The sequence below is a fragment of the Tamandua tetradactyla genome, chromosome 12 (genome assembly GCF_023851605.1).
Source record: "Tamandua tetradactyla isolate mTamTet1 chromosome 12, mTamTet1.pri, whole genome shotgun sequence".
In the NCBI taxonomy this organism is placed as follows: domain Eukaryota; kingdom Metazoa; phylum Chordata; class Mammalia; order Pilosa; family Myrmecophagidae; genus Tamandua; species Tamandua tetradactyla.
Genome location: NC_135338.1, coordinates 77,361,160 through 77,433,248, shown reverse-complemented (window position 1 = coordinate 77,433,248; position 72,089 = coordinate 77,361,160). Strand labels below are relative to the sequence as shown.

At 37.3% G+C, this 72,089-nt stretch overlaps 1 long non-coding RNA gene, 1 other non-coding gene and 1 pseudogene across 3 annotated transcripts; 1 reads left to right on the top strand and 2 right to left on the bottom strand.

The window, feature by feature from the left end:
- The first annotated feature begins 5,440 nt into the window (after positions 1-5,440).
- On the top strand, positions 5,441-6,285 carry LOC143651610 (14-3-3 protein zeta/delta pseudogene; annotated as a pseudogene).
- An 18,495-nt stretch (positions 6,286-24,780) lies between these two features.
- TRNAE-UUC (transfer RNA glutamic acid (anticodon UUC)) lies at positions 24,781-24,852 on the bottom strand. The gene has a single exon. It is a non-coding gene; the product is annotated as a tRNA-Glu (tRNA).
- Positions 24,853-27,459: 2,607 nt separating this feature from the next.
- LOC143652390 (uncharacterized) lies at positions 27,460-60,712 on the bottom strand. Of its 2 annotated transcripts, none has more exons than XR_013160605.1 (5): positions 60,657-60,712; positions 55,066-55,297; positions 31,954-32,032; positions 30,250-30,314; positions 27,460-27,758 (listed from the first exon to the last, which is right to left on the bottom strand). It is a non-coding gene; the product is annotated as an uncharacterized LOC143652390 (long non-coding RNA). The 2 variants fall into 2 exon arrangements; XR_013160604.1 differs by lacking the exon at positions 60,657-60,712 and adding an exon at positions 55,557-55,793.
- Between the last annotated feature and the right edge of the window lie 11,377 nt (positions 60,713-72,089).

Genomic DNA, 72,089 nt, shown 5'->3' with positions numbered 1-72,089 from the left:
GAGAGGCTGTTTTATATATATATTTAGAGATAGGAACAAAGCCAATCAGATTGGGGTTAAAATAATTCAGAACACAGGGGCAAGGAAGACATTGTTTATATTTTAGAACCACACATACTGTTTGAGACCAAAAGAAGAAATGTTTATTTGGGCTGGAGCTTAAATTTTCTGTAGCACATAATCGAACTCAACCTATCTGTATAGTTCATTTGAACAACTGAAACAGGGAGCATAGAATAAGAAAAAGGTCCTTTAATTCTGTATAGCTTAATGTTGTGCCTGGATACATCTTAGACAATATTAAACAGATAATCAAAAAGTATTGGCAAAATCCCTTAAGGGATGGGAGAAAAAAATATAGAACTGTTAAACTTTGCCATCAGGGAATCCCCTGATAATGTGTCAAACTTTAGGGACAACCAAATCAACAGGTCAAACCCTTGATCTTGAGGCTTAGTTTTGTGAAGCTTATGCAGGTAGTGGAGAAGCTTAGCCTAGCTAAGCTTGTGATTTCTAGATGACGTCTTTTGTTGCTCAGATGTGGCTTCACTCTCTCTCTCTCTCTCTAAGCCCAACTGTGCAAATGAAGTCATTGCCCTGCCTCCTACGTGGTACATGATATCCAGGGGTGAAAGTCTCCCTGTCAGTGTGGGAGATGCCTCCCAGGGATGAGTCTGGCCCTGACACGTGGGATCAACAATTCCATCCTGACCAAAAGGGGGGAAAAGTGTGATTAATAAAGTATCAGTGGCTGAAAGAGTTCAAATAGAGTTGAGAGGCTATTCTGGAGGTTGCTCTTATGCAAACTTCATGCAGACATTGCTATCTATCATAACTTGCCAAACCCTGACCAGGGTCATTCCAGCCAATCCTAAAGAACACCTAGGGCAATATATAAGATTCCACAAGGGTTTAATGCACTAGAGTAACTTTCCAGGAACCTATAATTTCCAGATGTGTCCTTGGACCATATAAATCCGGAAACCTAGCGGGCTCAGCCTCTCCAGAACATCAGATAGTTCCATCTCCCTACCCCATATTATTGACAGACACTTCCAATGTGAACAATTTAGAATGGCCACAGCCCAAACACCCCTAAAGAGAGGGATAGAAAGATTAAAGGTGATGGTGGAGTTATACATAGAAGATAGGATTTAACAAATGAATATGATTGTGGAATCATTAAATTGGTATCCCTTTTAGACTTCAGTATTGTAGAGCAGCTAGAGGTAAAACCCTAATATTGTGAAATTGTAACCCAGTCCAACTCTGAAATATGTTCTACAAGAATTGTGGTGTTGTGCTTTGAAATACATTGCTTTTTTGTATATATGTTATTTTTCACAGAAAAGAAAAAAAGTTAATTGTGATCATAAAAAGTATTTATTCCTTCTACCCTCCTATATTCTGGAGCAGCTATAATGAAAAATCTGAGAGGATGGTATGGTAGCCCATGACAAACGCTGGGATCTGTCCTGTAACTACTTGTTGAAGAATGTTTTGAAAACTATTGCTTTTTTTCTTTCTTGCTTTGTATATATGTTACATCATATAATAAAAAAGTAAAAAAAATACATATAAAGAATGTGGACTATCAAAAAAAAATTAGACATAAACAGAAAAAAACATTGGAAGGTATTTAACCCAAATAATAACCCGGGTTCTCCGGGAGGTAAAATCAAGTGATTTCCATTTTCTTCATCTACTTACTGATCTACATTTTCAAATTGCCTATAGGTTTGTGTATTACTTTGTTTTCCTCTAATTTTATCATTTTATTATGAAAACAATAAAAAGTTTGAAAAATAAAAAAAAAAGAATGCAATAAGATAGGATGATAGACTTGAGTTTGCTAAGCTAAGGATTGACTTTACATATTTCATAGCAGATTATTGAATTCTTAAAATAAATTTTAAGAATTTATTTACTCTAGTGACCAATTCAATCAACACAATTGGAGAATACCCACTAGGTGAAAGTGACATGTTAATTATGATAGGGAATATAAAATTGGATCCTTTCTCTTTCAGGAAACAATGTTTTCAGTCTCGTACCCTAAAGAGTGCTGAATATATCTGTAAGATAAGATTGCATGATCACAGATGTGCGCATTTACAAGGAAATTTGTCCATGGCTATGACTTTACTTTGTGTTTCTTGAACTCTGGATACATCACTAAAAAGAGCACATGGCTGGAGGATAATAAGTCTTTCTACACTGGGCACTTTGAACAGTTATCATTATATTTCTAGTACTTTAAGGAAAACTCCTTCAGTTTTTCTGTTCAATCTCTTACAAATCTGTGATCTTTTTAGAGCTGTGATCTTTCTGTTCACCTACAATTTTTCCATTCACACCTCCTTACAAGCGCACACATACATACACTGAAATAAGTTACTTGACTTTCTCTCTCCTCCTATGTTACTTCTGCCACTATTTTCCTCATTAAAAGCTGACAAATGGTCATGAGAAAACCTAGACTGCCATTTCAGATTTTAGTGTGTTGTTTTAGCAAGTAAAGTCAGGGAGGGTACAATTATCAGTTTTAAATATGTACCTTTATCTCAATGAATATTTAAACATATACACAGTAGAATCATCTCCATAGCTAAGAATCATCCTCTAAACAAATTTTGCTTCAGCTGTATCTTATTCCACCTAATTCTCAATGATAAAATGGACTTAGGTGCAAATAATATCTGGCGCCTGTTAATTTGATCATTCTTTCATTTATTCAATGTCTGGTTTAGACTTTGGTGTTTTCTTTCCTTGCTATGGTATCAGTCAGTTGACAGATATAATATAAACTACTGTCTTTCATCTCCTATACCTTAAGGAATAGAACTGAAGATTTTGAATCTATAATTTACAACTAAGTCCTGTATCAAAATGGCTTTCCTTCTACTTTAAAAATTTCCCCCAGCTTTGAAAGATGAAATGGCTGAAGCAGACTTCCCTGTTATATAGAAGGACCCATACTCCAAAAACCAATTTTGTTCTGGAAAATTTTTTGTGGATAAATCAAATGCCACATATTATTGTGGAATACGTAATGTTTTAGTTCTACATAACTGCACTTTTGGCATTTGCAAATGAATATGGGAAAGGAAAAAATATGAAAATTATTTTAACAGTATTAAATTAAAAATTCAGTGAATGTTTGTATATTTATAAAGCATTAAATGTATGTTTAAAAAGCTGTGTAAATTAAAAGTCAGATTTTATGACCTGAAGTTTTCTTTACATAGTTCTTTTTTAAGGAGAAATTATTCTTCATTTATTTAAGAAATTATTCTCCACTTCACCATGAGCTGTCTTATGGCCATATTCTGCTTTCTACCTTATTATTTGGACCTTGTGTACAAGGACAAATAATTGTTGCTGTGGTTACTATAAGTCCACTGCGTTTTTTTGGTGATAGCAATCAATAAAAAATAATAGTATTAACATAGTCATTTCTCGGTATCAATCTTCGTGATCGGATCTCTTAGAATGAATACTTTTCATGAGTGCATAGAAAATATCTATTAAATATGTTTTCATAGTTAAATCATACATGATTTATGATTTCTTGTCTGCAAAAGTGGAATGTATAGGTTGAAATCCACAAATTACTTCTGTGAAAAAAGAAACAAAACTAGAATTACTGAGTTATAGGGTCTCTTATTGAATCCAACTTCTGATGATAACTCAAGGAATCATCTGTAGACAGGAATTTCTTGGTTTCATTCCTCTCTGCCCATCTTTATTTATCTGTCTTTTTTTCTTTTGTCTTGTAGACAGGCTCTCTATTCTCTAGACTCCATGATAAAACACAGCCAACTGCACACTGGTGCATGGCCACCTGTAGCAGCTAGGACAACATTTCTTCCATTAAAAAGCCAGCCAGGCTGAGATTCAAATCTGCTAATCATTATTCTGCTTTCTGTCTCTATGAATTTGTTTATTATAAATGTCTAATATAAGAAAATACATAAAATATTTGTTCTTTTGTGTCTGGCTTGTTTCACACATCATATCTCCTATTGGTATGTGTCCTTTCTTCTGCTAATTCTGCACTGTTTTAATTACAGTAGTTTTGTGGCACATTCCATTTTTGTTTTTTGTATGGTAGGGACTGGTAATTGAACCCAGGTCTCTGGCATGGCAGGTGAGAACTCTGCCAGCTGAGCCACCATGGCCCACCCAGCACATTTCTTTTTAATGTGTCTCCCTGCAAATATGTATATCTATACTTATACATGCACACACACAAAGGCAGTTATCTGATATGTATGTCATAGGGAATTTTGTTTGCAACATTTTTTTTGGGGGGGGGGGCATGCATAGGCCAGATGTCCTGCATAGCAGGTGAAGATTCTACCACTGAACTACCCGTTCACCCACAGCCCTTTCTACAGTTAAATAATTGTCCATTATAGCATGTGTATCAGTTTGTTTATCCATTTATCCACTGATAGAAAGTTGGCCTGTTCCCATCTTTTGGTTATTGTAAATACTGTTACTATGAACATGTGTATACAATTATTTATTTGAGTACCTGGTTTCAATTCTTTAGAGGTATATACCCAGGAATGGAATTGCTGGGTCATATGGTAACTCTATATTTAACTTCTCAAGTTACTGCCAAATTTCTTCCTACAGTGGCTAAAGTATTTGACATTCCCTCTATCAACATAAGAAAGTTCCAATTTCTCTACATTTTCTAACCCTTGCTATTTTTCATTTTTCTCCATACCACACCATTCTATTGGGTGTAAAGAGGTACCTCATTGTGGTTTGATTTGCATTTCCTTAATGACCAATGATGTTGAGCATATTTTCATGTACTTATTGGCCATCAGAATATATCTCTTTTGGATTAATGTCTATTCAAGTCCTTTATCCATTTTTATATTGGGTTGTTTTTTATTGAGTGGTAAAAATTCCTTGTATATTTTTGGATAGTAAATCCTTATAGATATATGATTTGCAAATATTTTCTCTCATTCTGTAGGCTGTCTCTTCACTTCTTTGATAATATTCTTTGATGCACAGAAGTTTTTAATTTTTATTAAGTCTAAGTGATATATTTTGTCTTTTGGTACACATGCTTTTGGTGTCATATCTATGAATCCATTGCCAAACCTAAGGTCATGATTATTTCTTCTGAGAGTTTGAGTTTTAGACCTTACATTTAGGTCATTAGTTCATTTAGAGTTGATTTTTATATGGTGTAAAGTATGATACAATTATATTATTTTGCATGTGGATATTGACTTTTCCAAGTACCATTAGTTGAAGAGATTATTCCTTCACCATTGAACGGTCTTGGTATCCTTGTGAAAAATCAATTGGCAGGACTTTCAGGAAGATGGAGGAATAAGAGAGGCTGAGTTCATCCTACCTGGCTCCAGGCAACAATGAGAGACTATACATAAAAAAACAAGTGGGGAGCCTGTGAGCAGCAAGATCCAGGGACAGAGTCTCAGCCTCATCGCTGCCGCCGCCCAGAGACTGCTGAGCCCTGTTTGTCCGCTGCCACCTACTCCGGACACAGAACATCCAGTCATGGATAAAAATGAGCTGGTGCAGAAGGCCAAACTGGCAGAGCAGGCTGAGCGATATGATGACACGGCAGCCTGCATGAAGTCTGTAACTGAGCAAGGAGCTGAATTATCCAATGAGGAGAGGAATCTTCTCTCTGTTGCTTATAAAAATGTTGTAGAAGCTCGTAGGTCATCTGGGAGGGTCGTCTCAAGTATTGAGCAAACGACGGAAGGTACTGAGAAAAAACAGCAGATGGCTCGTGAATACAGAGAGAAAATTGAGACCGAGTTGAGAGATATCTGCAATGATGTACTGTCTCTTTTGGAAAAATTTTTGATCCCTAATGCCTCACAAGCGGAGAGCAAAGTCTTCTATTTGAAAACGAAAGGTGACTACTATCGTTACTTGGCTGAAGTTGCTGCTGGTGATGACAAGAAAGGGATTGTGGATCAGTCACAACAAGCTTATCAAGAGGCATTTGAAATCAGCAAAAAGGAAATGCAACCGACGCATCCTATCAGATTGGGTCTAGCCCTTAACTTTTCTGTGTTCTATTATGAGATTCTGAACTCTCCGGAGAAAGCCTGCTCTCTTGCAAAGACAGCTTTTGATGAAGCCATTGCTGAACTTGATACATTAAGTGAAGAGTCATACAAAGACAGCACGCTAATAATGCAGTTACTGAGAGATAACCTGACATTGTGGACATCGGATACCCAGGGAGAAGCTGAAGCAGGAGAAGGAGGGGAAAACTAACCGGCCTTCCAACTTTTGTCTGCCTCATCTAAAATTGTCATCCATGCTGTCCCACAAATAGTTTTTTGTTTACGATTTATGACAGGTTTATGTTACTTCTATTTGAATTTCTGTATTTCCCATGTGGTTTTTATGTTTAATATTAGGGGAGTAGAGCCAGTTAACATTTAGAGAGTTATCTGTTTTCATCTTGAGGTGGCCAATATGGGGATGTGGAATTTTTATACAAGTTATAAATGTTTAGCATAGTACGTTTGGTACATTGTGGCTTCACAAGGGCCAGTGTTAAAACTGCTTCCATGTCTAAGCAAACAAAACTGCCTACTACATATTGGTTTGTCCTGGTGGGGGATAAAAGGGATAATTGGTTCCAGTCACAAGTGTAGTTATTGTGGGTACTTTAAGGTTGGAGCACTTTCAGGGCTGTAGTAGAAATAGATAACCCATGGATGATACGTGTTTAACCATGTGTATCTGTGGAATACACAATCTCAATGTGCACACCTTTGACTACAGCTGCAGAAGTGTTCCTTTAGACAAAGTCGTGACCCAATTTACTCTGGAGAAGGGCAGAAACGGTTCACATTCCATTGTTTGTAAAGTTACCTGCTGTTTGCTTTCATTATTTTTGCTACACTCATTTTATTTGTATTTAAATGTTTTAGGCAACCTAAGAACAAATGTGCAAGTAACTACGCAGTAAAAATGAGTTGCTTGATATTCATTACTTCATGTTTATCAAGCACAGCAGTAAAACAAAAAACCCATGTATTTAACTTTTTTAGGTTTTTTGCTTTTGTGATTTTTTTTTTGATACTTGCCTAACATGCATGTGTTGTAAAAATAGTTAACAGGGAAATAACTTGATGATGGCTAGCTTTGTTTAATGTCTTATGAAATTTTCATGAACAATCCAAGCATAATTGTTAAGAACATGTGTATTAAGTTTATGTAAGTGGAATAAAAGTTTTATGAATGGAAAAACAAAAAAAAAACAAGTGGGACAGTGGTTCCAGGGAATGAGTGATCAGAGAGAATCTTCTACCCTGTAAAGGGAGGTCTTGAATGAAAATGGAGAAATTGGAACAAAGAAAATGGGATGAGAGTACTCAGTTATAATACCAGCTTACCACCAAAGCTTGAAAGATTTTTCCCTCACAGCTCCATAGCCAGGAGCTCCTGTGGGGAACTTGGAAGCCAGCAGACTTGCTCTCCCTATGCACACAGACCTTTTGGTTAGGGCATAAACCTGCTCCCTTATCCTCAGACGGGCTGCTGTGGGTGCTTGGTCTTTTTTGGTGGAAACTGGGTGGTCCAACTCTGGGGAGGAGGGGGAGATACTCAGTAGTTCAGGTCCAACAGCTGGTCAGTGAGAAACATGTTTGGGTCTTGACATTGCTCCCCTTCCCCCACAGAGGCCCAGAGACCTCAGGCATGTGCAGACAGCAAGGTAAGGCCAAGGAAGCCAGCTAAACTGAGTGTTATAATCAGCTGCCAGGTATTTCTGGATAGGCTGTGGTCAGGGGAACTGAAATACCCAGTCTCAGAGCCCAAAATCATCCCAAGTGAGAATCTGGGGGTCACTAGATCTATTGGACACACAAGCAGTGTCTATGCATAGGGGTACGCTGCCCATCCTCAGCCCCAGAATTGGTGGCTTTCAACCAACAATTAAAACAGCAGCACTGGCCAGAATTACGTCAATTCTCCATTCAGCTCAGCTGATACATACAGTGAGGGTGAAATGGGCCTAAGGAGAAGAGGTGGCTCAAGAACACCATCTGTCAGGAAGAAGTGGAGAGTGCAGTCTGGCAAATTGTCTACCTGCCTAGCTTTCAATAGAACCTCAAGTAGAATTGCAATGCCCCCATGAGCTCTGTGACTTAATTTGGGGGGGAAGGACCCACAAATCTCAAATGGTGATTTTCAACGGAAGTAGATACAAAAACTTAGACAAAGAAGTAAATCAAGTTACAAAAAATCTTATTAAGATAATCAAATGCCTTGTGTGGATCAGAAGGTCACAAAACACATGAAGAGTCAGGCAGATACAACCCAACCAAATGGCCAAAATTAAATCACCAGAGAGGACATAGAATTTGGAAAAAATAATCAAGGAGTTAGTGAAATAAAAGGATATTAAGAAGATTCTGGAAGAGCACAAAAAATAATTTAAGGAATAGATAAAAAAATAGTAACATCTTACAGAGATGAAAGATACTACAGAGGAAATTAAAGGTGTACCTTTAGAGATACACATCAGCAGATTTGAAGAGGCAGAAGAAAGAATAAGCAAATTAGAAGATAGGAAATTTTGTGCACTCAAATGCACAAAAGGACAAATGGCAGGATAGATGGAAGAAAATGAAACTAAATCTCAGGGAAATAATAGAGAACACAAGGCACACAAATTAATAATTATTAATATTCCAGAAGGAGAATGGATAGGAAGACTAGTTGAAGAGATTATGGGAGAAAACCTCCCAACGTTTACAAATAGAATAAATTAAAATAGGCTTACTCCAAGAAACATACTAATCAGAATGTCAAATGTTGAAGAGAAGAAAAAAGTCATGAAAGCAACAAGAGAAAATAAATTCACTACATATAAGAGAAACCACATAAGACTGACCTCAGGCTACTCAACAGGCACATGGAGGTGAAAAGGCAGTGGCATGATATATTTAAGATTCTGAACAAGAATGACTTCAACTAATGATTCTTTTTCCTGTGAAGTTGTCTTGAAAAATTGAGGGAGAGAATGAAATCTTTATAGATAAACAAAGGCTGAGAGAATTTGCTGACAAGAGAGACTTGCCCTACAAGAGATCCTAAAGGGAATTCTTCTTGTTCAAAAAAAAAAGACAGGAAAGGGAGGTCTGAATAGGGTACAGAATTGAAGAGTATTAGTAAGGGTAACTTAAGGATAAAAAAGAGAGAGAGAGAGGGAAGAGAAAATATAGATCTGAAAAACAAAATCTAAAGCATAATATGGGAGATTCAAAAACTGTCCTTATAGTAATAACTTTGAACATTAATCAACTAAACTCACTAGATAGAGAATGGTGGAATGGATTTAAAAATATGATCCATTTTATGCTGTTTACAAGAGACTCATCTTAGACTCAAGAATATAAATAGATTGAAAGTGAAAAGATGGTCTATGCAAGTTGTACAGAAGAAAGCAGGAGTAGCCATAGAAATATCAGATAAAATAGACCTCAAATGTAAAGATGTCATAAGCGACAAGGAATTATAAAATTTTATTATTAATAAAAGGGACAATTCACCAAGAAGAATTAACAATCATAAATGTGTATGCTCTGAATCAATGAGTTCTAAGCCACATGAGGCAAACACTGGCAAAACTAAAGGGAGCAATATATGTTTCAATACTAGTAGTGGGAGACTTCAATACACCACTTTCCTCTTTGAATAGAACAACCAGGCAGAGGATCAATAAGGATATAGAGAATTTAGGTAATATGATAGAACAGAAGTAACAAATATATAGATCATTACATCCCATGATGTCAAGATATGTATTTTTCTCTAGTGTTCATGGAACATTCTCTAGGACAGATAATATGCTGGGACACAAATCAGGTTTTTATAATTTTTACATGATTGAAACTATTCAAAGCACTTTATCTAATCATGATGGAATCAAGCCAGAAATTAATAATCACCAAAGAACCAGAATTTTCACAAACATATGGAAATTAAGCAACACATTCTTAAATAATCAGTGGGTCAAAGAAAAAAAGGTTAGAGAAATTGTTAAATACATGGAGGTGAAAGAAAACAAAAATACAATATATCAGAAAATATGGGATGTGGCAAAGACAGTACAAGAGGGAAATTTATCGCCCTAAATGACTATATTAAAAAATAAGAATGAGCAAAAATTGAAGACCTAACTGTTCCCCTGGGGGAACTAGAGAATGTACAGCAGACTAACTCCAAAACAAACAGAAGATAAATAACTAAGATTAAAGCAGAAATAAATGAACTGGAGAACAAAAAAACATTACAAAGTATCATCAAAACTAAAAGTTGGTTCTATGAGAAAATCAATAAATTGATGGCTCCCTAGCTAAACTGACAAAGAAGAAAAAAGAGAGGGTGCAAATAAACAAAATGAGAAATAAGAGGGGGTAGTTAAAATGGATCATGAAGAAATTTTAAAAATCATAAGAGGATATTATGAAAAGCTATATACTAACAAATTAGACATCTTAGATAAAATGGACAAATTTCTCAAAATATATGAACTACTGACACTGACTCAAGAAGAAATAGAAGATCTTAGCAAACCAATTTACAGGTAAAGAGTTTCAATCAGTTAACAAAAATCTTCTTACAAAGAAAAACCCAGAGACAGATAGTTTCATAGGGGAATTTTGTCAAACATTTCAAGAGAACTGACACCAATTTTGCTCAAATTCTTCCAAAGCATTTGAGGAAATAAGAACACTACCTAACTCATTTTATGAAGCTAGCATCACTCTAATACCATAACTGCATACAGATGCTACAAGAAATGAAAATTACAGACCAATCTCCCTAATGAATACAGATGCAAAAATTCTCAAGAAAAATTTTAGCAGGTTGAATCTAATGATATATTCAAACAATTAAACATCACAACCAAGTGGACTTCATGCCAAGAATGCAAAGGTGGCTCAGCATAAGAAAGTCTATCAATATAATATTGCACATTAACAAATTGCAAGGTTAAAAATCACTTGATAATTTTGATTGATGCTTAAAAAACACCAACAAAATTCAATATGCAATTCATGGTTTTAATCACATTTGCACTGTTGTGCTACCACCACCACCACCCATTACCAAAATTATTCCATCAACCCAATCAGTAACTCTACAAAATGAGCATCAACTTCCAATTTCCTAACCTCATCCCTGTACTGATAACCAGCATTCTAGTTTCTGAATATGGATTTGTGTATTCTAATCATATCATTTGAGTGAGCACATACAGTATTTATCAATTTATGTATGGCTTTTTTCACAAAAGTGGATATCCGAAACGTTCATACACTTTAAAGCACATATAAGAACTATATTACTTTTTCAGCTGAATACTATTCTATTTTATACAGAAGTAATATTTGGCTTATCCATTCATCACTTGATAGATACTTGAGTGCCTTCCACCATTTGGCAGTTGAGAATAATGCTACTATGAATATTTTCATTTGTCCCTGAAATTATTGATTTCGCTAGCAATTTCTTCTTTGACCCACTGGTTGTTTAAGAGTGCATTAATTAATCTCCATATATTTATGAAATTTATGGTTCTTTGGTTATTATTGATTTCCAGCTTCATTCCATTGTGATCAGAGAAAATGCTTCGATTTATTTCAATCTTTTTAAATTTATAAGACCTCACTTGTGCCCCAGCATATGATCTATTTTGAAGAACATTCCATGAGCATTAGGGAAGAATGGATATTCTGATGTTTTGGGGTGTAACAATCTATACATGACTTTTAGGTCTAATTCATTTGTCAAATTGTTTTAACTTCTCTATTTCCTTGTTCTTCTATCTGGTTGTTCTGTCTATAGAGGAGAGTGGTGTATTGAAGTCTTCCACTGTTACTGTTGAAATGTCTATTGCTACCTTCAATTTTGCCAGGGTGTGCCTCATGTAGTTTGAAACTCCTTGATTGGGAGCATTAACATTTATGATTGTTATTATGATACTAGTATAGCTAGTATATATGCTTTCTTTTGGTTACATCTTGCAGAGAATATCCTTTTCCAATCTTTCCATTCAGTCAGTTTGTATGTACTTGTAAGTAGCATATAGATGGATCATATTTCTTAATCCATTCTACCAATCTGTATCTTTCAACTGTTGAGATTAGTCTGTTAATATTTAAACTATGACTGTAAAAGCATTTCTTGAATCTACCATTTCATCCATTTGTTTTCATTTGTCAGGCTTATATATTCTTTTTTCTCTTTCTCTTTTTATCCTTCAAGTCACCTTTACTGGTACTCTTCAATTCTGTGCCCACCTCCAGACCTCCCGCTCTTGTCTTTTTTCTCAGCCAACAGAATTCCATTTAGTATTTCTTGTAGGGCTGGTATCTTCTTGAAAAATTCTCTCAGCCTTTCTTTCTCTGTGAAAATTTTCATCTCTCCTTCAGTTTTGAAGAATTCTTGGCTGGAATCTTTCTCTCTCAGGATCTCAAATATATCAGACCACTGTTTTCTCACCTTCATGATGCCTGCTGAGTAGTCCAAACTAAGGCTTATGTGGCTTCCTTTGCATATGGTGAGTATTTTTCTCTTGCAGCTTTCAGGATTTTCTGCTTCCCTTCAACATTTAACATTTAACAGACTGATTAGTGTCTTGGTATAGGCCTATTTGGATTTATTCTATTTGTGGTTATTTGGGATTCTTTGATTTGCATATTTATGGATTTTATAAGAGTTGGGAATTTCCCCCCATTATCTCCTTAACTGTTCTTCTTAGTTCTTTTCTCTTCTCCTTCTGGGACAGCAATGATTCTTGTATTTGCATACTCTATGTTGTCCATAATTTCTCTGAGAAATTTTTCCATTTTTTTGGAATTTTTTCTTTTGTGCATTTGAATTCAGTTGTTCTGCCCTCTAGTTCACTTACTCTTTCTTCTGCTTCCTCAAATTTGCTATTTTTTGTCTCTACTATATTTTTTATTTGATCTATAGTATCTTTCATCTCTGTGATATCTGCTATTATTCTACTTATTCTTTCAAATTCTTCTTTATGCTCTTCTAGTATCTTCTTGCTATCCTTTATGTCATTAGCCAACCCACTGAATTTATTTGGTAGATTTGTATAAACATCTTTGATTACATTTTCCAAAGACTGTATATTCTCCAGTGTTTTAATTTGGTCATTAAGCTGAGCTATATCTGTCTGAATCTTCATATGCTTTGTGAGTTTCTGTTGACTTCATGGCACTTAATTATCTTGACAGTGTTACTTTGGAAGTTGATTTCCCTCAGTTGTCTAAGGTTTTGTATTTTCAGGAAGGGCATGGGGGAGGGCATGTGGCACGGTGCAGGGCACAGTGGTGCAGTGGTGGGACACAGCACTGGACTACATGCAGGGTGCAGCACTACGCTAGTGCCCAGGGGCATGAGGTACAGGGTGCATGGTCATTGGGGGCAGCGTGAGGGTTGCTGGGGCTGGGTGTGACACAGGGTACATGAGTCAGGGTGTGGCATGAGATGGGTCTTGGGGCTTGTGCAGGTGCACAGGGTACAGGGTTGCAGGGAGTGGGGGCAAGGATGTGCAGAGCACAGGAGGGTATGGCACAGATGTGTGGTGCAGGTGCGTGAAGGGATGGGGTGCGAGTACAACACATGCATAGGGTGCAAGAGTCGGGGCTGGCTGGGAATGGAGAGTGGGCAGACAAGGTGCTCATATGTGCATGTGTGGTGGGGGGTGGGGTATGGGGGTCGGAGGGTGTGGCACAGGTGTTTGGAGCATGAGAAATGGGGCACAGATGCACACATACATGGGGCACAGGGGCGGGCAGAATGCTTGGGTAGGGAACAGGGTTCAGGTGCATAGGGTACAGGGGGATATGTAACTTGGGGCATGGGGCATAGAAGGGGTGGTGTGCATGTTCACATAGGCATGGGGCAGTTAAGGGGTGCAGCTAGCTTGCTTACTTATCCTATTTCCCTGTCCATGCACTCCTGAGGCTTCTGGGTCTCTGTATGGAAAGGGCAGCAGCATGCTCAGTGACCTATGCTGATGGTGTCTATGAGCTGGGAAAACTCATTCACTGGTTTCGGTATTCTCCGAGTGAGCTGTGGGCTGAAGAGCTGGAGGGGCTGATATCCCAAGCTAACTGCGATGGCAGGCACTTTCCTGGATACTGCCTCTTGTCCCCAGTGGAGTCCCGATGGAGCCCACTCACCCAGTTCTCTAAGTGTCAGTTCCATCGCTTTATCATCCAGGACCTTCCTATGTAGTGTAGAAGACCCTCTCAGGCTATTTGTACCCTGAAACTCCTGTCTCAGTTGTATTTCTATCATTTCTCTGGCTGTTCCTTGGAGCAGGGGCGAACTGAGCCTATCCTATTCTGCCATCTTCCTGGGAGCCTACATTGTGATTTATATAAGAGAAGTTGAAATTATGACGTCTGCTTTTAAATACCACCCAATTACAGAAACAAGCTTAATCTACCAGGAAACATTCATAGACCCAAGCATATAAAGCATTCTAATATAAAAACAAATCCAAACACATCTTTCCCCAGCCTGAAAGCCTTCAATGGCTCATCATTGTTTTCCAAATAATGATACAGCTTCTTTGTAAAATAAGCAAGAATATTCAGACACAATTCCTATTCACCTCTCTACGTCCCTGCACTGTTTTATTTTTCTGACCAGCCTCTGACATTCCACAGCTGGACCTTCATCCAAGCTGTTTCCTTGACCTGGAATGCCTTTGTCCACCATTTTTCTTTGATTAGTTAAACATTTCTTACCTTTAAAGATTCATAGCAGACATCGTTATATTCTGGAAACCCCACATATTCTTAAGTAGTTTGTTCTCCTGCCTGGGCCATGCAAACCTCATTGTTACTGAATTATACTAATAGTATTTGTTTTTGTATTGCTCCCCCACCCTTCAAGACTGAAAGCTTTTCAGACAGGAACCTAGATTTGTTCATCATTTTCTCTACAGTGCCTCATAAATGGTTTGGCATTTAGTAAATGTCAAATAAGTATATGTTGAACTGAATGAAAGGAGGGCATATTTTTAATTCATGTGTGGTATGCCCATAAGAATAATGGAGATTAGAAAATAAGTTGAAAGGCCACCAAGAGCTAAGTGTTAGAAGTGTCTAGTCCCAAGGAAACAGGACTTGGACTTATTTTCAGTGAGTACAATTGGTTGGGAGAAAGAAGAAAAGATCAATTTTGTCTAGAGGCTTACAATTACAAGTAGAAGAGAAGAAACTATTTGGCTTATCATGAGAAAAAAAAAAATGTTGCCGGCTGTACTGGAAGGTAAAGGGATTTGGGAAAGAATTGTGAACTGCCGATGGGTATAGGGTGGCCAGTTATGGAGATTATTTGGCTAGGCATTGACTTTGCTTCCTGTGTTTGTTCATGGTACTTCCAACTCTGTCTGTTTGTTAGGTAGTTTGGAATCTTCTAAAATGGTTTTTGTACTCTGCAGAAGCTTACTTATTCCAAATTGCTAGTCCCAAGAAGGTTTTGTCCTTACTGCATGGGACTGGTATCAGGGTAATGGATGGGATGTGTTGGGGAGCCTGGAAGGGATAGAGACTGAGGTAGCTCCACAATCCCTGAATGACACAGGGGCCAACTTAAAGCTGAATATTGCTTATTATGCATACCTGCATTTTCCTGTTACCTGCAGCTGTTTTGTTTGCTGTTTTATAGGATACTAATTACATTCTAGGCCTACAGACTTCTAATGAGCTGTTACCTGGGAGACTGAGCCTGGACCCCACTTCTTCTTGGAGATTTTATTTTTTTAAGCAGAGCTTCTTAATATGCAGATGTAAGATAATAATTTTTCATTTAAAATGTAAATTCCTTTGTGGATCAACCTATAATTATGCCTGATTATTCCACCACATTATGAGCTTTGTTAAAAGGAGAAAAAAACAGCTTGTCTTCCTGATGGTTAAAAAAAAAGAAGAAGAAATAAAACAAACCAAGTGAATATAAGTGATGCTATATATGAGCTGTTATGGGTTACCATGGTAACCAAAGTTCTAAAAATGACAGAAAGAAAAGAACATCAGGTTGTTGTGACAAATGATACTTGAAGTATCAGGCTTCTTGTGGAGATTGCTTTTAATTAATGCAGCTCAGTAAGGAACGCTATCATTGAACAATAGATTAGTGTGGTAAGTCAGGAACCTAGCTTGCTGATTTGTTTTTCCAACACTGGGATAACTAATAAGGAATGCAGAGAACCACTGGAAAGCAGGACTCCACCGTGAGCAAAAATGACTGATGGTGGCTATCTGAAATCACATGATAAATGTATGCACCACAAGCTCTTCAGAATTCTGGCAACGGCTGTCTCTGGTGGCAGTCATCAAAGCAAAGCTAAAAATACAGCAGGTACCACAAAGGAAAGCAGTTGTATAACATCTAAAACCACTGGCTTAAAAAAATCCATATAAAGGTTTTATTTTTGGTGTTTTAGAGTAAGCGTTTTAATATTTACTATGTAAGATGAAACCATATATATCCCCTTTGGTAACCTATTTATTTCAGCAGAATGAGATGCTTCAGTGTTGTGAGTTATTAGCCAGCAGAGCTCCCTGCATCAGGAGACTGGGTAGGTGCTTTATTGGGCATTTACAGATACTAAAATGTACCAGCCATGTCTAGACAAGAGAATTGGTTGTATGACAGACACAGGAAGGGAATACAGTTGTGGAAATTGAGGACAATGTGGGTGAAATCACAAAACCCATAGATTGTGGAACTGAGATAAAAACCCGGGTCTTCATACTTTCAACGCTACACCCCAGCCGTCAGCTTTAAGCATGGCTACCTCAAGTTCTTTGATCTGGGTCGCGCAGTCTGTGGTGCACCTATTTATTTAGAGCCTCGGAGCAACGCCATAAGGATGCAGAAACAAAGGGAAACACTTTTAAAAGAGAATATGAAAAAAAGTGAATAAATCCACATTGTATGGATAGTGGAGTCTTTTTCTTATATAACAATCTATGGTGTGCCAAACTGGTAGAGCTTTTCCAAATAATTATCTTTTTTGTTTGTTTGTTTGTTCACTCTCCCACTGCCAGTATCGGTTAGGTGTCCTCCTGTTTGATTCCATGGCACCATGTGGCTATATCTCAGCAAACTCTCCACAAGGTATGGCGTGTGCTTATTAATAGCTCATCTACCCTATTAGACTGTGCTGCTTGAGGCAAAAGAAATGTCCTTTCTCTTAGCTCATTTCTTGGCACCTGAAATGGGCTTGATGCATTTTGTTAAAATAAAGAAATGAATGGAAAAAAATGCCGCCTTTCTGGGCGACTTTAATAGGGGTTTCACTGAATTATAATAATGTTAGTTCATTCATTTATTAAACACTTTTAGGGATGGACCTTGTTTCAATAATCAGGTAGGTATGATTACAACAAAGATGATGAGATACAGCACCTGCTTTCAAAATCTTGGCATCTAGAGGGCATCATAAATGGTCAAACCAACATGACACAGCAAAGCAAACACTATAATAGAGGTATATGCTTAGTAGAATATTGGAAGACAGAGGATTCCCAGACTTTGGGCATTTGGGAAAGATTTCCTGGAGAATGGAAGCTTAAGGAGAGAGAGAGTTAGCGAGGTAGGAAAGAGAGCATTTGTTCTAGTTCAAAGAGGCATAGGATACTTGTTCAGCCTGCTAGAAGTGAAGTATGCCTGGAATGCAGGTGCGCGAGGAGGAGAAATAGCGGGCAAGGCTGCAGAGAGGTGGAGTGTCCTGTGTAGCGTGTTTACATGCAAGCTAATGGGGAACCACTGGATCTTTTATATGTATGTTTCATATTATGAAATCAATGCTTGCTCATTATGAAAATTTGGAAAGTATACAGAAATGCATAGAGGAGAAAATAAAAGTCATCCACAATTCAGAGATTTCCATTAATGTTTTTTTTCTTTTTTGTCCTCTTTCTAAGAACACTTAAAAATAGTTGAGAGCATAATCTGTGTAATTTTTAAAGCTATACCAACAGAAGAATTTAAACTCCTTTGAGATAGTAGTTGATACGAGGAGGGCAAGTGCTGAAAGCAATAATAATTTTAACTCGTGAAACATGGTAAGAAATTACAACTGAACCGTAGGAAAATGAAATGACTTGCGAAATGTATTCTCTGGTACTGAGTAAGGATTAAAATATAGGAGCAATAAAAGGAGAGAAAGAATTTAGTACCTAGGTTTACATCATGATTGCAGAATCCATTGATTAAAGTATTTAACTAGTTGCTTAAGTTTAAGATCCAAAAGATTTTGAGTTATTACTATTTTCCGCTTTTTAGTTTATTTTAAAGAACATGAGTGGCATTGCATATTTGACTTATGGTAAAACACTTGGATCCTAAACATCTCCCTTTGGAGCTTTGTAAACCTTGCCCAGTTGTCCAATGTTGTGTTGAAAACGCCAACCTGTCTCATTTTGCTTGGTTGTGTTTTTTGCAGGTGATCTGTGTTCTTTGTGCATTTGTTTACATAACTTTGTATTCCTGACCTCTGTCCTGTATTTCGTACACAGGGAAGGGGGTTATGAGAGAGAAGCCAGGGATTGCATTTTCAGACTTCTTGTCCCTAAGGGGTTCCTTTCCCATGTGATTTGTCCACGTGAGGAACCCAGAGTGAGATTTGGAAGGTACTTCAGTTCTATTGCAGCTCATCACTCCCCATATCCCCAACAATTTCAAAGGCCCACATTTTTACAGTAAACCTTGATTTTTTTGTAGTAGCTCTATTTTCTGGACCAAAACCCAGATCGATACATGGATAATGTAATTTTTCTATCTAGAAAAAGCCAATCTCCAAACGGATGCTTCCCCTCTTCTTTCCCTCTCTCTGGTAATCACTAATTACCTTTTGTTTCTGCAAAGTTGTTATTTCTAGACATCTCTTATAAGTGATGTCATGCAGGATTTGTCTTTATGTCTTGCTTATTTCACTAGGCAAAATGTGTTCAAGTTTCTTCCATGTTGCAGTATGCCTCAGAACTCCATTCTTTCTTATGGCCAAATAATATCCCAATGTGAGTGTGCAAACGTTTAGTTTATCCACTCATTTATTGATGGATATTTGGGTTGTTTCCAGTTTTTGGTTATTGTGAATAATGCTGCTATAAATATTGGTGTATAAGTGTCTGTTTGCAACCCTGTTTTCACTTTCTATGGGTATATATCAAGAAGTGGAATTGTTGGTCATATGGTAATTCTAAATTTATATTTTTAAGGAATAATCATATTGCTTTCCACAATGGCTACATCATTTTACATTCCCACCAACAATGCACTAGACTTCCATTTTCACTACAATATCTCCAACACTTGTTAATTTTCCATTTTTAAACAAAAGCCATCTTTGTGGATGTGAAGTGATGACTCATTTAAGTAGTTTATGGATTTTTATGTCATATGGTATGCTAATTTTTGGTTTTGCCTAGAATTCAATGAACTTTGTTCAGCTATATATTACTTTTGTTTTTTATTTCTATGATTATTACTCGTCTTCTAAGTTCTATAGTTTTGCTTCACAAAAAATTGTTAGATCTTAGCTCTGTGTTCTTCTCTCTGAAATTAAGAACATTGACTTCTATGTATTCATGTCTATATATTTCCCTCTACTTCTGAGACCACTTTGGTTCCTCCCTCCATAGGATAGATTCAGTTTTCTGCAGCATTTTGATTCTGCTTTTGACTCATTTTGGTAGTGTTTTCATTCTGCATTTGCCATTTTGTTTCATTTGCAGTATCTTCTTTTCTAATACACTTTCCTTTTCATCTTAATTCCTTTTCCTTTCATAGATTAGTGCTCATGTTTCATCAAGGTCAGAGTTTTGCAGACAGTTTAGGAAAGCAAATGGTTGTCTATATGAGTTTGTTGTTTCTAAAATAAATTTCATAGGCCTTGTTTTCCTCTAAGTCTTCAGGTGGTATTGTTACTACGTATTCATAGTGTTTTGCAGTAGGCCCCATATTGAAGCAGTTTCTCATCTTCAATAGTGAGAGATATGTTAACTCGTATTCATGAATGTACTTTTCCTCCCCTTCTCAGTTCTCCAGCTGGACAGCAGAGTGGCATGTGGAGTTCCTCACTCAGTCCCGGGGCAGAAGACTGTTTTCCCAGGCAACTTGGCCAGCCTTCACTGGTGTCTTCTCCTGGCTCTGACTACATGGGAAACCACGGTCCTGAATCTGTGTGGCTTCCAGATTTCTCTAGGTCTCTTCTACCATCATGGTACTTTGTTCATTTGAAGATACATTTGCCAGGAGGCAATGAACAGCTGTCAGCCTTCCCCTTTCTCTCACCTTCAATCCTGGCTTGTTTTCTAGGGTTTGAGTCTAGAAATGGAAAGAGAGAATCTGAGATTGGGGTTGGTGGGAACCACTTTTGTCTAATTCAAGAAGCTCCCACCATAATACTGAACACTTTTGTTCAGTGTTTTCCTTCAAAACAGATTAGAGAGAGGTAAGATACTCCTATCGGAAGGAATCCTTCATGCTTGGAAAATGAGGGTACATGTTGGAATATACAAAAAAAATACCTGCAAATACCTCTAGTACCTTTGATCATGCCCCCTTGTTCTAGTTTGCTAGCTGCCAGAATGCAATATACCACAAACAGAATGGCCTTTAAAAAGAGGAATTTAATAAGCTGCTAGTTTATAGTTCTAAGCCCAAGAGAATGTCCCAATTAAAACAAGTCTATAGAAATGTCCAATCTGAGGCATCCAGGGAAAGATACCTCGGTTCAAGAAGGCCAATAAAGTTCAGCATTTCTCTCTCAAGTGGAATGGCACATGGCGAACACAGTCAGAGTTTCAATCTCACCTGGAAAGGCACACAGTGAACACGGTCAGGGTTCCTTTCTCATCTGGAGGGGCACATGGCGAACACGGCATTATCTGCTAGCTTCTTCTCCTGGCTTCCTGCTTCATGAAGCCCCCCGGAAGGCATTTTCCTTCTTCATCTCCAAAGCGCTGGCTGATGGACTCTCTGCTGTGTGGTGCTGCAACATTCTCTGTTCTCTCTGAATCTCTAATCTCCAAAATGTTTACTCTTTTATGGACTTCAGAAACTAATCAAGACCCACCCAAATGGGTGGAGACATGTCGTCACCTAATCCAGTTTAATAACTGCTCTCGATTACATCACATCTCCAGGGAGATGATCTAATTACAGTTTCAAATATACAATGCTGAATAGGGATCAGAAGATACGGCTGCCTTTACAAAATGGGATTAGGAGTAAAACATGGCTTTTCTAGGGGACAAACATCCTTTCAAACTAGCAAACCCCTGCAGGGGCTAATTTCCCCCCTCAACATTCAGTGCTTCCCACCAGGAATCACTACTTTTGAGAGATTGTTGTTCTGTTTTCAGATCACATATTTTTAACTTTTGTGGAAGTGATGGTTGAGGAGAGCAAAGAAAGTGGGTCGAGGGAGGACAGACTATCCTTTGATTGTCATCTGCTTGCCTGTAGAAAGTGCACAAACTCCATTTCTGGTGGTATAACTAGGGAGCCTACTCATCGTGTTTGGATCACTCTTGGTCTCTGGCTTTGTAGTAGATAAAACTGCATGTAAGAAATTATAGTTTCTATTGGTGATATGTCCTTTAAATAAATCTTCATAAATATATTAGTGGAAGATTGTAGAGAATGTGTCAGGGCTACTGCATTTCAAAAAAAAAATTCCCATTGAATATTTAAGAAACCAATAGAAGGCTGATGATCTTCTATGTGGGCTGTTTTGGGGCCTAGATTTAAGGCCATGGTAGTGTGGACATGCCTTTCCTGTATTAGAAGACCAACTAGAGGGCATGTCATGATTGACTCAATGTAAACTGAGGGAAAGAGAGCAATAAAAACACTCTCAGGTTTTCCTGTGTGAGTGAATCAGCAAATGAATGCATGCATTATTGATATATATATATATATATATATATTTTTTTTTTTTTTTTTTTCTAATGATTCCTTACAAAAACACCTTAGAGGGTAAGAATTGGGTCATGCTTTTTTGGGTTGTTCATAGCACCTGACAATGCTGGGCACTTAGAATAACATCATTAAGTAGTCCTCGATGGTCTTACACCGCAGTGGTTACAGACGTGCATATTTAGTCCTAACACAGCTGATGTCTGACTGTGGGGCATACTAAAGAGTACAGAATGTCCTGGCCAGGATTTCCATCATCTATTCAATCTTGTCTGAAGGAGAGTGTGTGCTGTCAGGCCTTTGCTTTTGTATAATCAAAATCAAAGCAATGTAGCGATGATGTCAAGAAGTTTGGAACAGACTTTAAACCTCGTGATACATTTATGCTTCTGTATTCTCTCTTAGGTAGTATATTTTTTGCACACTTACTGTTGTAGATTGAGTTATGTAACCCAGAAAAAAAACCCTGTTCTTAATCTTGATCTGCATTCCTGTAGGTTTGAACTCATTGTGAATGCGTCTCTTAAAAATATTATTTTAGTTAAGAGGTAGGCCAACTAAATGAGGGTGGGTCTTGATCTCTATTACTCAAGGTCTTATAAAATGAAGTGGGAGGACACAGAAGGGAGAAAGGAGAGGACATCACCCTCTGATGAGAAGCAGAGATGCAAGCCAAGGAACCACAAAGAGTGTAGCAAGCCAGCACCACGATGCCACTGATCCCAGAAGGAAGAAAGTCTTGTAGCCTCCAAAATTATGCGACAATAAATTCCTATTGTTTAAGCCAACCCATTGTGTGGTATTTTCTACAGCAGCTTGGCAAACTAGGGCACTTATTTACATTTTATTGTGGATAGAATATTAACACCATTTTTTATAATTCATGGGATTTGTTAACACCTTACCATGAATGATGTATTTTTATTAGCAAAACAAAACAGGGTGAAACAAGTATAGCCCAATAAGGGAATGTATAATAAGCAAATGTGAGCATGAATCAGCTGGGAGGATCTATGGCTTTTGCAGTTAATGTAAATATTAGGACAACGGGTCACAGACAATTTTATCTCAGTTTTTGTTTATGTGCCACATGATAATCTCATTGATTTTTGTTTCTTTCTCAAAGTGCATCAAAGAGAAACCATACTTTTAATAAAATGGACTTCAATGAGCAGAAATTACTTTCTTGTTTTTTAAAGAATGAGTGTGCTTTATCAGCAAAAATGAAGTGTCCATTACTGAGGCCACAAGTAAAACCAAGGTCATAATCACACAAGCAGTCACAGAGAAAATAGGAAAGCGATATCAGAGCCCAGAGAGAGGACAGTGGGAGACAATACTGAGAAACTGTAGGGAATGTGTTTATTGTGTTTGGGCATTAAATTTGACTCTCAATTTCCTCGTGGCCAAACATAATAAGCTCTGTACATTTCACTGCCTATTAGAAGGAAATGTATTCCTTTCACAGGAGAAATATATTCAGAACTGCATTCATTCATTCATTCAGCAAATATACATTGGATACTTAAAACAAGCCCAGCAAAGAATTAGGCTTAGAAGAGACTTGCAAACAAGACACACACCTTACAGATGTGAGAGCTTGTCTCAAAGTTGGCCATCATTTTTATTTCTCTGTGTGTGTGCACATCCCTCTCCACTATTGAAAGGTGGAATCTATTTCTCCACTGCTGTAAATCTGGCCTGGTCTGAAACTGCACCCACCAACAGAATATAGTAAAAGTACCACTAGGCAACTTCTGTACCTAGCATTTAAAAGGAGTGGCAATCTTGCTTTCTTCCTTTAGGAAGCCAGCCACCATGTAAGGAGCCCACAGCACGTGAAGAAGCTGTGGAAAATGAAATGCCACATAGTGAAGTACTAGCTCAATCGTCAGTTACGTCCAGCCCAGCAAGTGACCATGGGGGATGTGATCTGAAGCAGGAAATGGCATGGCTGAGCACTTTCTGAATCATGAGAAAAACAAAATGGTTATCTTTAAGCGAGTATCTTCTAGGGTAATTTGTCATGCAAGTTCAAAATCAGTAGCTTACACTTTTAGAGAAGACAGGCAGATAACAAGCAGTAACACAAGTATGATAAATGTTGAGCAGCCACATGCCTGTTTGTTGTACTCTGTTGCAGGGGCTTGAATCTTAGAAACTACATTTCTCAACTGCCTGACCAGCTGGCTTCTGATTAGGTTCTATCAGTTGGAGGCACATCTAACAAGCAAAGTGTTTTCTATGGGTTTAGTAGCAAGGTCATCAACTGGTAGCTTGTTAGAAATTCAGAATCTCAGGCCACGCCCAAGACCTACCGTTCCATTAAATGGATCTAGTTTCTTCTCTGACCCTTTACATCACTGTGCAAACCTCTGTTAAAACCAGATTTCTATATGAAATCTACTATTCCTCTTCAGAACCCAGACTTCAGATCATCCTGTGTAGGGGTTCTTGCAGGCACCTTCTCCTTTCTGTTCACCATCTTGTTATCCTCAGGCCGGAAATACTTAGTGGGGGAATAAAGAGCAGTGGATTGACCAAAAACTTAAATTCTTTGCCAAAGGGAGTTTTTAATTATTATTTCTTGTCAAATATTAATTACCTTGAGTAAAACTGACAGCTTCCCGGAGTTGTGAAACATGGCTCCTCCGTAGATCTAATCTCTCTCCTAAGGTGTGGCAGCTTGTAATAATTCAGTGTCCTCCTTTCTAGAATCTAAAGTTACACGGTAGTACTTTCCTCATTCAATCTTGAAAAAAAAAAAAAAAAAAGGGGACTTTTGTTTTCCCACACCGGGAGTCGAACCCGGGCCGCCTGGGTGAAAACCAGGAATCCTAACCGCTAGACCATGTGGGAAACGCTGCAAGCAGCCTCGAATGTGAGCCAATTGAACGATGACCATCCGCTTCCGCTTTCCGTGCTCTGCGCCGCTTCTGTTGTGGCGTCCGTCTCCTGCGCCTGCGCGTTTCGTCACTCTCTTCTCGGTGTCAGCATTCTGTTCCTTTTCCCCATCTTACTTTACACGCCACGGGCCGGAGATTGAGCGAAACACTCTTCCCCAGCCCGGGAGAAGCCGCCGGTGTCCCCTCACACCCGGCCTAAGGGAGGCTGCTCGCATCTTCTCGTACCCGGGCGGGAGGCCGCGGGGGTCTGCTCACGCTCGGCCCTGGAGACTGGACGGTCCCCTCGAACTCGGCCCCAGGAGGCCACGGGGTCTCCCTCACTCGGGGCCCGCCGGTAGCCATGGCCTGGCCTCAGTTTCCCTACCTGTTAAGAGACGTCCCCGGTGCGATTTAGTAAAAGGATGGGTTTTAGTGGCTCACAATGCGGGCTTACAAAACCCAGCTAGTAATGCGCCTAGTTCGCCAGGTTTGCGGCTGAGTGTAACTGTTACATTGATTTTTTTCAATCATGCGTTTTTGGCCCAACATTTTCCCTTTAGATTGATTTTAACTTTGTGACTCGGCTGAACGGATGAAACCTCAAATACTCCATGAGATATTTGGGGGGCAAAAGATCTTCGAAGGCTTGCCAAAAATTTTTGCTTAGGGAAGGCCTTTCACTATTAAAAACAAATAAACATCCCAAAACTGTAAAGGGAGATATCCACATATTGCATTAGAATAAAGAACAAGTCAGCCATAAGTAAATATAAATAAATAAATAACCAAACGAAAACCACTAACTGGGAGATAAATATTTAAAATTTCCATAAACAAAAACTACTGGTATTTAAATGAGACATCCAGAAACTCTCAGACTTCTGCTGGGGAGCAGAAAGGCCACAGATGGAAGAATAAGTGGACAAAAAGAGAAGCAAGCACAGGGGGAATATCTGGCAATGGAAGGAAGGAACAGAAAGACGCCTTGGGTCAGTCTGAGCCTTCTTTAGAGGAGAACGGAAGCATCCCTACCTTTTCCCCAGTGGTGGCCTCGTCTTTCAGCATAATCATAGCTCACACTGCCGTGTTGTTTTTTTTACGTTCCTTTAATGCTTGTAAAGACTCTTAGAAGTAGGTTTTAGATAATTCCCATTTTATTGATGAAGAAATTAGGCAAAAACTATTAGTATCTTATATAGATAAGAAACTACACATTAATTATAATAAGACAAACACTGTAATATAGAAACGAGAACTTGATGTGAACAGGCCATTCATTGGAGAGGAACCCAGTGGTTAAAAAGAATTTGATAAACAATAGGCGGAGGTAAAACGTAAAGATCGGGTAGATTGAAATACTGTGGGTCAATCCCAGGGAGGGGTAAGGGGTATAGGATGTATGAGTTCTTTTTACTTTATTTTATTTCTTTTTCTGGAGTGATGCAAATGTTCTAAAAATGATCATGGTGAAGAATACACAACTATGTGATAATATTGTGAGCCACTGATGGTGCAATAGGGTTGGACTGTATGTGTGTGGATATGTATCAATAAAAATATTAAACAAAAAAAGTATTTGAAAAAGTTCTCAGCAGCAGTGGTTCCCAGCTGACATTTGTCCAAAAAGCAAAAGTGTGAAAATGTCCCGTGTTGGTAAGTATGCGAGGAAAAGGAAGCTCTCAGAAACCTGTAAAACGTGATCATAGGGGCAGATTGTCAGGATTTCAGAAACATGCTTATGACTAAGAAATTCCATTTTTAAAAATTTTATAGAGCCAGTATTGTTCTGGAACTTCCTTATACAAATTGAACATGAAGAAACACTACTACAAAATTAATAAAATACCATAAGACACAATGATATTATTACATGGGAGGTGACAGGATTATTTTAAGTAAAATTCAAAGAAGGGTCAGGGGTTAATCACTAAGAATTTCCAACCTCTGTGTGACAATGAAAGAAAAAGAAAAATCTTTAAAAACTCCAAACATCTGTGAGATGAAAGGCACCATAAATAATGCCTACAGACTGAAAGAAAATATTTGAAATGCTTAATAGTGAAAGGTAACTGCCCTTACCACACAACTGAACCTCAACACCCGAGGAAAAGGGACGGAGGATATAAATAGGGGATTGCAAGGAGAAGAGTTCTGATGACTGTTCAATAAATGTGAAAAAAAAAGCCCAAGCTCACTTGTAAACGTGGCAAAGCAAAGGAAAGCAATTCCAAAATATCCAATGTTAAGGAGGAAGTGAGGACACAAACTCTGAGGATGGAAATATGTACATGTGGTTTAAAGGCAAATTTTCTAGGTTGTATATATGTTACCAGAATAAAAATTTAAAAAGGAAAACATAGGTCTGCACAACACAGTGTACCTTATTGTAAATGATGGACTATTGTCATTATTACAATTATTACAATATTCTGTCATGAATTGTAACAAAAGTACCATGCTAATGCACAGGTTTAATAATAAGGTGGTACATGAGAACAGTAGTCAGCTGTATTTTATGCATGATTTTTCTGTAAATCTACAGCTTCTCTAAAATAAACAAACAAGACACTGGTACCTGTGAGCTTCAGTCTCTTCATTTACTCTGCAGCTCTACACCAGGAGAACAAGGGGTATCAGCAGAGATTCCAAGTCACTGCCTTTCTGACAAATGAATAGAGCTGGCTGGCTTCCCCTTGCCATGCTGTGCGGTTATTGCTGGGAAGCAGCTGCCCAGTCTGACTTTTCCCCTAGCCCCTTCCATCTCAGCGGAGCCATGAAAATGAAAAGGCTGAGTGTCCATTCCCAGTCCAGCTGCTTAAGAGGTGGTGATCCTTTCCGACTGTATTCATCCATTACCTAAATGCAGAGAATTCTGAGGCCCTGGAGGAGCCACAAAATGGGAAGAGAATGGATCACTGAATCGCTGTGCGTAAGCAGCTTGACAACCACCAGCACATACATTGAGTTGCTACATCTAGACATAGCGTCATTGTAGTAAGTCACTGAGGTCTGGAAATTTAGGTTCTTATAACGATAAGGGCAGGCACCATGGATAAGGATTTTCTAGTAAGTGATTAAATGCCTCACCAAGGGTGATTGTTCTGTTTTATTTATTTATTTTTTTCTTTGGTGGAGGTGGTGAGATATGGTAGAAACTAAAACACAGTAAGAAGGCCTGGCTATTTTGCTTTATTTACAGAGCAGTGCCTTAGGATTAAATTTATTCTCAATCTTCAGTTTGGTCATATTAAATCAAGTGATTAAAAGGAATACAAGAGTTACTATCCCACATTTCTATCTTTTATTGGATACTTTATATATTTTAATAATTTGGAATTTAGATTTAAGGAACTTTTAGATTTAATAGTTAACCTTGGGGGTTTTCAAGACAAACACCCTGAAAATGTCCTGGAAATTTAAATGACCTGGCCAAGATCACACAACTAATAGACTTAGTGAAATACTTTTAGGAGCTCACCTTTTATTGACACATAATAAAGATAATATGGGATTTACTGAAATGAATGGAAAGCTAAATTATTCATAAATGAATGGAAAAATCCAATCACAACATATAATCTGAATAAAGTTATTACATCCCAATGTCTTTTTATAAATTGTAATTTGGGCGGCACCTCTAATTATATTATTGATAATCAATCATTTATGAACTTAGATAATGTAAAGGTTAAAATAGAGACAATAATATCTATAGTATGTACATGTGTATAAATTTCTTCTGCCATTTTTTTTTTCTTGTATGCTGTATGGTGGGGTCATATTTCATTATTTTTCCATATGAGTATCCCATTATTGCAGCACCACTTGTTGGATTTTTGTTTTTTTGTTTGTTTTTTGGGAAGTGCATGGACTGGGAGTCAAACCTGGGTCTTCCGTGTGGCAGGCAAGAATTCTACAACTGAACTGCCCTTACAGCCCCCGTCCATATTTTATGTTGTAGATTTATAGAAAATACAGAATAGCCATAAACTTCTTGTTCACACAGTTTTCTTTCTTTTTCTTTTTTTTTTCTCATAGGAAGTTATAAAGAGGGGCCTTGTGTACCCTTCAACAGTTTTCTTTATTATTTACACCTTACATTACTGTGGTATCTTTGTTAGAAATGAATGAAAACAATATTATTATAATTTCACTATCAGTTATTATCCATAGTTTACATTAAGATTCACTTTTTTGGGTTGTACAGTTCTATGGTTTTCTAAAAATTTTATTCTAATAATATACATAGAATCTAAATGTTCCCATTTTAACCACAACCAAATGTATAATTCAGTGGGTATTAATTACATTTACGATGTTGTGCTACCATCACCACCATCCATTACCAAAATGTTCTATATCCTGCCTTTTGACATCAGATATTCCTGGAATAAATTCTAAATCCAAAAGCTTGCTAGCTGACTACTTTTAGAAAATAAAAGTAGTCAGCTAGCAAGCTACTAAAATCTTTGAAGTTGAGTTTCCCCTTTATAATAATATACAGTTCATTGAATCATTGTGAGGGCAAGTTCTTTGCCGTGCCTGGAGCAAATGTTGTACTTTCTTGTCAGTATCCACTGTCATCCACAGACGACTAGGGCAGGAGGCTTCAATCTGGCCACCTTCACTTGGTCGGTATTTGGGTTCTGCTAAAAGGGGTACCTGCATTTCACCATTACTTAGCGGCTCCGACTTTGATGAAGAAGGTGTTACCCCAAGCAAACTAAAGTGACTTGTTTAAGTGTACACAAACAATATTTGAAAATTCCACGTTCTCTCTGTTTCTCTTTCTACATTTGTCTGTGCATTGTTTCTCTTCTCCTTTCTTTCCTTTCCTGGAATCTGACAATGTTTCTTTTCTTTATTTATGTGATAACTGCATAATACTTTTGTGTCTTTCACCTTCTTGTCACGTGTATGTCCAAAATCCTTACAAAGAATGCAAGCTCCATGGGGTAAGTGCCATGTGTGAATGGTTTTCTGCCTTGTCCATGCCAAGCACCAAGCCTAGTACAAAAAAGATGTGCAACTATTTTGATTGGTTTATTTCCTTCTCAATGCTAATAAGATTATGCAAGTAATTTTTTTGGTAAGTTCAACCTTTTCAACTTATGTTTCAAGAAATGTGTCTGGCTGGGAAGGGACATGGGAACTACCCTTAATCTTGCTCTAAAAAAAAAGCAAAATAAACAAAACAAACAAAATAATGTGGCATGGCTTCCAGAGAGCATCTTTGGTTACTCTCTAAGCCAAGCCGAACTTCCATGTAAGAAGTAAGTGCTTGTCAAATTAGCTTAATCATACGAAATTCAACTGTTTATTGCATTAGCTTAACCATATGAAAATCAATACTCAATGGTTTTTAACATACTTGAATGGAAATGTCATGTTTCAATCTAATTCCTCTTCTCTTAAACTGTGAGTTTTCAGATTTACCTGCAACATTCAAAGGGGAGACTTGAAAGAAAACATGCAATTTAATTTAAACGAGGGTTTTTCTGAGGAGAAGGCAGAGGAGGAGGGGGAAGGCAGGCACTTGGGGTAGCGCAGTGGGGCAAGAGGGCCACTGAGTATGTCTGCAGAGCATCTCAGAAGATGAAATTTTAAGGGTCCACTTTATAAACAATGGTGGTGAAACATTAACAGCCAAAGATAAAGATGGTTGCTCTCTCCTAGGTGTCGTGGTTGAAAATTACCTAGATATTCGTGGTTTGGCTACACGCAAGGGAACCTTGGTCTGCTCTACCTGTCACCTCACCTTTGAAGAGCACATATTTGAGAAGTGATGAGAATGGCATGCTTGATTAGGCCTATGGACTAATAGATAGATAATCTATTGATTTAGGAAAGAATTCCTAGGCTGAGGAAGTACCTGAAACTGTTGAACTGTGTTCCAGTAACCTTGATTCTTGAAGATGAGTATATAAAGATATAACTTTTACAGTGTGACTGTGTGATTGTGAAAACCTTGTGTCTGATGCTCCTTTTATCCAGGGTATGGACAGATGAGTAAAAAAATATGGATAAAAATAAACAAATAATAGGTGGGATAAGGGTAAGATAAATGGGATAGATAAAAATATTGGTGGTCGATGAGAGGGAGGGGTAAGGGGTATGGGATGTATAAGTTTTTTCTTTTTGGTTTCTTTTTCTAGAGTGATGCAAATATTCTCTATTTTTTGATGAATACACAACTACGTAATGATATTGTGAGCCATTTATTGTATACCATGTGTGGACTATATGCGTGTGAAGATTTGTCAATAAAAATACTTTTTTAAAAAAAGAACTACTAGGATCAAATACATAGGAATGTTTTCATGAAATTTTACTTGTGTTTATAGTTATTTATTTCTGAATGCAATTGAATGAGAACATGGATGAATGGATTTTTCAATTATAAGTAGTTTCATTATTTCAATTCACCCTCTATAACTACTGAATTCTGTAGTTCTGAAAATATGCAATCTTTATTTTGGTTAAAATATAGAAATGTCAACCAAATATAAGAAAATACTTAATATAATAAAAACTTACACCTTTTATCTTACATTTGTTTGGTGACTTTAGCAAAATATTTTCATATAAATCTTAGGTCTGCTTGCCTATAAGATAGATTAAAAAGATATCATTATCCTTGTTTAATATGGGTGAAGGCAGGAGTCTAAAATGACTTCTCTAGGCCATCCAACTCAATAGAAGATCTGTTACTAGAAACCACATCTTGTCACTACAAGTTAATTGTTCCAACTGAAATTGGAAAAATTTGAACATCTTACTTACAGAAGTAATTGAATATGAATGTGTATGGACAAAAATATTTAATCACTCACTGAAGAATTTCCAAGACAGTTATTAACCTAATTCCAAAGACAGTTAACCTTATAAATAAATATTTCAAAATTTGATTCAATGAGAAATATGTCTGAACAGAGACCCTAAAACATGATAAAATAAGTTTGATTTCTGTTCTGACAAAACTGAGGAATAAAGTAAAAGTCAGAAAAAAAAAAAAGGAGGAGGAAGAGAAGAAGAGAAAGTGGGGTGGGGAAGATTTTAGGGTAAATACACTTACTTTAGGATACGAATACTTTGTTTTTTTTAAATTAGCAGTGCAAAGTGAAAGTCTGGTGGGCTATATTTATTCTAGGAGTCTGTAGGATAAGGAAAATAACAGTCAGTTATTTGTTTGACAACTCTATCAAGGATTTGTAAGAGCAGGGCTAAGATGTGATTCAGCTTTGTTTAAGCTGCTTTATTTAAACTGATAAGAACTTCTCCATTACTAGAGGCAAAAAATATTTCCATATATAAGACAAACTTATGTATTCATCTCCAAAATGTGGACTTTTCAGGAATGAATAGCATTTCACGCAAGTTAAAACCAGTAATCATTTAGAAGAATTAGCAAGCATTTGAAGAGACTGAAATAACAATATAAAAAAAGAAGACAATGTGAAACTGTGCTTGATTTTGAGTAGGAATGAAGCCCACTGGAACACAATGATTGAGATTGCATATTCTCAGATTTTGCACTGGTTCAGCAGGGTCAGATACAGATTAGTGAGCTAAAGGTTATACACATTTTGGGGTCTTTTTAAAAGAAGAATACAAAATCAGGAATACAAAATTCTGTTTAAGTGGACATTTTTTTCCCTTTGTATGCTGTATGGTGGGGGTCACATTTCATTCTCTTTCCATGTGAGTATCCCCTTATTGCAGCACCATTTGTTGAATTTGCTTGTTTGTTTGGGAAGTGCATGGTCTGGAAATCGAACCCAGGTCTCCTGCATGGCAGGCAAGAACTTTACAACTGAACTACCCTCGCACCCCCAAACATTTCTTTTTAATGAGGAAAATATCACAACTAATTAAATATTTTTTAAAAAGCTGAAAATACCACGTGTAACAATATCCAGAAAGTTTTTTTTTTTTTTTTTTTTAGTTATTGACTGCCTTAAGTCCCCACTCCCCAATGCCTATTTTTTCCCCACTTGTTTTTGGAAAAACGATACTTTCATTATATGACAAAGAATTTGCAAAAAAAAAAAAAAAGCTATTTACTATGGTGTAGGTAGAAAGATAACTCTCTTTCCTCTAGCAAGGTTTTTGTTTGTTTTTTGAAATTTTTTCTTTTTATATTGATAGTTTAGAAATGCTTCTTGTAGTTTCACCATTCACTATTGGTATTGTACACGTTTTTAACATTGCAATTAAATTAGAAAAATGTCTAGCAAGGTTCTTATATATTTGAACTGTAAGATTTTTAAGGCATTTCAAATTCACCAGTTGGTTATTGGTGTCTCATTTCAGTGACATATTAGGAGCTTTATTGTGGTTATCTTTGTTGATATCACTGTTTTGTGTCTAATCAGTGAGGGATATTTAAATATTTTCCCAGTGAAATCATACTTCATAGTCCTCTTCATTAACTGGATTAGGAAACAATCCACGAGGTTGTTTATCACATCTTTTGAAATTTATCTCTTCTTCTTAATGAGCTATTGTTTTGGTATGATTCGAATGCCATCTCATACGATGTGTGAAAGATGTGTCAATACCCCATGATGTGATCCGTTGTGCTGGGATGCATAAAACATGCAACTTCACATACAGATACAGATCCCTATGCATTTCCGGTAGTACATCTACAAGTTTGTGCCTTATGATCACAGGAATTCTGATAAGCTCTTTTCCATATGATTCTTATCCATAAAAGAATTTAGGGGTGTTTGAATATGTTGTGTTATCAAGTTTAGTCCTAAATGAAGAGCTATGGTAATTAAAGCCTCCTCTTAAAGTTGTACATGCTTGGTAATTGGAAGAAATATCCACAGACCAGCTTCTGGATCCATTCATGTCAAAGCTGTTTCTATTCTACTGCACATCTTCTAGATATTTCATGTTTTTCAGTGCCGGAACCATATTTCTTGCCAAAATATCCCTAGCTCTTCATGTCTCAAATCTGGGTAATTCACCATGGCAGGCAGTGGGAATATTGCTGAAAGCAATTCTCATCACGGATGGTTGGCAGTACCTATACATAAAAATGATTGTGAACCAACAAAATATTTCTGCTAAACCAAAACTAAATGTGTCCCTGAATGGTCTTGCCTTTGGCCAAACTCTAAATTCTCACCCAAACTGAGGGGAATGATGAAAAAAAGAAATTGGAGGGGAGAGACACATCTAATTGATAGTTTGTTTATAAATCTCTCTATTCCAGATATCATTCTCAGGGACTTGAAAAAAGCTGGTGCAAATGAAAATCCCTGAAACTTGAGCCTTAATCATTTCATGGAAAATTCCCTAGCTACAAGGAATAGAACCAAAATTCTCCGCCCCTTTCTCCCTTCTACTCCCTTTTGTCACATTAACAGCGTTTTAGTTCGACCTTCTCTAAGTCACTCCTAGACTATTAGAAAAGTATCCTATCCAGTCTCTTGACACCTCCAGTCTAATATGATTATGTTACTCCGCTGCTTAAAATCTTTCAATGGTTTTCAATCATAGAAGATCAAGTTGCAATTCCTTAGTGATTCAGAAAGATCATTAATATTTGAATCTGTCCCACACATACAGCCTCGTTTCTTGATGCTTCTGATTCTCTGTAATCCTTCCACTTAAAAATACCTTTCTTTTGTCAATTCTGACTTATTTCTGCCTAAAATGCCCACTTTCCCTTACTTTGATCATGCCTTTCCCCATCCTACCTAAGGAATGTCTATTTATTTGTGAAGCTTGAATATCACTTCATTATGGAAATCTGCCCTGTGTTGTTCCACATTTCATGCTAATTAGAATATTTCTTCCATCATGTTGCCACTGAACCTTGCACACATCTCTGCAATTCACTTCCCACCCTATTCACAATTAGTTCATTCTAAGTGTTAGCTTAGGTCACGAGAAAGGAAAAACAACCTCTGAAATCTGGAAGGTAGCCTGGCACTCACAGTTAGACCATGTCATTTTCCTGTTAGACATAAGCAATCTCACAGAATACCAACACCAGAGGAAGTTACTCTGAAGCCAGAGTAACAGAAACAAAAAAATGACTACTTTGTCATTGTGTCTTAGCGTAAACAAAACCAAAATCCTTCTCTCTTGGCTAACGTGATTGACTGCTACTTCTTTATCAATTAAAATAAATTTTATGCTTGTCCTAGTCTATTCTGCTCTCTCCATAGATAAGATTAATTGAAATATGCAATTAGAGAATTGCCTCCACCCTCTGACAGCACCCAAAATAGAGCAAAATCCTGCTTCCTTTACCTGCCATCAAATCACCCAACCAAAGCCCCCATTTTACAATACGTTCCTTCTAACACCCTCCTACTGAAATGCCCTATGGTTTCCGAGAGTATATGTTCTCCATCACTGTTGTAAGTAATAAACCCAACTTGTTTAGGGAGAGGTGTGCTCCTGGTAGTTTTTGACTGAAATGCATTGACATATTAGAGTTCCCCTGAAATTCAGCTGAGATCTTCGTCGCCTTGGACGAGGGCTTTCAGACCAAATAACACAGAGTACATCAGAGGTCCTTGTGTCTCTACCTGCTCTACCTGCCTCCCTGACTTGGCTGGGAGCTAAGTTCATGCTGAATTGAACACCAGTATTTTGTTGAAACCTTTCAACATTGGATTTATTTTGTTTTCTTAGGAATTATGTCTCTTGGGTTTTTTACATCAGACTTGTATCGTTTTTTGGTAAAATTGTTTTCTAACATTTACCACATGCATGTCTAATGTCTTGTCTGTCTGTCTTCTTGCCTAGTATTTTGAAAGTTGTTGTCTATAAAAAGAGTAGTCTATAGAAGAGAATGATCTACCTTATTCTCATCAAGCTAACTTCAGGGGCTGAGAAATTGAGAATGTTTCTTCTCAGTCTAGTGTCTGTTGACCAAACTTTGCCCTGGGTCACTATTTCAAACCCTTATAAGGATTTATTCTTCAGTTTTATTTTTTGCATCCCTGAAAACTGTTTTTATTTAATTTTTTTTCTCCCAGGAACCAGAAGATTATGTTTGGCCCCTGACCAGTGAAAATTGGTCTTTGCCAAGCTACAGAAAAGTAAAATTATACAAAAGCCATACTTCTGATATGTTGCAGTTTTCTTGGGGGTTATTTCAATATAAACTGCACCTCCTCCAGGCCAAATGCTTGCTTGCTTTGTTTTATCACCATCACTCTAACCTTAATGTCCATCTTTCTAACTGGCCCAATTTCACCAAAACAATTTGAAATTCCTGTGATAACTTTAGGGAACTTTTAAGTGGGCAAAGTTGTTCACTTTAGAACAAAAAGGAAAATTTTGAATGTCCAGTGGTTTGCTTTCATTAATTGGTATGAAGAGGTTTCTACATGCAATTTGAATTCAACAATGGCCTCCTTAAAATATTCTTAAGCTAAAGTTAATGAAAATGTAGTGAACTGTCTCTCTAATTAGCATCATTAAGCAGTATTCAGTATTATTTACTGTTGACATCCAATGAGCTTCCCAATTTATTTTGTTGATGGTTTGAAACCAGAAATTGCAGATATGATCATAATTTAAAAACTGTCTGGCAAATCACCCTGTTGCATGAACTTCAACATTTGTTGTGAAGATTTTAGGTAACAAAAATGAAAAAAACTCATGAGGAAATTCTCTTATTTGTTTAAGAGAGCAATGATTTTGTTTGATGTGGGTGGTATCCTCTACTTCATATTCATTCTCCGGGATTAAAAAGTGTGGGTTTTCTGATCAGATGGCTTGATAAAACTCTCAAGGACCCACATTATGTTAAAAACAGCTGACTGACACCCTCTTTTGTGCAAGAATATGTCAACATCTCCTTTTATACATCTAAACTGAATTCCCTGTCTTTAAAGATATAAAATAATTAGTCTAAAATTGCCCCCTCTCATTTTTTCTGTTCCACTTCTTCTCCCTCTCTTGACAAACCTTAAAGACTAGCTGATCAAAAAAAAAAAATCATTCAGGTGCTATGCACATACTCTGGAATTATTTACTTTAGATAAATAGTCAAAGATATCCAAAAAAAGAAAAAAAATATCAAACTACATTTCTCTTTGTGAATGCTGAAAAGTATAATTACATAATAGTCTCTGTTACTATAGCTACAGAATAATAAGAAAAAGACTTCAAATAAAGATTAAAGAAAACATTGACACAGTTCAGAGTTTTTAACATTCAGTTTAACATAAAAAGCGTTAGTGCAATATTTTAGGTTGTTCAAGACCAAGGTTATATTTTTTGTGATTTAACTTCTTACATTTTCTATATAGTTTCATGAATTAAGTTTTCATTATTTTCATAAGTTGTTTAACATTTTAAAATATATGTAGATAATTGTATTCAATTGAATAAAGTGATATTGTAGATGTTTTTTTTATTCATAAACTTGTATTCTAGAATAATTTTAGATGTATAGAAGAGCTGAGAGGATAGTGAGTAACATTCCTATACAACTGGTTCTCCCTAGTAACATCTTACATTAATATGGCATATTTGTTACAATTAATGAACCAATATTGATACCTTATTATTAAGTAAAACCCATACTTTATTTAGATTTCTTTGTTTTTTTCCAGTTTCCCTTTTTCTGTTCCAGGATCCCACATCACATTAAGTGATCATAGCTCCTTAAGCACCTCTTGGCTTGTTTTTGATGACTTTGACAGCTTTGAGGAGCATTGGTTGATTATTAAAATTTTTATGATGTTTTCCTCATGATTAGACTGGACTTAATGTTTCTTTGAGAGTAAGATCAGAGAGGTAGAGACCCATTATTATAACATCATATGAAGAATACATATTGTCAACATAACTTATTACTTTTGGGGTTGACTTTGATCACTGGCTGATGTAGTGTTTGGCAGATTTCTCCAATATAAAGTTATTCTTTTTTCCCCCTTTACATATTGTACTCTCTGGAAGGAATCATTATGTGTAGACATATTTAAGGAGCGGGGACTTATATACACTTCCTTGAGTGTGGATATCTACTATAAATTATTTTAATTTCTTCTGCAAAGGAAATCGGATTATTCTTTCAGATTTATTTATTTAATAAATTATTAATTTTTTTGTGCTTATGCATGTTTGCTTACCATGGCCTTACTTTCTGGCACAACAAAATGTTCCAGGCTCATCAAGTGTATTCCCTGCCCCAATCCCAGAGTTAATCATTTCTCCAAGGTGCCCACTTATTGGAGAATGGTTGTAGAAATCAAGATCTGGATGCTGGATGTGCTGATTGCCACTGGGTGCCATTGTTTCTAGGCCCTCTCAAATAAAAGAGTAAAAAGTCTATCCAGGTATGCACATTATGTATTTTATATGTGTATCTATATTTGTAGAAATCAATGTGTCCATAAATATTTCTTTATATAACCATCTGTGCATTTATCAAGCTAATCATGAATTCATACTGCTTTCTCTAACTCTAATTTACTACCTGTGAATCATCTAGGTTTCTACCCTTTCATGTCTATTAACTCTCACTCCAACAGTGAGAAACGAGGCTCATATTAGTCACCGTCCATTTACTTAATTGTCAATTCCAGTATACATGTATAGGACTTTCAGATGTTCCCATCCCCATGGGAAACAACATTGTTGTCTAGGATACAGTATTTTCATGCATAGTTCCTTCTGCCTTCAGTCTTACAGACCCTACTTATTTCTAAAGTGACATAGGTCAGTACTTTTTCCCTCCAATCCCTTCAGGGAGGTTGTTTCAATTATTTTTAATATAGTAACATTATTTTGTCACAGTTTGCATTCTATTCTGGGACCCCCCAACCTCCTAAATGATTTTAAAAATTTGCAAATATTAACGTTTATTCTTTGTGCTGTAAGGTTCTTACATTTTCAGTGCATCATGCCATGTATTAATTAAGATATTGTACAGAATAGTTTTACCATCCTAAAATATCACTTGAGATTCAACTTTCCTCCCTCCCTAAAACCACTTGACAACCACTGTTTCTTTTCTATATAACTTTGGTTTTTCCAGAATGTCATATAAATGGAATCATACAGTATTGTAGTCTTTTCGCACTGGCTTCTTTCATTTAGCAATATGCCTTTTAAAGTTAATATGTTTTTTACGGCTTGACGACACATTCCTTTTTATTGCTGAATAGTATGGCATTGCATTCCATCAAAAATTTTCCAACCATTGGGGTAGATCCCAAGAGTGAAAGTCCTGGATAATATGGTAAGACTTTGCTTAATTTTGTAAGATGCTGCCTTTGTCTTCCAAAGTGGCTTTACCATTTTCAACTCCCACCAGCGATTAATGAGAGTTCCTATTATTCCATATTCTTTCCAACAATTGATTCTTTACTCTGTTATCAGTTCTGGAAGGTCAGGCCAGGACTTGCCATACCTGATGATCAAATGCCACACATGGTAGACATTTTGATAATGTATAATTATAAAAGTGCCTGCCATCAGTCTCATTCCTTATCATCTCAGCAACCAGAAATAACCAACTCAACCAATTTGTCACAACTCCTTCCAGTCTTTTTTCTCCTGTGGCATTAGTTTTCTTTCACATAACTGCAGTGTGATATCATGCTACATTATTTCGTAATAATTGATTATGCAGATTTTACATTAAAACTCACAAAATATCTTTAATGTGTAACATTTCAGCACACAAATATATCATAATTAAATAACCAGAGACAATATTGTACCTTTAGGTTATTTTCAGGTTTTTTAAAAGTCTAAAAGCATGCTGAGATAAATTACATGTTTCATAAATACTTTCATTTTGAATGAAATTCTAGAGTCAGGATTATCATGTAAAACTTTGATAGCATTTTAAATATTCTTTGATACATACATCCAAATTGTTTTTTCACAAAAATGTTAATATTTTATTTACACTGACAGGGACTGAGAATGCTCCACTTTGCCCACTACCAGCTTTGTATAAGGTCAATATTTTTGGGTTTTGCTGTTAGCCCAACATGGTATCCTGTGTTAATTTTCATGTATTTAATTTACTAGAAAGTTTGAAAATTTCTTATTATGTTTGGAATTAATTTTGTACAATAGTTTTTGTAAACTATTTGTGGTCTTAGCATCGGTTCGCTTTAGTCTGAATTACGATCACAATCCTCTTCTCTGTCTTAGAAACGTGTCCTTGATCTCAAAACAAGAGCAGGGGAGAGCATGGAGCAAAGAGCTGGAGATTTAATGCCAAATTAAGACCATACCCTTCCATGGGCCGAGGAACAATGACGTCAGCTCTCTTGGCCTCTGTTTCCTCATGTGCGAAATGCGGGCACAACCTATGTTTCACAGTACTTTTGTGAGGCTAGCACGAGATAATACATGTGACAGGACTCCTCCTGTGAACATGCAATTTATTTGTTATAAGGGGAAGGTTCCAAGGAGGAGATGGGACTGGAATTAAGTGAAGCCAGTATAAGGGAAATACTGGTGAAGGAGTCAGGCAGTGCAATGGGTCTGGGTAGACAATTTTTGTTTCTTTATTTGAAGAGCCAATATGGGGGAAGCACAGGTTAACTCCTTCTGCCTCCAGAGATGAGAAATAATTTGCAAGCTTGCTCATTGCCAGTCACCAAGAGGGGAAATTACCGCACCGGGGCGATAGGTTTACCACTTTTCACTAGACTCTAAGTGATCCAGCAGCAGCGCGTGTAAAAAATCATGAGCAACTTGAGAAGAATAGCAAGTTCCTTTCAGAGAATCATCAGCTAGCTACAAGTGGACGTCAGTGAAGCAGAACTAGGAGAAAAACCAGCTGGCAACTTTAACAAAAAAGTAATTAAACTTAGGAGAAGATTCAATTAGAGCATGAAAAATGACTTTCTTGAATTTGAATTTTATAGACAAACTGGAAAAGTATTTCACCATTCAGTACAAACGTGCCAAAGGAATGGAAATAATAAAATCAAAGATCTTAGAAACTGAAATTGTTTTAGGAAATGTAACAAGCAAATAATTAAGGAGTCCAAAGGCATAAAAATAAATAGCTTGGAAGGAGATAATAATTGAATAATAAAGGAACATTTCTAAGGTGAATAAAATCCTGGGTTTGCAGATTGAAAAGGCTCACTGGAGGGCAAAATGATTAATTAAAAAATAAAATGAAATGACGCCTAGATACTTCCTCTTGAAATGCTGACATTCTAAATATAAAGAGAAAAGTATTCAAGCTTCCGAACTGAAAAACAGACTACTTAGAACTGAAATGAGAAGAACATTAAATTTCTTTTCTTCATCACTGGACCTAAGAGGTGGTGAGTAACATCTACAAAATATGACAGGAAGGGATCATGACCCAAGAACATATTCCCAGCTAAAATATCATTCAGTTGTCATGGCTAATGAAGATATTTTTGGTGTACACTGATTTATAATATATAACCTGAGTATTACAGCTGAATAAAATACTTGTGAGTTTCCAAAAGTGATAGTGTTTGAACCAGAAGGAAAATTTCGTGAGGTAGGGATACTGCTTATCTCTGAATCTTACAATATCTAAAATCCAAATAAATAAATATAACACTATAGGGGAACTCATATTGCATGTACTAATTAAGGATTATTAACACAGAAGATATATAATGTGAAGGAAAACCTATGGAAACAGTTAAAGACATATTTAAAGAAAATGTTCCATAAAGAAAAACAAATTTGAATCTGCAAATTCATTGTCCAAGAAAAACTGATATGGAATATTATACATTAAATGTATGTGAAAAAAATTACTGAACTTTAAAAATAGAGAAATATAAAATATTAAATCACATTTAATGGAAAAGAACAAGGCCACCACTGGCTTGGGCCTTAGACTTCTTTATATAAACATTAATTTTAAAATACAGTAAAACATTACAAAAGAAATCAGTAAATATTTTGAGGCAAATGAAAATGAAACCACAACAAAACTTATGGGATGCAACAAAAGTGGTACTTAGAGGGAAATTTATTGCTCTAATTGTCTATATTTAAAAAGAAGAGAGTAAAAATCAAGGAATTAACTGTTCACCTGAAGAAACTAGAGAAAGAATGGTAAACTAATTCCAAAACAAACAGAAGGAAAGAAGTAACAAAGATTAGAGAAGACATAAATGAAGTTGAGAGCATGAACACAATAGAGAAAATAAAAAAACAAACAAAAATAGAAGTTGTTTTTCTAAGAAAATCAATAAAATTGATGAATCCTTAGCTAGGCTTATGAGAGAGAGAGAGAGAAAAAGAGAGAAAGAGAGAATGCAAATAAATAAAATCAGAAATGTGGGAGGGGATTTGTTGGTTTGAAATGATTATGTAGCTCAGAAAAGCCATGTTTTAAATCCTGATCCAATCTTGTGGGGGCAGCTGTTTCTTTTAATCCTGATTCAATATTGTAAGGTGGAAACAATATTGAAATGTGGCATGCCCAATTGTGGGATTGTGGATGTGACCTTTCAGTTAGAATGAGATGTGACTCCACCCATTCAAGGTATGACTTGATTCGTTCACTGGAGTACTTTAAAAAGAGAAAAATTTTGGAGAAACCTCAGATGCCGACACTTAGAGAACAGTTGCTTCAGACTGACAGAGTCATGAATGTTTGGAGATGCTTGGAGTGCCAGTAGAGACAGAAGATGCCCAAACGTTGGCAGAGCCCAGCAGACATCACCATTTGCCTTCCCAGGAGTTGCTAAGCAAGCCAGAACTCAGAGTTCTTTCCCAGAGGACACAGACCCACAGAAGCTTAGAGAGGAAACCACTGGCATGAGAAGCTGGAAGCAATGAACTGGGAACAAGGACCAGCAGATGCCAGCCACATGCCTTCCCAGGTCAACCTTTCTTGAGCCAAGGTATCTTTCTCTGGGTGCCTTAATTTGGACATATTTATAGCCTTAGCCCTGTAAACTTGTAACTTATTAAATTTCCTTTTGAAAAGTCACTCCATTTCTGGTATTACATTCTGGCAGCTTAACAAATTAATACAGAGGACATATCTACTGACCCTGCAGAAATAAAGGAGATAATGAGAGGATTCTATGAGCAATCATATGCTAAAAACCTAGACAATATAGATGAAATGGACAATTTCCTAGAAGCACATGAACGACCAGCATTGACTCAAGAAGAAATAGATGACCTCAACAAATCAATCACAACTAAGAGATTGAATTATTCATCAAAAAGCTCCCCACTTAAAAAAGTTCAGGACCAGATGGCTTCACACATGAATTTTACCAAACATTCAAAGAAAGAGTTAGTACCAATCCTGCTCAGACTCTTCCAAAAATTTGAAGAGGAGGGAAATACCAAAGACAAGATTTTAGAAGAAAAGAAAATTGCAGACCAATCTGTTTAATGAATATAGATAAAAAACACTCAACAAAAGTTTTGCAAATTGAATCCAGCAGCACATTACAAAGAATTATACACCATGACGAAGTGAGATTTATTCTATGCAAGGCTGGTTCAACACAAGAAAATAAATTATTGTAATATACCATGTCAATCAATCAAACTGGAAAAGGTACATGATCATCTTTATTGATGCAAAAAAGACATTTGACAAAATTCAACATTGTTTCTGTATGAAAACACTTCAAAAGATAGGACTAGAAGGGAATTTTCTCAATATGATAAAGGAAATATATGAAAAACCCACAGCTAACATCATACTCAATGGAGAAGAATCTTACTAAGATCAGGGATAAGACAAGGATGCCCACTGTCAGCATTGTTATTCAACATTGTGCTGGAATTTCAAGCTAGAACAATTTAGATAAGAAAAAAAAAAAAAGGCTTCCAAATTGGAAAGGAAGAGGTAAAGCTTTCACATGTACTATATGTTCAAAATCCTGAAAAATCTACAGCAAAGCTACTAGAGCTAATAAGTGAATACAGCAAAGTGGGAAGGCACAAGATCAACACCTGCAAATCAGTAGCATTTCTATACACTAGTAATGAACAGTTTGAGGAGGAAATCAAGAAAAAATTTCCATTTACAATAGCAATCAAAAGGGTAAAATATTTAGGAATAAATTTAACCAAGGCCATATAAGAATGATACATAGAAAACTATAAGAAATTGCTAAAAGAAATCAAAGAAGACCTAAATAGATGGAAGGACATACCATACTCATGGATCGGAAGACTAAATATAATTAAGATGTCAATTTAATTAAAATTCCAACGAGTCACTTTGCAGAAGTAGAAAACCCAATAACTAAACTTATTTGGAAGGGCAGGGTGTTCCAAATAGCTAAAATATCTTGAGAAAGAGGAATGAAGTGGAAGATTTCACACTATTTGACTTTAAAGCATATTACAAAGCTACATTGGTCAAAACAGCATGGTACTGGCATAAAGATAAATACACAGACTAATGGAATTGAATTGAGTATTCAGAAATAAACCCTTTCATCTATGGATAACTGATCTTTCATAAGGTAGTCAAGCCAACTCACTGTGATAGAGCAGCATCTTCAATAAATAGTGTTTGGAGAACTAGACATCCATATTCAAAAGAACGAAAGACAACCCCTGTCACACACTTTATACAAAAATGAACTCAAAATGGATCACAAATATGAACATTAGCACCAAGAATATAAAACTTTTAGATGAAAATATAGGGAAGTATCTTAAAGATATTGTGATAGGACATGGTTTCTTGGACCTTACAACCAAAGCACTAGCAATGAAAGAAGAAATAGATAAATGGTATCTACTCAAAATTAAACACTTTTATGCATCAAAGGACTTTGTCAAAAAAGTAAAAAGGAAGCCTACACAATGGAAGAAAATATTTGGAAACCACGAATCAGATAAGGGTTTAATATCCAGAATACTTAAAAAGAGTCTACAACTTAACAACAAAAAGACAAACAACTCAATCAAAAAATTGGCAAAAGACATGGACAGACACTTTTCTAAGAGGAAATGCAAATGGCTCAAAAACACATGAGAAGATGCTCAATCTCACTATCTATTAGGGAAATGCAAATCAAAACCACAATGAGATATCATCTGACACCCACTAGAATGGCCATTATCAAAAAAAAAAAACAACAAAAACACACAAAACTACAGGTGCTGGAGAGGATGTGGAGAAAGAGGTACACTTATTCACTGTTGGTGGGAATGTGGAAGGTGCAACCACCCTGTAAGGCAATTTGGAGGTTCCTCAGGAAGTTAATATAGAATTGCCATATGATCCAGACATCTCATTACTAGGTATATATTTGAAGGAACTGAAGGCAAGGACACAAACAGACATTTGCACACCAGTGTTTATAGTGGTATTATTCATGATTGCCAAGAGATGGAAACATCTGAAATGCCCATCAATGTATGAGTACCTAAACAAATTGTGGTACATACATATGGTGGAATATTATGCAGCTGCAAAATAGAATGAAGTCATGAAACATATAACAATGTGGGTGAAATTCGCACTATTGTGTGGCTGTAAGAAGGAATGAAGTTATAAGGAATCAAGTTATGAGGCATGCAATTAGGTGACTGAAACCCGAAGACAGTCTGTTGAATAAAATAAGCCAGAAATGAAAAAAACAAATATTATTAAGCTTCAACAATATGGATTAATTATAATGTGCAAACTGAGATTTTAATTTGAGAGCAAAGGTTATCAGGTGAAGGCCTATTGTAAAGCTTTCTAGATTGTAAACTCTTACAGCAGTCACATCTATTCTGGCGTTGTAACGGTTATTTCTAAGTTCTGAGACGCTGACTTCTTTGTGCAACCTGGTCAGTTCCCTGGAACTTTGGGTATTTGTGTGAATCTGATTGTGAGAGTCAGAGCTAGAGCTAGAGTTCTGAGCTACGAAAGTCAATATTACCCCATACAGCAACTGTTAAAAACACTGAAAAGTGATCAGAGTTCAATTAGAGATATGAATGGAATGGACTTGGTTAGGACTAAGGTAAAGCAGACCGAAGGGTAAAGGATGATATTAATTGTATTTTAAAACTTCAACTTCTGTGTGAGATGAAAAGAAGAGATGTTTATTTGATGCAAAATTTATATTTTTGGTAGTACACTATCTAATCTAACTTGTGTGGTCAGCTTTTTAGAACATCATCATTACATGGAACCTTGAATAGGGAGTGAGATCCTGTTGGTTTGTACAGGTTGGTGTGATGCCCAAATACACTCCAGAGTAATTTAGACAGAAGATTTAAAAGTATTTGCAAAGTCCTCTTGAGGGACTAGGGGGAAAGGTGGAAATACTAAACTTCCCCAAAAGAGGAAGACCTGATATTCTCACAAACATTGAGGACTGCCGGTTTGATGGGACAGGCCCTTGATCTTGGGGATTGTCTTTATGAAACTTATTCCTGTAAAGAAGAAGCTAAACCTACTTATGATTATGCCTAAGAGTCACCCTCTCTCTCTCTAAGCCAGCTCCACAGATGAGCTCACTGTCCTCACTTCTATGTGGAGCATGACTCCCAGTGGTGTAAATCTCCCTGGGAACTTGGGACATGACTCCAGGCGACAAGCCTGGCCTTGGCATCGTGGAAGTAAGAAAGCCTTCTTGACCAAAAGGGGGAAGAGAAATGAAACAAAATAAGGGTCCAGTGGCTGAGAGATTTCAAACAGAGTTGAGAGGTCATTTTAGAGGCTGCTCTTATGCAATATATAGATATCCCTTTTCAATTTTTGGTGTATTGGAATAGCTAGAGGGATATATCTGAACTGTAATCCAAGAGCCCTGATTCTTGAAGATGATTAAATAATTATAGAGCTTCCAAGGTGTGACTGTGTGATTGTGAAAACCTTGTGACTGATATTTCCTTTATCCAGTATATGTATATGTGAGTAATACAATGAAAAGACAAAATAAATAAATAGTAAGGAGGGATGGGGTATGGGATGTTTTGTGTGTTCTTTTTCATTCTCACTTTTATTTTTTGGAATAATGATAATGCTAAAAAACAGATTGTGATGATAAATGCACAGCTATATGATGATTCTACGAACCACTGGTTGCACAATTTTGATGATTATATGCTATGTGAATATATAATATATATCAATAAAATTGCATTAAAAATTTAAAATACAGTAGAAGATCATTTTCTAAGTTATTATGGAAACAGTGTGGCCAATATTTTATTCCAAAAAAAAGCTGTCTTTCAGTTTTAAAGGCAATAAAATAAACATCTTAAAATCTGCTAGAATTTGAAATATAGCTTCTTTGAACTGTTCTTGAAGAAATTGCTGAAGACAAATTTCAAACACCTGAGATGGATGGATAAACTAAGGAAAAATAACAGACAATTGGCATTGAATCCTTTTAATGAATTCTGATTAAAATTGATGTGGGAATTATGATTAGAGAATTTGATGAAAATGTTACAGACCCTAATGCTGTAGAGAGCACCCAAGTGACCAATGCTCTGAAAGAAATGCGAGAATGGGTAAGAGGTGATTTGTGTATTGATGTAGCTTTTGCAGCACACATCAAGATAAACACATAAAACCTAATAAATAAGGTAATAGAGAGATTATTACTTTTTAAATTTAAAACTAAATACTAAAAATAATAATCTACTGAAATGGTGGTGGAAGAGAGGGTAGAGGTGTGCTTAGCCATGGGAATATATTTCATTACATATGGAGGTATTAAATACTCCTTAAAGAAACAGAAGATAAAGCTTTTAAAATAACGTTAAAGCCATAAAGTCGGTTGTTGGAATAAAAATTAAATAAAATCCTTTAGATTAGCAGAAGAGACACTAAAACAAACCTAGCAAAGCAAACATCATATGTGAAAGATATAAGCACAAAAGGAATTATAAAAGCTGAATGCACTCAGAGTAATTCTAAGTGCTTTTTTTGTTTTTTGTTTTTTTGCATGGGCAGGCACTGGGAATTGAACTCAGGTCTTCAGCACAGCAGGTGAGAATTCTGCCTGCTGAGCCACAGTGGCCCACCCTAAGTGCATTTTAAGAATAGGCAACTCTAAGTCTATTTAAACTTTCCAGAACACGAGAAAAGTTAGAAAAACTTTCAAATTATTTTAATAAAATTACATAAATAGAACAAAATTAGAAAACTGACAGATTGATCTCGCAATACATATTGATGCAAAATCCTAAATAAAACATGTCATTATACAATATTAAAAGAATTGACCAATATCTTGCTTATTCAAAAAATTTAAGTATAGCTGTTCTGTACTGTTTCTGGTTATTTAATAGCTGTCAAAAAAAATTAAAGTATAGTTCAATAGTGGGAAATTCCAATATAATTTTCTAAATATAATACAATTTTATTAATATAATCAATTGATACGTTTATATATGCAAGTTATGTATTCATCATGTGTAGCTGAACTGAAAAGATACTTTAAAAAATGTCACAAGTATTTTTTATCAAACCCTTAATACATATAAAATAATAGTTCGTTAAGATAATAAAATCTCATGTTTGTGTGTATGTGAGTGTGTATAATCTCAAATTAAAGGGCAATTCATGTTTGATGAGTAAACACAAGAAGATCTTCCATTACAATTAAGTACAAAGCAAGAATGTACAACATTATCACTATTTAACATTTTTACTAGCAAAGGCAACATACCAAAAAATATGGAAAAGAGAGATAAAATGATCATTACTTATAGGCAGCATATATTTGGAAAATTCCAAAAACTCACTGGAAAAGAACTATGCAAACAAACAGAATGCAGTTAGCAATTAATTACAATATTAATGCACAGAAATTGACTTCATATATACAAACTACAACTAGTTAAATTACTTAGTGACAAATATTTTTTAGCAATAACGGTAAATAATTAGGAATAAACCTAGTAAGAAATGTGCAAAATATTTCTACAGAAACATTTAAAGTATTGCTGAGAAAGATGAAAAAAGGCCCCCTTAACATCTGCCTGGGTCAAAGTACCCTCCTCAGAAAGACCTGTCCAGGATCCCACCCATGAAATGCCACGCCCACAACACCCAAATATCTCTTCTCTATTCACACAGCAGTTATCACTGGCTGACTGCATATTCTCAATTTGTGAGTTTGTTTGTGTACTTCTAGCCTCTTTGTCTGCTACTAGACTCTCAGCATTTGGAAACCTGGCACTTGAGGGTTCTCACTGAATATATGTGGGTTTAGCTTACCTTACCCAAGGAGACATGGAAGGTGGCAATACCAATGAATTGACTTTTTTCCCTTTTCTTAAATTTAAGGAGTAGAAAACCCTAAGGGAGCACCCACAGCTGACTGCACCCTGCCATCCAGCCCTAAGACATTGTTGTAACTGAGAAATCAGGATTTAGGGGATGACTTGATTACTGAATCATAATATAGATATTTCTTTTTGCTTTCTGGTGTATGGGAGTAGCCAGAGGAAATTCCTGAAATCACTAAATTGTAATCCAGCTGCCTTGATCTCTGATAATAATTGTATAGCCCTTATCGTCTTTGTGATTGTAAAGACCTTGTGACTAGTCTTCATTTGTGCCCAGTTACCCTGTTTTTCAACTTAGAGTCTGATAATCACTAAAGACAACCCTTAAAGTTTATTAATGAAGAATCTTGGGTCAGCCCAGAACTAACCTACCCAAGTCCAAAATAATCTTAATAACCAAAACTGTATCTAACCAAAATGTGCCCACCTGACATGTGCAGTAGCTTAGACTTTAACCTACAATTCACCTATATCTCATTCTGCCATTTTCTTACATATATTCTGTGACTAAGCATGTAATCAATCTGCACATGCTCAATAATTAGATCACCTCTAATCACATCACCTGGAGCCATTGTGCTCATTATCCTAAACCCTGCCCTTCTGTTCTCTAATAAAACTATCAGAATTACTGGAGTTCCTGGAGACAGATTTTGGGCCACTAGACCAACTCCTCTCCTACTACAAGCCTAGTAATAAACTCTATCTCTCTTTGAAACCCTTGTATCTCAGGAATTGGTTATTGAGTATGCCAAGCAAAAGGATCCATGGCCTTTGTCCTGTAACATTGTCCTCATGTCTACACCCCTCCACTCACTTCCCCTCTATTCTTGTGCCTGCTATATGCCTATTGTCTTGCTCTATTTGCTTTAGATATTAAAACATAAAAAAGAAACATTAAAAACATAAAGCTCCATCACTCCTTTAGCTTTGCTCACTGATGTGACCACAACACCAAATTTGGTATATATTCTTTAGGTTGCATTATTGGTACCTTTTTACAGTGTATCTTTATACATACATTCTACTGATTTGGAGGTTTTAAGTATTTACATTATGTCTTAGTTTGCCAGTGTAGGTTTAACAAAGTATCACAGACTAATTGACTTAAGCAACACAATTTATTGTCTCTCTGGAGACTAGAATCTTAAATTAAGGTGTCAGTAGGGCCATGCGTTTCTTCCACGCCTCTCCTCTGGCTTCTGGTGGGTGGCCGGCAGTCCAGTCCTCGGCATAACTCAATCACTGCCTCCATCATGTGACCATCTCTCTGTCTCTCGGTCTTTCTGTGTCCAAATTTCCTTTTCTTATAAGAACACTAGTTATGTTGCATTAAGGTCCACCTAATCCATTTTTGCTTCATCATAACTAATAATATCTTCAAAGACTCTATTTCCAAATAAGGCCATGGTCATAGAACTGGGGGTTAGGACAGGAATGTATCTTTTGGGAGGATACAGTTCAATCCATAACACATAAAAACTATGATTCTATACAGGCAACATTGAATTCTACCTGACTCCTGTGATCCTGGGTAATAGTGTAGATTAAAAAATCTCCTACCCATTGTGTTTCTGTCCAACATGGCCTAGAATTCTCCTTGGCTTGATAAAACTTTAACAGGCCCCTAACCTTCCTCAACTTCTACCTGGCCTCAACGGCAAACATAGGAGATAACATCATGGGATGGACACATCCCATTGCCTGACCTCCCCCTCCAGTACTCTTCCATTAGCTCATAACAATGCAATCTCTCTGCCCTCTTCTTCTGGAAGACTGAGCCTTCTTTCTCCCCTACTGTAATAGCCTTCTGGTCTTTCTCTATTATAATGGACTTTTAGTCTCTTCCTCTTTCACAATAGCCTTCTGGTCTCTCTCTTCTCTACTGTAAATAGCTTTGAATAGAGTCATCCTTACCTGTCTATTATCGTCCAGTACATTTTCTTTTTATAATACTCAGCCTCATTTTTCTTACTTAATATTTTTGAAGACTTCTCAGAGTTGGTAGGTATATATCTTATTGACAATTTATTGTACAACTAAGTTACAGGTTACTTACCTATTAACTTGTTGAGGGGTGATTATGTTGGCTCCATTTTTTCATTATTTAAGCAATGCTGCCATAAGTACCCTGTACTTGTCTCCCATTCACACATGCTCATGTTTCTCCAGGGGAATGACTTGGAAGTGGACTCTTAGACTGATGGATACCCAGACCTTCAGCCTTTGTTAGAACTGGTAGCTGCTCTCCAATCTGGTTATGATAATGTTCACTCCCATCCCTCAGATGTAAGGATACCCATGTTTCAACATTCTTATCAAATCTTATGCTATCATATTTGTAAAGAAAAATATTTTTTAGAAAATTTTGCCCCTAGTTATTGAACTGACTTTTCCTATATTTTTAAGTTAATCTAGAATTAATTATAAAGACTGAACCTGAGAGCCCCCTAAAATATGATTTAGTGTATCCTGTAATTATGAAATCCAGTTCTGATTTCCCCCTTATTCTCTTATAATTATTTGCAGTTTTATAATAAACTTTAATGTCCAATGATTAGGTTATAAATCATTTTCCTCTTTCAATTTTTTTATTCCTAATTATTATCTAATGAACTTTGGAATTGTTTGTCAAGTTAAAATTTGAAAAAAATTCTGTATACATACCTCATATTTTAAACTCAGTTGATCATTTGTTAATCATGTTCATGAGAAAAAAGTAGAGCTAATTTTTATATTACATAGAGTAAATCTTGTCAATTTTTTATTTATAATTTCTGGCTTTGCTATCATGTCACTTTAAAAATTCTGGCTCATCATGAAAATAATATTAAAATATTCACTTAAATTTTCTTGCATTGTTTCACTTTTATAATTTCCTTTGAAAAGCTGAACTTTATTTTATATGGAATTTATTTTGTTGTAAGAAGTGAGCTCAGCTTTTTGTTTTAAAAATTATTTTAAGAAAATTAATTATTATTTGAGGACTAATATATCTTTTCCTCCTTGTTTTGAAAGTCTACCATCACCATAGTGGGTGAATACTCGTTTATTCTTAGTCTGAATCTGTACTTTCTTGTCACAGTGCTTTTCCTTTTGCTACTATAATCGCTATTGCTTTATAAAACTTGAAGACTCTCTGAATGTAGCCCCCTGGGTCTGGAGGCTGGGCATCCCAGAACCATTGGTGGGAGGAGGGCGTGGGTAAATCTCAGTTCCTCAAGCATTCTCAACACTCTTCTGTCACTCCCCTCCACCCCATACTCAAACTGTCTTGAAATCTTGTCATATTTATGACAGATGCTTCTTTAATCTGTTTGTTCTTCATCACCCCCTGTCACCACACAAAGGTAACTCATAGTTATAATATTCACTATTCTATCTATCTATCTATCCATCTCTCTCTCTCTCTCTCTCTCTCTCTCTCTCTCTCTCTCTCTCTCTCCCTCTCTCTCTCCCTCTCTCTCTGAATATCCATCTAATATAGCCACATCTATTCCATTCTGTTCTTTCCAGGGAAGTCAGTTTATTTTTAAACTGCAAATATTTCTTCCAACCAATTGTATTTAATGCTGAATTAGTTCTTTTTTTCTTGGATAGTCATAAAGTATTTAACTACTGAGTAAGCTGTGCACCATTTGGTTATAAGCATCAAATGCTTTAAGATTTTGAATCCTCTTTGCTTAGGAATTCTATGTTTAGAAATTTAGCAAAAATAATGAACAGAAAGGTTCATAATGTCAGGATATAAAAGATGGTCATTCTAGAATTTATCACTGAAGAAAAATTAATGGTTTCACTCTAAAGGATTAGGTAACTAAATAACATGGTATTACTATAAGCAGCCATTGAATATTTACTAACAATGTATTTTTAAGTGATAAAGGTATGCTATTTATATTAATATGTATGTATATGTATACATATACAAGGTCCTTGAATAAGTCAAATCGAAGTGTAAAGAGTGGTTTTCTTTTAGTAAAAGAATCATTCATTATTACCTAGTTATTTTTTCTTGTTCTGTTTCTCTATATCTCTAATATGAATGTGAGGTACTTATATAATGTCAAAAATATTCACATGTATTTTTAAAAATACAAAAATATCAAACTTCCAAAAAATTATGGAAATATTATGTTTCCATGTCTGTGCCAAAAATTGGAAAGAAGAGGGCCATGAGAATAAACAAGTGCTGTACAATACTTATGTAATCACTTCCTAATATGTAAAAAGGAAAAAATAAACAGGCATGGAAGAAAAGACAATAAAATATATTTATGTTGATATTTAAAGACAAAAGTATAATTAAATTGAAACTGGTAAATGTTTTGGTTTGCTAAATCTGCTGGAATGCAGTATACCAGAAATTGATTGGCTTTTATAAACGGGACTTATTAAGTTACAAGTTACAATCTAAGGCCACAAAAATGTCCCAATTAAGGCATCAATAAGAAAATACTTTCACTCAGGAAGAAACTGATAGTGGCAGGGGTTTCTCTGTCACATGGTGATGTCTGCTGGCCCTTGGCTCGCAGGTTTTGTTGCTTTCTGCTCCTGGTTTCAGTGGCTTCAGCTCTGAGCTACTATCTGTCTCCAAGCATCTCCAAATGTCTGTGCTCTCTTAAAGAACTCCAGCCTCCAGCAAGCTGAATAAGACCCACCCTGAATGGGCAGGGTGACATCTCCATGGACACAACCTAATCAAAGGGTCCCACCAACAATAGGGTGGGTCACAACTCTATGAGAACAACCTAATCAAAAGCTTCCACCCAACAATAGATCTGCTCCTCCCACAGATTGGATTAAACGAACAAGACTTTCTGGGGTACATAACAGTTTCAAACCAGCACATAAAATAATCCAAAGTCATGTATATTTGATATAGGATTTTCTTTGAACAGGGCCATGATTAATATTTATGGAATTTACATGAAAGGAAATATTAGACTCATTCTTGAAGACCTAATTCATGAGCAGCTGTACATCTATTTTGTGAACTGATTCTTATTCAAATAATATCATTCAGTCATGGAATTATGGCTCAGCTTCTGGGTCCAGAAGTCCCTGATAATGGGCAATGCTTTGTTTTGTTTTGTACTGTACTCTAACGTTGAGATGTTAATACTACCTACCTCCTCTTGGTGTGGTCGAGACTTCCCGTGTCTGCCAGCTTCATTTCTTAACCATATTCTCAATTTCTTTCTTCCTTCCTTCCTTCCTTCCTTCCCTCCTTCCTCCTTTCTTCCTTCCTTTCTTCCTTTCTTCCTTCATCCTCATCTCTCATCAGTCTATCCTTCTTTCATTCCACCTATCTAACTATCATCTGTCTATCACTATATTTCTAATGTGATATCCAGATTTGAATCATGCCCACCTGGAGTTATTTGAGCAACTCAGAACTTAATCTACATTCCAGGTTTTTTTTCATATGAAGACACTAGCTGTGGCTTTGACTCACCCAGGGAGGGAGAGCATAATCTGAGTCACCATATAACAATGACAGTTGTAGAGCCCTTTCAACAGAAAAGAAAATCACCATATGGACCAGTGTCCTAAAACCCAGAAAAGAGCTGAATTGTCAGAGAACATTCTAGATAATGAACTGCATTCATTAACATCCACTTCCAGGGCTGCCCACTAGCCAGAGAGGCCAATTAAAAGCAAAAAGAATAATAATGGAAGCGGGTTGAAATGCCTCCAATATATTATAGTACGTGGTGGATCATAATGAAACTTAAAAAAAAATACCTCATTGATAACTTTAGTGGATATAGGAAATCAATTCATTCTTCTGAAACTGATGAAGAAAAATAATTAAATATTTCTCTGTACCTTTTCTGTTCCAACTGTACTGCAGAATAAGTAAATATTTCACTAGGAAAAGTTCTCTGTATTGAACAAATCCAACTATTAACTGTAGAAGAGCTGGTATGATAAAAACAGGATCATTTTGCCTTACCTAATGAAATGATTGATCTAGGTAATCATCAGTATGTTGCTAAAAGCATTCATTGGAAGGTTGATAGAGACTTCATCAGGATTGATGAGGCAGACATTTGAATCAAGTGATTGACCTTTACTCCCCAAAAGATAGACAAACATGATCTGTCTCCTGAGCAGATGCAATAGGAAGCTCACAGCCTCATCTGTGAAGTATTTCCAAAAATGAAAATTGAATCTGGACCGGGCTTCTAGTAAATAAAGGAATTAGAAAAAGTTAAACACAATCACAGTGGTGCATTCAGCCCAATCCAAAATATGGGGAGCTTTACATGAAAATACTGTTTCTTCACCAAATAAATTATAAACAAAGCAAAATAAAATAAGAACATAACAAAAAGAATGAGGAAAGTGGCATAGATTAAAATAGACTTAAAAACGTGTTGTATTTGCTGTTGCTCCTGCAATACATTACCACAAACTTAGTACAACACAAATGTATTCTCTTACAGTTCTGGAGGTCAGAGTCTAAAAACGGGTCATCAGGGATTTATTCCTTTCATTTCTTTGCCTTTTCCAGCTTCTGTTGGTTCATGACTCCACAGCACTCCAAGTTCTGATTCCATTATCACATCTCTTCCTTAGACACTGATTCTTCTGTCTCCTCATAAGGATCTATTGATTACATTGGGTCCTCCAGACAATTCAGGGTAATCTCTCCTTAACATAATCATATCTGCAATGTGTTTTTTGCTAGGTAAGGTGACATAACACAAGTTCTGGGAATTAGGACATGACAACTTTGGAAGGGATCATTCTTCAACCTACCACAGGCATATTAACCAAATATTGAAATCTGATTCAATAAACCAATTGTGAGATGGGGGACATTTATGAGATAATGGGAGAAATTTGCACAATGACTAAGTACTTGAAAGTAAGGAATTTTTGTGAATTTTAAAGATGTACTATTTTAGTTTTTTTCAGAGAATGCATACTGAAGTATTTGTGGATGGACTGATATGATATTTGGGATTTGTTTTAAATGCTTCAGATTGGCCACATGTTGAGAGTTGGGAAATTGGGTGATAGACGCATGATAGCCCATAAACATGGGCTCAAGCATGTTTACATTGTAGACGAGGTGAGCCTGTCTAGAGGAAAAAGTTGAATGTACAAAAGAGAAGAGATCATCTATACTGTGATATTTGTGAGAGGACAGAAGGAGACAAAGTCAAGTCCTAGTAGAGGATTAAGCTTTGCCCAGGAGAAGGCACAAGTACTGCTCTCATTGTAGAAGAACAAGGAGAATTGGTGCTGCAACTGGCATGTTTGGATATTTGGTAAGGGGAACGTCACCTTTAATGTTTTCAATTTTCTCTATTAAGTAGGAGATGTGGTGGCAGTGAGAGGGAGTTAGGTGGGGTGGAAACGTGGAGCATGGCAGAAGGTTTGAAGTAGTTGCTGCAATGAGTGGCATATACAGAGAACAAACAAGATTTGCAGTGTTACGGGCCCATTAATCATCTTGAATATATAGTGAAAACAGCTAGAATTACTTGGTTGCTTCCATGTGAAAGAATATATTTGGTTTGTTCGAAGTGGTAGCTATCTGACGTATGACAGAAAAGTCAAGTCCAAGGGATTTGAGGCTAATAGCATCTGTGGTATTGAAATGGTGAACCATAGGCTCACCAAAGTGGGAAGACAAAACTACAGGGATTAAAGAAAGACCAAAAGTAAGGGATATGAGGATAGTAGCAACAGTACTACTGAAATGGTGAACCATGGACTCACCAAAGTGAGACGGTGAAGGAGATGGATTGAGCAGGAAGCTGGGAGAAGGGAAGCTGAGGTCATGTGGGATGCTAACAGGCTACTCTAAGCAAAATGGTTTTAGGTCCTGACAATGCTGAGGGTAACTATGAAGAGGCACAGTCCCCAGAGAGGCAGATGTCAAAGAAATGACAGGTTGAAAACATGAGAAATGAAGGTTCCTAAGATCCCAAAAGGCCATGTTGCTTTCACGCTCCTTTTAGGTAAGTTGACCATCTCAGCAGTGATTCGTGTATTGCCATGCAGTATAGGACCAGGCAGATCCTTCACTCTGCAGAAGAAGGACCTCACTTTTTTTTTTCAAATATTTCTTGATACTTAAATGAAATGGTGGTCTATATGTTCCTCAAAGGAAAGAGCCAAGAATTATTTTCCTTCTCTGAATCTCGAAGGCTTATCTCACTTGTAAAAAATGAGAGGTGCTCAATAACTATTACTGCCTTGAAATCATAATTCTAATAAAGGGGAGAGCTAGTCATAAATGTATCTTTATTAATAAAAAAGAGACTAACAGCCACCATTTGACATATAGTCAGAAGATGACAGAGGTAGGGGACATGGGAACTTGGGTTGAAGGAATAGCATTTTAGGAAAGGTAAGACTAATGCAGCTTTGATAGATAAGAATGGAACTTGAAATGATCAATGGCAATGATGATACAGTAGAAAGAAAGTGGGCAAGTGTGCCAGTTTGAGAGGATTTATGTACCCTAGGAAAGCCATGTTTTAATCCCAATCAATCTTGTGTGAGCAACCGTTTTTTCTAATACCTATTCAGTACCTCAGTTTGGAAACCTGATTAGGTTATCTCCATGGAGATGTGATTTACCCAATTGTGGGTATTAACTTTTGAATAAAGAGAGATGTGACTCCACCCATTCCAGGTGGGTCTTGATTACTTTACTGGAATTCTTTAAAAGAGGAAATATTTTGGAGAGAGTCTCCTTTCAGAGCCACAACAGAGCCCACACAACAAAAGACCTTTGAAGATGAAGAAGGAAAATGCCCCCAGGGGAGCATCATGAAACAAGAAGCCAGGGGAGAAAGCTAGCAGTTGCCACCATGTTCACCATGTGCCTTTCCAGTTGAGAAAGAAATCCTGAACGTCATCAGCCATCTTGAACCAAGGAATCTTTCCAAGGATGCCTTAGATTGAACATTTCTATAGCCTTGTTTTAACTGGGATATTTTTGTAGCCTTAGAACTGTAAACTTGCAACTTATTAAATTCCCGTTTTTAAAAGCCATTCTGTCTCCGCTATATTGCATTCTGGCAGCTAGCAAATTCGAACAGCAATGGACACCAAAAGATGTGCATGAAGAATGGGTATCAACTGCTTTGTGAAGTTTCCATGAGCCTAAAATAGGGTATGCGGTAAAGTTGCCACTAGAACAAGGCTGTAGAATTAGGTCCCTGGGAGGCCACAGGCTGGTCACTAAAGGATCTCACCACCATGTCTGCCAAGGCTTGGGGTCCTTTCCAAGCATAAAATTATAGGTGTGAAATATATTTGAGCTATTTTCTCCAAAACACATCATGGAAAATCACAAGAGGACACAAAAGATGACTTCCTCCCATTAAAATAGCTAAAACAAAAGTGATAAAAATAAATTCATGATTAAAAATATCCAGGCATTGGTAAGGCAACAGGCTATCATTACTCAGAATCTGGCCTGCAATTAAAGACTTCCAAAGGTTGTAAATTGCCCACTTCTTCACCAATTTTACATTTTGCCCTCACTACTTTTACTTGCAGAGGGCACAACTTTCCAGAGATGCTTCCTTACAGCGATGAGGTAGGCTCTGGTCCCAGACCACATTACAGTGTCCATTCCAATATTTCAGATGATCCAAATTCTTGAAGTTTGTATTTATAAATTGATTAGTTTTTACAGAGCCACTAAGGAAATTGTTTTAATGAGGTGACATGAACTACACCTTCATGGCTGGTAATTGTCAGGAGTATTATTATTATTATTACTTGTTATTATTGACTTCAAAAGGGAAACTCTTTTTATTAAAAATCTCTATAATGGCAAGAAGTAATTTCAAACAGAGAGAATAATTTCATATTTTAAACTTTGAATACTGGGAAATGAACCATTGGTTGTACAGAATCTAATTTTCTGACTTGACTTTTAGAAACAATCTTTGCAGATATCTCTTCTTTCTAACTGTTTTGCAAAGATTAAGGAAGAAAAGATGGAAATTCACATCTAAGGGAATGCAGATTTCTTGAGAATGTGGTACAAATGTTTACTTTTTAAGGTTTTCTTACATGTGGTAGTTACTTACAGTTAGTATATGATGTGAACGAAATCACATCATTTAATTAGTGGGTTAGGATTTTGAAGAAAATACCAGAGGGGCAAAAACATATCAAATGAGAATGACTTTAATTAAGTAAAAGTGATATACATGAAAAGTTAAGCTCCAGACCTCAAGCATTTATCTTATATACTTCTTTATTCCTTGAATAGTTTTTTATGGGCAGGGCTGAGATGCTCTGAAGCTTCAACAAACTCTGCTAGGTAGTTTCTATATGGTGCCATCTTCTATTTTTTCCCTCTGGCCCAGCTTGGGGAGAGGCTCAGCCACTGGCCTGGAGGTAGATGTACTGAGGTCTGTTCCCCCAGGAGCTCAGCATCGAGCCCAGAGGCTACCATGCTCTATGTGCTATCACTTGATTTTTACTGTGACTGAATGATCAGGTGACCTGGAGTCCAATGACCTGCTCTTGAGCCCACTTGTTGGGTGCAGGGACTATCACGTCCCTGATATAAATCTTCATCCATGACATGGGGTGAATAATAACTGTCTTGACAGCTAGTGGTGCAATTACAAGTAAGGCTATGTATGATGTACAAAAGCCACAAAGCTTAGAGTCTAGTGCATTTTGTGTGTTCAACAAATATCTTATTATCATTGAAGAGTTGTCAGCTAGAAGCCATTTTCACCATCAGTTGTCATGAAATGCTACCCAAAGCATCCCAAGATTGGGAGGCAAAGCCAAGACTGGTTTTTAGTTGGACAGAATTAACATCAGATACCGAGTGACATTATGCACAAGACTTCAGAAAAGTTATTTCTACCCTCTTTGTTTATCTTGCCACCTGTTTAGCAGGGCTTATGAAGCAGTTAACACTTGACTTTTGACCTCTCAGTTGCAACCACCCCGTTAAAGCCTTACTAACTTAAAATAACAATGCCAGAGTCAACTGACAATACTGAAATACTGCAAATGCTGTCAAAGTAAATTATTGTTAAACATAAAATTGAAGAAGTTTCTTTGGAAGAAGAAAGAAAACAAAAATATAGGCTATAGGAGAGAAGAATAAAGAAAATGAGTGATCCAGCTCAAGGGGCAAAGGGCAACATTTACAATACATACTTTATATCTTCTCCTCCAGCATTTGCAATTTGCCATTAGTCTCCTCATTTTGGAGGCATGGGAGAACATCCGACTGGCAAAGACAAAATGTGGGACAATGATCCTGATTGTGAATGGAGGTTAAATACAGGAGGATTACCAGAAAGAAAAGACATCATCTTGAGGCCAGTTCACTTGTTCTAAGAAACTTCAGCCAGTATGCAGTGCTGGCGGGAACCTTTGCCCCCAAATAAGGATGGTGACATTATACATATTTTCTAAGAATTTACAAGACATATATTTGTGCCTTACATTTTCATTGATTTTTATAATCAGTTCTGATATTTTTATGGGGACAAAACTGGGTTCTAGGACTAGATTTTTGATTTCTGCTATTTCACTCACATGAGATGAGATCCACCTTAAGAGGTCCAGACATGTGGCATCCTCCAGGAAAATAGTAAGTAATCTGTTGAAAGTACCCTGTGGCTGCCTCCAGAGGTTACCATGGAGATTAAGTGGAAACAATGAACTAGAGGGACAGGTACAGTTTGTGCTCACCATGACAGTACTTATGTGCATAGCTCTCGATATTGGTTACAGATAAGTGGCAACACCAGGCTATATCACAACCCAGAAAGGCCTTTTCTGCCTTTTGTCCTTTATGTCCACTTAAAATCCTACTAAATTGAGAAGACACTCTGATGGATAATTTCTTACCTGGCCTTCTTAATAATAATTTGCTAACACATTTCACAGTTTCAGGAGAAGGTTATGTGGGGAAGTTTTATTTTTAATTATGCTTTTAATTTTAGATTATTTTACCTTAGTTTATTTTTTTTGTATCAAATGTCTTCACCTAGGATACTTATGCTCATTTTTCCCATTAGAGTAGAATTTCTCATTACATACAAAAAAGAATACATTCTTAGCAGAGTGGGATGCTTTGGGTAGCATTTCATGAAAACTGATGGTGGAAATGACTCCAGCTGACAAGCCTGGGTCTACCCTGGACAGGACCCAGGCCTGGACCAGCCTTGTGGCTTTTAAGCATTTGTGTGTAGGTTTTGCAAGACCCATGTGGCCATTCTTTGCAAGGCTGTGTGTGCTGGACCACTGTCTTGGAGAAGCAACGCTTCCCATAATCTGGACACAATTATAGCCCTTGGGGCTGACATTGTGCCTGATACATTTGGTTAACCCCCTGTGACTGACTAAATAGTGTGCCCTGTAGAGAAGAATCATGAGTTTTATTTCCAAATTGCCACCTCATTTTCATAATAGCAGTTAGATTTTGATAAAATCAACAGCTGCAAGAATGAGTAAACCCCATGTGCTCAAGTTAGATGAACCTCTGAGGTACTACAAATTATGCCTCCCAGGGCAAATGTTCTAAAGTAGTCAGGGCCCTGAAAGCCAAACAGTCACTTCTAATTTCCCAGGCTCAGGCCAAGCACTTCATGTATGTGCTTTCATAAAGCTCCAGCTGTGAGCTCTATATGGGAAACTGTGAACTGGTCCTCTCAGCATACTGTTCAGCAGAAGCTAGAGAGCTAAACTTATCTTCCCAGACTATGCTACAGTTAAAGATCTGAGTGTGATTTTGTTATTCCAGCCAGAATTTCTCACACCTATTTGGAGGGTGAGGTTGAATTGGCTGACCTGCTGGCAAGCCTGGCCACAGAGAGAGCAGTTTTTCCACCAGTAGCATCAGTGCCCAGTCACTAAGGGTACCCATCTGGAGTCTGACTTTATGTGCATGTGGCTCAGGAGGCACAGCTCTGTTGCATCACAGAGCAGTGGCTTGCCAGTTGCGGCATCCCAAATAACATGGTGCTTCCTGAAGGCAGCAGCTCCCCAGAGGGCCCAGTTCCCTGATTCTGGGCATCAATCCCAGAGGCCAAGTCTAAAACCAGCCAGTCTGTTTCTGGCAATGAATTTTTAAACACCATGTTCCCTATATGGAATATCTTACTGCTTTAAATAGCAAAGATAATTTCCCCTACAACTGACAAAGATACGCCTTATTATTTTGATTCAAAAATGAGGTAATTGGTGCTTACTAAGTACAGTGGTTTAGAACTGTATGTACCCAGAAAATAATGTTCTTAAAGCTAATCCATTCCTGTGGGTGTGAGTAGGGCCTTTTGATGATGCTACTTCAGTTAAGGTAGGTCTTAATCCTCTTACTGGAGTTCTTTATAAATGGATGAATACAAAGAGAAAGAGAAAACCACTGAAGCAAGAAGCTAAAATAATTAAAATCCAGAAAAGGAGAGACCAGCAGATGCTACCATGTGCCCTGCCATGGCCAGAGGAGCCAAGGATCACTGATAGTGCATCTTTGGGATCAATGATGCTTTGATTTAGATATTTTCTCAGCCTCAAACAGTAAATTAATAACTCCTCACTGTTCAAGCCAACCAGTTTTCTGGCATCTGCTTTTGGTAGCCTAGGGAATGAAAACAGATTTTCCAGGAGATTAGGGTGCTGCTGTTACAAACACCAAATATCTGGAAATGGTTTCAAATTTGGTTAATGCATAGAGACTAGAAGAATTTTGAGTTGTTTGATAGGAATAGCTTAGATTGCTTTGAAGAGATGTTCGCAGAAATATGGATGCTAAAGTTATTTATGATGAGGCCTTAGACAGTAATGATGAATGTGTTATCAGAAATTGAAAGAAAGATGACCCTTGTTTTAAAGTGGCAAAATTGAGCTCTGATGTCAGATGGAAGGCAGAATTTGAGATTGATGATGTTGGATATCTAGCTGAGGAGATTTTGACGCTAAGGTGAAGTCTAGTTCCTCCTTTCAGCTTATAGTCAAATATGAGAGGAAATGGATAAGCTGAGAATTAAATTCCTGGGCACAAAGAAACCAGAAACTGATGGTTTGGAAAATTCTGAGCTTCCAGAAAATGAGTCCCCAGAGATTAGAGCCCCAGGTGAGGATTTAAGTGAACATGAATCCAGTCAGCCGTCTAAATGCAAATCAGAATTGGAGTTGCAGTTATCTGGAAAGGATTTGTGGAAAGTTCTTCTGTCTGATGTGCACTACATATAAAGCCAAAATCTCTTTTTCAAGATCTGTTTGAATGGAACTGCTACTGTAAGAATAAAATGCAGTTTAACTTTCATACAAGATGGCACAGGATGAGAGAAATGGAACTCCCTAAACAAAGGGCTGCAAGACAATCTTGCAGGCAGGGAAAGGAGAGGGCCTCTAATGCAAACCTAGAATTGGTGTCAAATCTTTATATGGATGAAAACAAGTGTAAATAATGACAACCAGGGTCAGCAGAATGTAAAATATAATCAAAAGTGGGGACTTTTGGTGGGAAATTTGAAATAGTTGAACTGCTTGGATAGGCTGTAATCTCTGGAGTATCCAATCAGTGGAGAAAACAGAGGAGGGACTTGCATGCTAGGTATAGGGAATAAGTACTATTGCTTCCAATTCCTTGGGGCACCAGCCATCATTTTTTGGTTGAGCAGCCATTCTTGCAAGATTGTGAATAAATTCTTTTCTTCTCCTCAAATGGATGAACATTTGTTCTCTTTCAGGTACAACTATCTTTCTAACAATTTTGGGGGTTCATACAGGATCTGAGGCTTCAGAGGAGGACTCCTAGGACGGATGAAGGGAAGGTGTGCCCTGGTGATTAAGTGGTCTCAGACTCTGCCATTGGGGGCCCATTTCTGACAGCCAGAAGGACCTGAAACCGGATGCTTGGATCCACCAATTGTAAATCAAAAAAGGGGGAAGGGAAAATCTGCCTTATAGTGACCAGACAACTTTGTACAGAGGCTAATGTAAGAAGAAGAAGAAGGACTATTAAGTATTGCCTTGGTGGTTGGGAAGAATTCTGTTGATCCTGGAGTTGAGTAAGTGAGTGCAGTGTCTCAATCCATGCTTCTTTTCTCCCATGAGGGAAAGGGCTAGAGACAGATGAAGTAAAACTGCGTGAGAGAAAGGAACCCAGGTAAAACTCAGGATAAGTAGAGGCAGTTGGCCAGCCAGGGAAAAAGGGAAAGGGGTACCTACAGAGTCCCCCAGAAACATTCCTCTAAATAGTCTATTAGAGAAAATTTCAGAACATTTGACCGATAGTGATGGGATCAAGGACAAGGGTAAAAATAAAATAATTAAATATTGTTGCTACATTTGAACAAAAGAAAGCATTGTGCCCCTGATGGCCAAAATACAGGGCAGATGAGAGTTGGCTCTGTTCTGACCTCATCCTTTATGTTAATGGAAAGAAACCCTTCTCTAAACAGGAATCTCATTACGCTATGTGTTAGCTAAAAGGAGGGGGGACCACTCATGTGCTGTTTTGAAAGGATGTATGTCCCCTAGGAAAGCCATGTTTTAATCTAAATCCCATTTCATAAAGGCAGAATAATTCCTATTCAATACTGTATGTTTGAATTTGTAATTAGATTTTCTCCCTAGAGATGCAACCCAATCAAGAGTGGTTGTTAAACTGGATTGGGGGAAATGTATCTCCACCCATTTGGGTGGATCTTGATTAGTTTCTGAAGTCTTATAAAAGAGGAAACATTTTTGAGAATGAAGGAGATTCAGAGAGAACTGACAGAATGACATAGTCATGAGAAGCAGAGTCTACCAGCCAGCGACCTTCAGAGATGAAAAAGGAAAATGCCTCCCAGGGAGCTTCATGAAACAGAAAGCCAGGAGAAAAAGCTAGCAGATGACAATGTGTTCACCATGTGCCTTTCCAGATGAAAGAGAAACTCTGACTGTGTTCTCCATGTGTCTTTCCACTTGACAGAGAAACCCTGAACTTCATCGGCCTTCTTGAACCAAGGTATCTTTCCCTGGATGCCTTAGATTGGACATTTCTATAGAATTGCTTTAATTGGGACATTTTCCCTGCCTTAGAACTGTAAACTAGCAACTTATCAAATTCCCCTTTTTAAAAGCCATTCTGATTCTGATATATTGCATTCTGGCTGCTAGCAAACTAGAGAAACTCATTATCCCATAAAAGTTAAAACCTCAGACCCAGAGAGTAAATCTTTAGGAACTAAAGCCTGAGATCCTTTGTTGAGCCTTCCCCTGCCCTATGCTTCCTGCCCTACTCTTTCCCACCCTGGAGCAAGGACTAACTTGCATTCCCTTTCCCACCCCCTGAAGAGCTGGTGGGGCAATCAGGGCCAATTATTCTACTTGTGGCAACCCATCAACAATTGAAGAAGGAGTTGGAACAGTGTAAGAAAGATATACAGAATTTTCCATTTCCTGGGGCTCCTGAGGGAAAAAAGGTTGAAAGAAGACAAACCTGTTGAGTCCCTATATCCTATGAGAGAAGTACCTATTGGACCAGGGGAAATCAGTTACGTAAGTGCCCCATTGATGAGTACAGAAGTAAGGAATTTTAAGAGATGAAATCATTAATGGGCAATCCAGTGGGGCTAGCTGAACAACTGGATCAGTTTTTAGTCATAGGTTATATGCCTGGTCTAAAATTATGTCCATCCTCAATGTCCTCCTTACAGGAGAAGAAAGGGGAATGGTGAAAGAACAGGGGAGACAGCACCTGTCCAGACAAGGGGTAATGGCAGCAGAGCAGAAATTCCCCAATGTAGACCCAAATTGCTATAATAATGGTCAGGAAGACAAGACACAAATGACCTCATTATATAAGGGATAAAATTGACTGTACCCAAATCTCAGAACTTAAAGCCTTTGAGGGGCTGAAGAAAAAGACGACTCCTTCTGATTACCTGCAAAAGGTGAGGGCAGGTGAAGAAATATTCAGGAATGGACCCTGATAGTCCTGTAGCCCAAGAAATGCTAAAAGTCAGTTATGTAAAGGGGTCTTGGCCTGATATTCAGAAAAAGATCCAGAGAATAGATAGGTGGATGGATAAACCACTAGAAGAGTTATTGAGTCTCAGAAAGTGTTTGTGAAAAGGGAAGAGGAAAATAGAAGCAACAAGTGAAAGTCTTGATGAGCACAGTCACTCACATGTCAAGAAGAAATTAGAGATAAAGCAGGAAGGAGACAGGCAGAGGCAAGAAAGAGAAACAGTCTGGGCCAACGGGGATAAAGGAGCAAGGATGGCACAGGACTCAGCAGGTTGTTATCACTGTTGGAAACCTGGTCATTTCAGAATGGAGGGCATAGGTTTAAACAAAGAAGATCTGGTGATACCCCTGATGAATTTTGAGGTTAGGTGGTCAGAGGCTCTTTATCCCAACAGCCCACCGGGAGCCTTTGGTAAATCTGAAATCATATCAAGAAAAAACTTACATTTCTGGTAGACACTGGGGCAGTTCAATCTTTTGTGAACCACATCCCAAAGTGGGTCAAATTCTCCAGTAGTTCCCTCACAATTTCAGGATAAAAGGGGAAAGATTTAAAGTCCCCATTTTCAAACCTACCAATACTTGTTGGGACGATAACCAAATTGTAAGTCCTCTACTGTACTTCCAGAATCTGGGAGTAATTTGTTGGGAAGGGACCTGATAGTACCCATAGAACTGGACCTGGAGGTTAAGGATGGCCAAATAGAAGTTGTCTTAGCCTTTCTTACTGAGGGAAATGAGAAAGACATCCAAGAAAAATATGGGTGAGGGAGGGAAATGGGCGGTGGGGGTGGGTTGCAAGTTCTCCCTATCAAAATTAAAATGAAAAGGAAAGGGAGGTGGTTTGTCAAAAACAGTATCCTATCCCATTGAAAGGGAGACAGGGACTTCAGCCCATCATTGAAGATCTCCTTCAAGATGGACTCTTGGAAACCTGTATGGCCCCTTTCAAAACTCCCCTTTTTCCCATTCAGAAAGAAGAAGGCAGGTGGAGGGTGGTACAGAACCTGAGGCCCCTTAACCAAATTGTTCAAGTAAGACACCCCGTGATACCTAATCTATACTGTCCTTGGTAGGATTATCTATCATAATAAATGGTTCAGTGTAGAAGATCTGAAGGCTACCTTTTGGGCCTGCTTTCTTGATCCAGAGAGTAGAGACATGTTCACCTTTGAATGGGAAAATCCCTTTACTGGAAGGAGGCAATGATAAAGGTGGATGGTTCTACCCCAGGGCTTCACAGAATCCCCCAAACTCTTTGGGCAGGAGCTAGAAAAAGTGTTGGAAATATTTTAGATCCCATCTGAAGTTATCATTTTACAGTATGTAGATGATCTTTTAATATCAGGTAAATAAAACAGGTGGTTGCCCAGGCTACAGAGGACTTGTTGAACTTCCTAGGAGACTAAGGGCTAAGAGTATTTAAAAAAATAAAAATAAAACCTTACAGTTTTTGGAAAAGGAAGTTAAATAGTTAGGCCATCTGATAAGTGGAAGAAACAAGTAATGAGGGAAATATTAGCAGCCTTACAACAGAGAATTCACTAGGGAGTACAAGCCACTGGTTATCTGGTTCTTAAACATTTTGGGTATGCCTCTACACCATAGCTAAATAAATATGTGAATGATGCATAAATTTCCAAAAGATCAATACAAAGTTTTTAAGGAAACAGGTACAAGGGGGAAAGGAACCAGGCTGCAGACCATTTCAGAGCATTTCAAGTTGATTACACCAAGATGCCTCCAGTAGGATGACTAAAATATATTCTGGTTCTTGTAGACCACCTAACAGTATGATTGGAGGCATATCCTGATGTGATGTTACAGCATCAGGAACTTCCAAAATTAACCTTGAACAAATTGTTCCCTACTATGAGTTGGTAGAAAATATCAATTCTGACAGTGGTAGTCACTTTACCTCCCGTGTACTGCAAGGTGTTATCTGAAGCTTAAGTATTGCATGGGATTTCCATATACTCTGGCATCCACTGTCCTCAGGAAGGGTGGAAAGAATGAAACAAACCATTTAAAAAAATCTTTCTAAACTAGTCTTAGAAACCAAGTTACTTTGGACTAAGTGTCTACCCATAGCTCTGTTAAGAATTAGAGCTGCCCTTAGGAAAGAATTAGGGATCTCCCCTTACAAAATGATCTTTGGCTTGCCTTTTCCTGGTAAAACTAGAGATCTTCTTTCCTTAGACTCAAAAGTTATCTTCCTCAAGAATTATGTATTGGCTTTGTCATTAATCAGTCATCCCTCAGGCACTGTGGTTTGCTGGCCCAGATCCCATCTCTTGAATTTGCTGTCCATCAACAACAACCCAGCAGTTGGGTCCTCATCAAATTGTGAAAAGAGTCCAAGCTCCAACCAACCTGGGAATGAGGCTATCAAGTTCTGTTGACAACTGAAATGGCTGTCCAGACAGCAGAGAAAGGCTGAACTCACTACTCCTGAGTGAAAAGAACGGTACCTGAGGCAGATGATAAATACTCAACAATGCAGTCCAATTCCTGAGAAATAACCCCAACTTTGGACCCTAAAAATTACATTAAAGAGGTCATAGTTGGGTGGGCAATGGTGGCTCAGTGGCAGTTCTCACTGGCTATGCCAGAGACCTGGGTTCAATTCCCGGAACCTGCCCATTCCAAAAAAATGAGAGAGAAATATAACAGTTGGGAGGGCAGAAAGGGCTTTCTGATTTGGGGTTTGAATTCTGTATTTTAATCTAACATAGTCAATAGTGACACTGGTCAAAGGAGAGTCTTATTCAAGGAAGACAGATGAGGGATCTGAAGCTCAATTTAAAAATGAAAATATTTATATTATCTAACATATTCCAAAATCAGGATGCAATGAACCCCATCAGACTGGTGGTGAATGTTACCAAAAGTTTAGAATCCCAAACTGTAGTTTGATGACTACCAAGTAATAGACTGCAGAGACTTAATGAGTCAATGACAATTGGATCAGGAAAACAAGTACCTGTGTCCAGAACCAGCAAGGGGTGTTACAGTCAAGCCTCTCCTTGTCCCTCCTGGGATGATGTATGATGGACTATCCAATTTCAAGTGTGGGCAATGAACGTGGGATTAATTTCACAGACCTAGAGGCCATCAAAGGATAAAATAATCTTTCATAAAGGAAACTTCCCATCAAATTGCAAAACTCTTCAATATAACCCAGTGGTGATAACCATCAAGAAAACAGACAAACATCGAGCAAGGGGTGGTTGCAGAGATACAGTGGTAATTGATAAAATACATGGGATGGCAACAGACCTCACTGGAAAAGGCCCTCCAGGAAGTTTCAGGATATAAGTCTTGTCCTTGACACCAACAACAACACCCCCTCCAGTTAACTCTTCAATAGTGCCAAAAGAGACTCAGCTAGAGGTTAGCTCCCAATACAAAATGATCCAAAGTTGTCAGAGTGGTCAAGGCAGAAAATTTGAAGCAAACCACAGAAATAGACACACATTTGTATGGAGATACAAATGCCTGGGTGGAATGGATTAAACACACCATCCAGAGTCTAAACAAAAGCAAGGCTGACCCATTGCCTTATTGTGTCCTTCCAAAAGGTGTGGGGAAACATGAAAAAGAGTTCAAATGCATGGTACTCCTTTTTCAGAATATTACTGGTGAAAATTGTACATTTGTCCTCTCTTTTCCTTCCAGTCAGGGGTGGAAAAGTCAAGACCATACTGGCTTCCTGCCTTGGTCCAGGAAACCACTCTGCCTGTCTCTCTAGAGGGGAAAAGGGCACCAGGACCTTGGGACCATGGACTCATTTATCCAGGCATGGGATGTGACTAGGGATAGCTCTGACAATTTCTCCAGTTTAACCATACCCTGAGCATACCTTTGGTGGTATTGTGGAAAGGCGATCCTCCAACCAGCATTATCTAAGAAGTGGAAGGGGACCTATGTCCTGGTCTAATTGGCCATCCCATTCACCCTGGCATCTGAAAAGGTGGAGGAAGTTCTAACCCCCTTGGGTTAGAAAAGAAGCTTACTTGGTTCTTTCAATGATTGAATTTATTTAGACAGTATAGAGGTGCCACAGGGAATCCCAAATGAGTTTAAGGCTAGGAATCAACTGTAGGATTTGAGTCATCCTTATTCTGGTGGGTCACCATCAACAAAAATGTGGGTTGGATTAATTGTATCTTAGCAAAGATTTATCAATTACATCAAAGATGTAGTTAAGGGAATAGCAGAACAGGTGGATGCTAGTAACCAGATAGCATGGGAGAATAAGATGGCCCTAGACATGATGTTAGTTGAAAAGGACGGCATTGCCGTTATGTTCAGGGTTAGTTGTACATTTAACCCCGATAATACAGCCCCAGATGAAACTATCACCAAAGCTTTACAAGGCCTAACAGCCTTATCTGAAAAATTGCTGGAAAATTCAGGCTTTGATAACCCCCTCATGGGATGATTAGAAAGCTGATTTGGGAAATGGAAAGCGGTGGCACTGTCCATGCTAACTTCTTTAATCACCATAGCTGGGGTACTCACTATCCCATGTGCCAGAGGGTTAGTTCAGAGATTCATTGAGGGTGTCTTTATAACTGAGAAATCAGGATTTAAGGGATGATTTTGATTACTGAATCCTTATATACATATTCCTTTTGTTTTTTGGGATATTTGAGTAGACAGAGGGGAATACCTGGAAGTCCTAAACTATAATTAAGCTGTCTGGATATCTGAAATGATTGTAAAAGCCCTTGTCTTTTGCCTTTGTAACTGTGCAGCTGTTATGCCCTTTATCTGGTCATTTTCTTGTAGGGCAAAGGTCCTAATGCTAATGAAGTCAGTCATTAACTAGCCTCAGCCCCTTACATTTCTAAATCATATCTGATAGGTTCTGCCATTGAAAGATGACTTGTTTCCCTTTCTTTTGGCTCACACCTGTAGTACTAAAATGATAGTTCTGCAACCCTTCCTTTCATCTTATGTTAAAACACTGGCTTTTCTGCTTTGGACTTACTATCTGAAATGAGGCCATCTCCCCTTGCTGAAGTGATAGTTCTGCCTCCCTTCCTTTCAGCTTATGTTCTCCTATTGAAATGATAATGACAACACTGTTTCCTTTCCTTCTTTGAATTTACTATCCAAAATGACCTCATCTTCCCATGCTAAAATCCTTAAAATCTTTGAACCCCCTAAACTTGGGGAGACAGATTTTGGGCCATTAGGCTGTCTGCTCTCCTACTATATGTGTAGTAACAACCTCTTTCTCTCTTTGTTCAGGAATTGGTTATTGAGTGCATTGGGCAAAAGAATCCATAGCCTTTGTCTGGTAACACTTTAACCAAGCAAATGCCTGCTCAGTACAGGCAAAGCAATTTGTACCCCCAAAGAGTAAGATTCCTGTGATGAAGAGTATGAAAAGGCTCTTCTCAAGTTTGAGAAAAAACTAAAATGTGAAAATTAGAAGAATTCAAAAAGAAAGAGGGGAAATTTGTAAGAGTAAAATTAAGTTTAGCTTTCACACAAGATGGTGCAGGATGAGAGAAATGGAGCTCACTAAACAAAGGGCTGCAAAATGGTTCAGACTGGTCTTGCAGGCAGGGAAAGGGGAGGGCCTCCAATGCAAGTCTAAAATTGGCACTGAATCTTTACATGGATAAAAGCAAGTTTAAATAAATAATGACCAGGGTCACTAGAATATGAAGTGTAATCAAAAGGAGGGACTTTCAGTGGGAAATTTGAGATAATTAAGCTGCTCAGATAGGTTGTAACCTCTGGAGTATCCAATCAGCAGAGAAACAGAAGGACCTGCATGCTAAGTGTAGGGAGTAAATACTACTACTGTTTTTGGTTGCTTGGGACACCAACCATCATTTTTTGGTTGAGCACCCATTCTTGAAGAATTGTGAATAAATTCTTTCCTTATCCACAATCAAATGAGCATATGACTATCTTTCTAACATTGCCAACCTGGACTAAAAGGGGCAGAAAAGGGAAATATTGAAGGAAAATGACTTCAAAGGC